The sequence below is a fragment of the Cucumis melo genome, chromosome 2 (assembly GCF_025177605.1).
Source record: "Cucumis melo cultivar AY chromosome 2, USDA_Cmelo_AY_1.0, whole genome shotgun sequence".
NCBI lineage: Eukaryota > Viridiplantae > Streptophyta > Magnoliopsida > Cucurbitales > Cucurbitaceae > Cucumis > Cucumis melo.
In genome coordinates, this window is record NC_066858.1 from 23,168,996 (window position 1) to 23,238,826 (window position 69,831).

General features: G+C 31.9%; 10 protein-coding genes across 17 annotated transcripts; 8 read left to right on the forward strand and 2 right to left on the reverse strand.

The window, feature by feature from the left end:
• Positions 1-680: 680 nt before the first annotated feature.
• LOC103494179 (pentatricopeptide repeat-containing protein At3g18020) lies at positions 681-3,600 on the forward strand. 5 transcript variants are annotated; one of them, XM_051080998.1, is made up of 3 exons: positions 681-3,230; positions 3,337-3,418; positions 3,501-3,600. In XM_051080998.1, exon 1 carries the CDS (start codon positions 755-757, stop codon positions 2,798-2,800), a length of 2,046 nt encoding a protein of 681 aa, XP_050936955.1. In that variant the 5' UTR covers positions 681-754; the 3' UTR covers positions 2,801-3,230; positions 3,337-3,418; positions 3,501-3,600. The 5 variants fall into 5 exon arrangements, with proteins under 5 accessions (XP_050936955.1, XP_008453478.1, XP_050936956.1 ...); XM_008455256.3 differs by having other exon boundaries at positions 681-3,220; XM_051080999.1 differs by having other exon boundaries at positions 681-3,058; positions 3,137-3,230; positions 3,337-3,600.
• A 6,491-nt stretch (positions 3,601-10,091) lies between these two features.
• LOC103494178 (probable calcium-binding protein CML27) lies at positions 10,092-10,893 on the forward strand. The gene has a single exon (XM_008455253.3). It carries the CDS (start codon positions 10,094-10,096, stop codon positions 10,658-10,660), a length of 567 nt encoding a protein of 188 aa, XP_008453475.1. The 5' UTR covers positions 10,092-10,093; the 3' UTR covers positions 10,661-10,893.
• A 6,774-nt stretch (positions 10,894-17,667) lies between these two features.
• On the forward strand, positions 17,668-20,725 carry LOC103494177 (ras-related protein RABA6a-like). Its single transcript, XM_008455252.3, has 2 exons — positions 17,668-17,981; positions 20,118-20,725. Exons 1-2 carry the CDS (start codon positions 17,764-17,766, stop codon positions 20,554-20,556), a joined length of 657 nt encoding a protein of 218 aa, XP_008453474.1. The 5' UTR covers positions 17,668-17,763; the 3' UTR covers positions 20,557-20,725.
• A 1,233-nt stretch (positions 20,726-21,958) lies between these two features.
• Positions 21,959-28,220, forward strand: LOC103494176 (golgin candidate 2). The gene is made up of 10 exons (XM_008455250.3): positions 21,959-22,242; positions 22,505-23,602; positions 24,016-24,126; positions 24,260-24,319; positions 24,490-24,547; positions 24,749-24,801; positions 24,924-25,013; positions 25,767-25,892; positions 27,644-27,691; positions 27,778-28,220. Exons 1-10 carry the CDS (start codon positions 22,189-22,191, stop codon positions 28,132-28,134), a joined length of 2,055 nt encoding a protein of 684 aa, XP_008453472.1. The 5' UTR covers positions 21,959-22,188; the 3' UTR covers positions 28,135-28,220.
• A 2,940-nt stretch (positions 28,221-31,160) lies between these two features.
• On the forward strand, positions 31,161-37,050 carry LOC103494173 (mitogen-activated protein kinase 9-like). 3 transcript variants are annotated; one of them, XR_538592.3, is made up of 12 exons: positions 31,185-31,791; positions 33,332-33,740; positions 33,819-33,946; positions 34,074-34,133; positions 34,406-34,555; positions 34,809-34,964; positions 35,058-35,195; positions 35,277-35,350; positions 35,596-35,697; positions 36,151-36,385; positions 36,532-36,738; positions 36,865-37,050. XR_538592.3 is itself a non-coding variant. In XM_008455248.3 (11 exons), the coding sequence occupies exons 1-11, from the start codon at positions 31,384-31,386 to the stop codon at positions 36,604-36,606; spliced, it is 1,935 nt and encodes a 644-aa protein (XP_008453470.2). In that variant the 5' UTR covers positions 31,161-31,383; the 3' UTR covers positions 36,607-37,050. The 3 variants fall into 3 exon arrangements, 1 of the variants encoding a protein (XP_008453470.2); XR_538593.3 differs by having other exon boundaries at positions 36,876-37,050; XM_008455248.3 differs by having other exon boundaries at positions 31,161-31,791; positions 36,532-37,050.
• A 351-nt stretch (positions 37,051-37,401) lies between these two features.
• LOC103494175 (pentatricopeptide repeat-containing protein At4g02750) lies at positions 37,402-41,607 on the reverse strand. Its single transcript, XM_051081000.1, has 3 exons — positions 40,045-41,607; positions 37,936-39,524; positions 37,402-37,825 (listed from the first exon to the last, which is right to left on the reverse strand). The coding sequence occupies exons 1-2, from the start codon at positions 41,566-41,568 to the stop codon at positions 38,718-38,720; spliced, it is 2,331 nt and encodes a 776-aa protein (XP_050936957.1). The 5' UTR covers positions 41,569-41,607; the 3' UTR covers positions 37,402-37,825; positions 37,936-38,717.
• Positions 41,608-43,037: 1,430 nt separating this feature from the next.
• On the forward strand, positions 43,038-44,444 carry LOC103494172 (AT-hook motif nuclear-localized protein 16). Its single transcript, XM_008455247.2, has 2 exons — positions 43,038-43,603; positions 43,847-44,444. Exons 1-2 carry the CDS (start codon positions 43,140-43,142, stop codon positions 44,220-44,222), a joined length of 840 nt encoding a protein of 279 aa, XP_008453469.1. The 5' UTR covers positions 43,038-43,139; the 3' UTR covers positions 44,223-44,444.
• A 6,733-nt stretch (positions 44,445-51,177) lies between these two features.
• LOC103494171 (uncharacterized GPI-anchored protein At4g28100) lies at positions 51,178-53,429 on the forward strand. The gene is made up of 2 exons (XM_008455246.3): positions 51,178-52,212; positions 52,926-53,429. Exons 1-2 carry the CDS (start codon positions 51,547-51,549, stop codon positions 53,262-53,264), a joined length of 1,005 nt encoding a protein of 334 aa, XP_008453468.1. The 5' UTR covers positions 51,178-51,546; the 3' UTR covers positions 53,265-53,429.
• A 1,968-nt stretch (positions 53,430-55,397) lies between these two features.
• Positions 55,398-60,883, forward strand: LOC103494170 (actin-interacting protein 1-2). The gene is made up of 6 exons (XM_008455245.2): positions 55,398-55,970; positions 56,431-56,592; positions 57,397-57,583; positions 59,032-59,454; positions 59,736-60,143; positions 60,301-60,883. The coding sequence occupies exons 1-6, from the start codon at positions 55,573-55,575 to the stop codon at positions 60,556-60,558; spliced, it is 1,836 nt and encodes a 611-aa protein (XP_008453467.1). The 5' UTR covers positions 55,398-55,572; the 3' UTR covers positions 60,559-60,883.
• Positions 60,884-62,814: 1,931 nt separating this feature from the next.
• On the reverse strand, positions 62,815-67,031 carry LOC103494169 (alpha-dioxygenase 2). 2 transcript variants are annotated; one of them, XM_008455244.3, is made up of 11 exons: positions 66,745-67,031; positions 66,485-66,624; positions 66,147-66,407; positions 65,808-65,957; positions 65,448-65,581; positions 65,083-65,296; positions 64,678-64,823; positions 64,267-64,494; positions 63,682-63,884; positions 63,340-63,583; positions 62,815-63,215 (listed from the first exon to the last, which is right to left on the reverse strand). In XM_008455244.3, exons 2-11 carry the CDS (start codon positions 66,575-66,577, stop codon positions 62,990-62,992), a joined length of 1,899 nt encoding a protein of 632 aa, XP_008453466.1. In that variant the 5' UTR covers positions 66,578-66,624; positions 66,745-67,031; the 3' UTR covers positions 62,815-62,989. The 2 variants fall into 2 exon arrangements, with proteins under 2 accessions (XP_008453466.1, XP_050936958.1); XM_051081001.1 differs by lacking the exon at positions 66,745-67,031 and having other exon boundaries at positions 66,147-66,403; positions 66,485-66,628.
• Between the last annotated feature and the right edge of the window lie 2,800 nt (positions 67,032-69,831).

Genomic DNA, 69,831 nt, shown 5'->3' on the forward strand with positions numbered 1-69,831 from the left:
GTTCATCCATATTTTTATATTTTTATGACTCTATATATATATTTTTATCTTATTGTAGATAAATTATCATGGGGTGCGATTTTGAAACTATAGTATTTTTTTTATTATTATAAAAATATAATGATAAGTCTAAATGAGCATAGCTAATTTGGCCGTGGTTGAACACTATTAACAACCTTTAGTTCCTTGGTCTCACGTATTAAATTGAATGCTTTTGAAAAAAAGTAAAATAATAATAATAATAATAATAATAATTAATAGTGCTCCTAATAGAGTGAATTTTTTTACATAATCCTCTTTGTTTGACATGGATCGTGAGTGGAATGTAATAGGGACTGGAGACGAAGCGGAAAATGTAATAGGGAATTGTGTTGTCGAGCATGATTTGAAGCGTGGATGGTAAGTGGAGAATGGATTGAAGAGTGGACATGAGAAGAGTCTCCGAAACACACTTAAGTAGGACTATATAAGTAAAATTACAAGCGTTCTAACATCAACAAAAGATCATTTTCTATCAAATTTGGACCCTACCTTTAATAGAGGAGTTGTACAAAAAACCTCTAAAATATGATCGCTTTGTGTCGATATCGAACCTACATACATGGAAATGACAATATTACCCCTTGAATTGAACTTGTTGGCCAATTAAACATCAAAGTCCAATGCCAAAAAAGTCCCTCCGTTTAAAGAGACAAAACCGAATAGCTTTTGCCGCGAATTTTAAAGCTTCAACCCTCACAAGGATGCGCGTGCGATGTTTCGCGCTGCCCACCGATCGCTCTCGATCAAAATCCTTTCCATTACGCCATCGATCTCGATTCTCTTCACCAGAACCGCCAATTTCCCACGGCTCCAGCTGGAAAATGGATCAGACGGCCGTCAATGGGCACCGGAGGAGAGCGTCGCCGACGTCTCTTACTGGACGAAGAAGATTCACGGCCTCTGTACCAAGGATCGAAACGTCGATGAAGCGCTTCGGTTAGTTGACGCCCTTCGCCTTCACGGCTACCAATTTCACCCTCTCAATCTCGCTAGCATAATCCATGGTCTCTGTGATGCACACCGGTTTCATGAAGCGCACTGCCGTTTTATGCTCTCTATTGCTTCTCGGTGTGTGCCTGATGAACGGACTTGTAATGTTCTTATTGCTCGTTTGCTTCATTATCGATCCCCGTATTGCACCCTGCGCTTGCTTGCTTGTTTGTTTGATGCTAAGCCTGAGTTTGTCCCTTCTATAGTGAATTATAATCGTTTGATTGATCAGTTTTGTTCGTTTTCACTACCGAATGTAGCTCATAGGGTTTTATTTGATATGAAGAGTAGGGGGCATTCTCCAAATGTTGTTTCCTATACTGCCTTGATTGATGGATACTGCCGTGTTGGTAATGTATCTGCTGCCGAGAAACTGTTTGACGAAATGCCTGAGAATGATGTGGAGCCTAATTCACTTACATACAGTGTTTTAATTAATGGGTTTCTTTACAAGCGAGATTTCGAAGCTGGGAAGGCGTTGATATGCAAGCTTTGGGAGAGAATGACGGGAGAAATGGACTCCTCTGTGAACAATGCAGCTTTTGCCCATCTTGTTGATTCTTTGTGCCTAGTGGGTTCTTTCCACGAGGTATTTACCATTGCAGAAGATATGCCTCAGGGGCAGAGTGTCCCTGAGGAATTTGCCTATGGGCAGATGATAGATTCACTTTGTAAAGCTAAAAGATATCATGGAGCCTCAAGAATTGTGTATATAATGAGGAAGAAGGGTATTAATCCTGGTTTGCTATCATATAATTCTATTATTCATGGGCTTAGCAAGGAGGGAGGTTGTATGCGGGCTTATCAATTGTTAGTAGAAGGAGTTGAATTTGGTTACTCACCATCTGAACATACGTATAAGGTTCTTTTGGAAGGTCTTTGCGAAGAGCCAGACATCCAAAAGGCTAAGGAAGTTCTTCAAATAATGATACATAAACAAGGTGTGGACAGAACTAGAATTTACAACATATACTTGAGAGCTGTCTGCCTTACAAATAACTCAACTGAGCTCTTAAATACGCTTGTTGTAATGCTTCAAAGTAATTGTCAGCCTGATGTAATTACCCTCAATACAGTCATCAAGGGATTTTGCAAGGTTGGAAGCATTGAAGAAGCTTTAAAGGTATTAAACGATATGATTGGTGGTAAATTCTGTACCCCTGATCATGTGACCTTCACAACTATTTTATGTGGCTTACTGAATGTTGGGAGGATCCGGGAATCTCTTGATATACTGTATAAGGTAATGCCAGAAAAAGGTATTGTGCCAGGTGTTATCACGTATAATGCCACTATTCGAGGTTTGTTTAAACTTCAACGGGCAAACCAAGCAATGGATACCTTTGACAGAATGGTCAGAAATGGCATCCAAGCTGACAGCACTACTTATGCTGTGGTAATTGATGGGTTATGCGATTGTAATCAAATTGAAGAAGTTAAGAGATTCTGGAAAGATATAGTCTGGCCATCAAAGATTCATGATAGTTTTGTTTATTCTGCTATTCTAAAAGGGCTTTGCAACTTCAGCAAATTTAACGAAGCTTGCCATTTCCTATATGAACTAGCAGATTCTGGGGTTTCTCCAACTATATTTTGCTACAATATTGTGATAAATACTGCGTGTAAGTTGGGATTGAAAGGAGAAGCATATCGACTGGTCAATGAGATGAGAAAAAATGGGTTAGCACCCGATGCTGTAACTTGGAGGATTCTTCACAAATTACATCAAAATGAGACAGACACAATCCCTTTCCAAGGATTTAACTAACCAACCTAGAGATAGTTTGGTCCAGACAGACTTGGAGAGATATTTGCAAAGTGTCAAATTGATTGGTGTAAAAGCTTGGCCTTTCCACATAGAGATCAGATGTGCGAAACATCAAATCCTATTACTCTATTCTAGAGTCATCATGCTTTTTCTCGTGGTAAAAATCATGTGCTTCAATGTGGTTTCAAAACCATGAAATCTGAAAGAAATAAAGCCTTCCAAAACATGGCTGAATGCATTTACACCTCCTCTGTTGAGGTCTGTTCCATTCGGCATAGACTTCTGAATTCATGCATAACATTCAAGTTTCAGTTGTAAGCCTTATTTAACTGTCAGGTTGGACTTACAACCTATCCGGAAGCAATTCTGAGGAACATTATCCACTGTGGTTTCTAGGAGAAAGAGAGGGCACAGGATCTGGTAAAAGCTAGTGTGTATGAGATCTTGTGGAGAATATTTATTTAAACGGGAACGTTAACCTGCAAATTCATTCATGACACTTGTTCACTATTTCCTTTTGCTTTTCTGATTTGTAGGTAACTATTTGTCATAAAGGTGGTGAAACGCAATGGAAGTTCAGAGACAGCTTACTTTGGCCTAGTGGGTACAAGTAATCAGGTAAAGCTTTCTATCACTTTGGTACTATCATTTCCACTTTGAGGATCTATATCATATCTTGGGTTTGTTTAAATATGCACAGACTTCTTACTAAAAGGAAAAAGTTTAGAAACGTTGCAATCAAATTCACATCGACCTCTTTTTCCATATAATCTGACGAGGTAGTGATTATTTTTCATCAATTCCTTAGCCTTTTGTTCTGTGGTCTGAATTTTAAGCATACTTTTGATCATTTTGCCTAGCTTTTTCTTTGGTGATGCTAAAACTAAAATGGTTTATTAGACACGAAAGTCAACTGTGCCTAGTAGTAGGACGAGGACCTTTCAAAATTGTATTAAACAAGTTTGTGGAGTATTAAATGTGTTTAGTAAGTTGGAAATTTGTTACACATAATGAGACATATCATTGGGTATATTTGAGACATAATTGAAAGTTTATGGACGAATTATATACATTTTACTTTTCAAATACATAGGGTTACAATCTAGTACATTTTCTTTTAGTAACATGTGAGGTGAAACCTTTAGGGTGCGTTTGGAGGAGGGAAAGAGTTACGGGGGAAAAAGATTATAATAATCCTAAGATTATGATAATTCTAGTGTTATGATAATATGTGTTTGAGGGAAAGAATATAAAAGGTAGTATTATAATAGTATGTGTTTGGGGGAGAGATTATGATAGTAGTGTTATAGTAATATGTGTTTGGGGGAAAGATTATGATTGTAGTAATTTAAAAAATAATAATAGAAATTAGATTGGGTTATTTAGGTAGGGTTGTAAGAAAGTAAAAATAGGATAAGATATGGTTATTTAGGGATTAGGATTATTTATCATATTCTTTGGGCCAAACACGGTTTGGCCCAATTTCCTAATCCTTTTTCCCCTAAAACCCCACTCCAAACACACCCTTAATTTCAAAATCAATAATACAAGTTATTCTTGTACGATTATTTTCTAAAGTTTATTTAAGAGGGGAAAATGCAAACGTATCCTTGACAACCATTCTCTTTTATTATTGTCGTTTTCTCCCTTAAAATAAGGTTGTTTTATTTCCCCTTTTAGAAAGTTTTTTTTTTTGACAAAAAACATGAAAAAGGTTTAGAAACAACAAAACTTGTTTGATAATGTTTTTTCTTTGTTTAATTTTTACTTCAGCTATGGTGATGTAATGGCCGAAATTTGAACACCAAACAGAGTTTGTTATTATGGGGAAAACGACCTTTTCTTTTCTTTTCTTTTTTCTCTTCCAATTTTGACTAAGAATTTAAAATTACTTTGTAGAAGTGAAAAACTAAAACTAAAAGTAATAATAAATAAACAGATGTAAATGATTTTTATAAATATGAATTTTTTTATAAATCATGAAATGAACTTAAAAGAAACTACACACTAAAAAAATTTGTTTAGTTAGGTAACGGGAGGTTGAAATTATTCTACAGTATAATTTATGAAAGTTTGTTATTATGTTTTGGGGTAATTGTAGTTGTCTCTAAATTTTATAATAGTATGTATTTGAATGCACACTATTTTAGAGTCTCGAACATGAAATTAACTATAATAACTCATTTCACCCGGTTAAAGTTGGGATTCAAAGATTTGTCTCACATCTTCTGTCTATGTAATAAGAAAATATTTTTGGTTGATTTACTTAATTAGTCTCCAATTTATTAATCTTTCAACTTTAATATGTATTTAGTAAGTTCTTAAATTTCTACTTTTGAATCTAGTGAGTCCTTTGAAGAACAATCATTTGAAAAGTGGATTTGATTGAATAAATAAGTAATTAAATTACATGTATAATATAACCTTAAAATTAATTTAAATTGATTTATTATGAATCCGACATAGATACTTTATTAAAAGTAACACAAAACCTTATATTATTATTATTTTAAAAGATTAAGAAAAATAGAGGAGTATTCAAGTTGTGCCATCATTTCATTGTCAATGGAATGCTTGTGTGAAGAATTAAAAAGAACATGCCACTTGTTTCAAATCATGAGATGAGATTTTTCTTTTTCATTTCTTTCTATTATTATTCCTTTTTTAGGTCATCTTCTCTTGATTCTTGTGAGAAAGTTCACCAATGAAAAAAAAAAAAAATCTCTTCTTAGAAAGTGTTCATAATAAAAGCTTTGAAAACCGTCGACCCGAATTGAGTTTGAAATCTTAAATTTAGTCCATAATAATACTATTTGTTTATTGTAAAAAAATTTATTTGGTTTTCATACATGTTTGCATATTGGTTATTAAGGTTATAATTTAACCAATTTCGATAAGAGTTGATTTTGATGGACTAAATCTAAAAATTGTTAGGAGTATAAATATTAAAGTTGAATCTTTTGAAAGTATAGAGACTAAAATAGTATTTTAACCAAGAATTAAAAAAAAAAATTAATCTCGAGAGATGTTTACGTAGATCGTAAAATTGATAAAATTTATTTAGATTAATAATTAAGTTAGTTTTACTCTTGAACTATGTTTTCTTGATAGTTACTCTAAAACAAAGTTATGGAAATTGGTTTTAGTGTTAATAGTCATAGAGGACTAAAAAGATTTTTCTTTTCTTTTTTTTTTTTGTTTATGTTTTGCCAAGTATTTAAAACTTATTTAGAGATATGTATGAATATTTAATATCCATGGATATTTTTATCGTTTTTGGTTTTATTTTTGAAGAAAATAGTCAAGTTTTTCAACTAACAAAACTAACCTATTTTCTAAAAACTACTTTTGCTTTCTTCTATCATTTTATTAAGGGAAGAATCCTACATACTGAAAAGTCTTACCTGTGGAATAATTCAATGGTCCCTCAACAGTACTCTTTTTCTTGTAAACCTTTCTTCCCTAAATCTTTTCTTCCTCAAATGTTTCAAACAATGTTTTGTCTCATAAAACACACACCTATAAATATATTTTTAATATAGCAATTACCACTTAGATGTTCAGATTATTTTCAAGATTTTTGTTTTCTTTTTTCTTTTCTACAAAGTTGTAAAAATTTGGATTAAAGATATCAGAAAAACCATTTTTTTTCGACAAAACTGTTTTTTCGATTCTTTTTCTTTGAAAACAACAAATATAGAACCTACCTATTAGTATTATTATGTAGGGGTGATGAAGAAGTTTTAGAAAGAGATTGGAGAAAAAATACTTAGCATTTATGGATGTCCTATCTAGTTCAATATATAATTTGACATGTGTTACTTTTTTAAATAATATTTTAATTCTTTTTTGAGTATGAGTGATGAAAGTGAGATAATTAAAAGATGAATTCATTTTAAGACGCATTCAAATATTACCTATTTCTATGCTAAAAAAAGATATTAAAAATACTTTAGTGGGATGCACAAAGATAGATGTTGCATAGAATGTACTAAAGTACTTTTTTTAGCTTTGAATGATGAAGAATATCTTTTAAGTTAAAAAGAACAATTCTCCCTTAGAAAACTACCATATTTTATCATATATTAAGTTCGTAATTCTCTTTTTTTTTTTTTTATCTTATATGACTCTTATTGCTTTTCTTGTTGTCAATCCTAGTTTATCGATAGAGACCATTTCTTTTACAATAGGGTGAGATCGTAGAATCGATATTCTAATAATGGTATAAACTTATGTTAGTCGAGTCATATTCGAGTAGATGAAACAAAAACAATATTAAAAGGGGGGGGTTAAAATTAGAATAATAATAATAAGATGGGAAGGGCAAGTTGCAATGACAAGTGGAGAGAGTGAAAGGGAGGATTTAAGGGGTGAGGTCTAAGTAAGGGATTGCGTAGTTATGTTGAAATTTATAAACGCGTCCTCAAGACGCGTTCTCCCCCCCCACGCGGAGCCTTCTTTTCTTTTCTTTTCTTTTCTTTTCTTTTACTATTTTACAATTATTTTAACTTTCTTCATGAAGGTTTTGATTTTTATTATACGAAAAGAAAGATTCTGTCTATTCATATTTGATGGGCTAATTATATGTTTCTTCCTTTATTCTCTTCAATTGGATCTTTATTGTTGTAAAGTTTTTGGTCTAATTATTAGTACTTTGGTCTCTTACGACGTCTCGAGCAAGAAATTAGGTGTTATAGTATTTAAGTTATCAAAGCTAGGTTACAATAGTGTTTGTGTTTGAGGTGTAAAGTAATTTAGTTTAGATTAGTTATAATAATGTGTTTTTGAGATGTAAATCGTTTTAGTTTGAGAAAGAAATAATATACGTGGTGGCAAATTGAGGGTTTTGAAATTGTGTTTGTGTTTGTTGTACTGATTGGAGAGTACTGATAGTATTTTGTTGTAACAATAGGTGATTATTATATTCTTAAACAACGTTTGCCTCAAATGTGCTCTAAGTTTTTCTTATATTGTAAAACATATTCAATAGGTATAAAAGCTTTCAATTCTCAACTTTGTTGTCAATCACGATGACCTATTCACTGTTTCTTAAAATATACAACCCTAATCTACAAAATTTAAATATGTCAATAATCTATTTAATACAAAATCGAAAACTTAAGGTGCTTTAACACATCACAAATTTTAAAGTTCTTAAAAGAAATCACGAAACTTAAGGCCTTGTTTTAGTAAATATATCATCTTTTAAATTTTTGGTTTTTGAAAATCAAGTCTATTATGCTTAACTTATTATGATTTACATTTTATGAAATACAACAGTCGAATTTCGAATCAAATTCTAAAACTAAAATTAGATGTTCTTAGTATTTTAAAATATGAATGATTACTAAATCGGACCTAAACAAAACTAAAATTAAATCTATAAAATTTCTTTGTGTTGTACTTCTCTACCCACTTAGTTACTTTTAGTACACTCTTGTCTTCTCACTTTAGTCAATGGATCCCATTTCCCAATACCTCTTTCCAAATAAAATAAAGAAAAATAAAGTTATAATTGAATTAAAAAGGCCAAATTTGTAGTGCATTTGATAATATTTGTGGGGAATAATAGTATGATTATATGATGTCAACAAATTTAGATCAATGGTATAATTATGCATTTTTTTTTTCTTTTTTTAATTTACTATTTGTTACTATAGTTTTCATTTTTGTTGATTTGTAAAGCAATTTTTAAAACACAAATTTCTAATGTCAAATATGTTTTTTGTTTTAAGTTTACTTTTGACATTTGATTTGTAGATTTCGATGTGTTATACTACTGGTCTTTCGGTTTTGAGTTTTATTTCAATTGTCTTTAGGCTTTAAAATACTATAGTAAAGTTGAAATTTGAATTTTGTGTTTTAATTTGACCTTTATGTTTTAGGATTGCATTATTCTTTTTTTATTTTTCACTAAATACAAACTTCTGTCTTTTAATGCTAATATTTATTAATTTAATTTAAAATAAGTATACAAAAATAGTTAAGGAAATAAAGCAATGGAAAAAGAAAGACTAAAAATGCTGAAATTTTGAATAATACAGAGATTGAATTAAAATCAAATCAAAATTAAACTCAAAACTTAAAGACTAAAAATACTGACCATTTAAATCTTAAAAACTATATAGAAACTTAACCCATAACTTAGGGACCAAAAATTAATACGAACATTTTTTTTAGTTCTCAAGACTCGAATTAGTTTTGTTGAAACACGTTTGAAAGGTAAATACCAAAACAAATAAAGCAATGGAAAAAGAAAGTATAGTTTATATGTTTAGTTTTCAAAAAAAAAAAAAATAAGAAGATTCTTTAGTTCTCATGTTTGTACTAAAAAGTCTTTGAATTTTTAAAATTATTCAATAGATTCATTAATATTGAATTGAATAGGTAGTTGACATTTTTCAACACTAATTTCAACCTAACTCATCGAACTATATATAATTAAAAATTTAAAGTCTTAACTACACAAAATTCACTTTACATCTAAAAAATTCAATAGTTGTTAACAATTTATGTTCGAGGTAGAAAGCAACACCCTAGACCTAAAATAGGCTTAGGACGGAGGGAACAACCCAAATTAATATACTCAATATGGTCAAGGTCAATGTAATGTCTAACAAATAGCTAATATGATGTTTCATGTGCATGTCTTATCCCAAAGCATATAACCTTAACCATATGTCAAACCGTATATACCCATAAGTTACCCGACTTAAAGAATTATCTCAAAATAACTTTGAAAATGCATGACGTAAAAAACATCAGAGTATGTGTGACAAACATTAGAGAGATTGTTTCCATTTTGTATAGACCACATTCTTATATGATAAAATATATTTTTATCATAATTATCATGGGAGGATTAGAGTACGGTGTGTTGTTTGGATTTTGTCATCAACCAATTTGGTGTAATAATTAAAACTTTTTATTGAGCTATTAAAAAATTGTCCACAAATTGATGTATGAGGTCGGCTGATTTATTAATAATAATAATAATAATAATAATAATAATAAACAATAATAGCTTTTTTATAAAAAAAAAAAAAAAAAAAAAGTGAATAAAAATAATGTTTTTTTTTTATTTATTTATTTAAGGGCTGATTTTCCTTGACCATTGAAGAAGAGAAAAATAAGGACAAATTGTGAGCCGTCGGATCTCCTGCTCTCATTATTCTTCAAAATTTCTCCCTATAAATACCCCGATTTCCTTTCCTATTTCTTCATTACAAAAATCAAAAGTTTACCCCTTCGTTTTCCTCTCCATCAATTTCTCTCTAATTCTGACCTCCAAAAATGGCCACTGACCCTAACCAGATTCCCACCTCACAATCCGACGCCGACCAAATCGCCAAGCAGAAGCCATCCGTTTTACTCGAGGACGACGACGAACTCCGCAAGGTTTTCGAACGCTTCGATGCGAATGGCGACGGTAAGATCTCTATCACCGAGCTCGATGCCGTCCTCACTTCCTTAACGTTAAAATCCGCCATCCCCTTAGAAGAGCTTCGATCTGTCATGGACGATCTCGACTCTGATAAGGACGGTTATATCAACATCGAAGAATTCGCCGCCTTCTGTAAGAAACCGATGGCCTCCGACGAGGCTGGAGCAGCGGAGCTTCGTGACGCCTTCGACCTCTACGATCAGGACCGTAACGGCCTTATTTCTCAGTCTGAGCTCCATCTCGTTCTTAATCGCCTCGGAATCAGTTGTTCTAAGGAAGACTGTCAAAAAATGATCAACTCCGTCGATTCGGATGGGGACGGAAATGTGAATTTCGAAGAGTTTAGGAAGATGATGACAGATAATTCCAAATCGAAGGCGGCTAAACAGAACGGAACTGCTGCGGCGGCACCCTAGCCCTAGCTCTAGGTTTTGGTAAGTTGTTTAGTAATTAGCCGCGTGAGAGAGGTAACGAAGTCGATTTCTATATCCTTCGTTCCTTTTTTTTTTCTTAAATTTCTCTATGTTCTATCCCTTAATCTGAATCCAATCCAACTATTCCTGTTTTCTTATTTTGCCGAAAATGTAACAAAAGATTCCGGATCTGCTTCTGTTAATCATCCGCCATTAATGCTGATCTTTAATTTCAACTCTTTTTCATTTCGTTTTCCGATTGAAAGATAGAAAAGAAACTTTCCCGGAAAATCGATTGATCTTGCCGGATTCATAAAATGTGCATTGCTGTTGAGTGATGAGTACATTTCATCCCTATTTCTCCCCCTAAAATTAGAACAATAACAATAACAATAAATGAAATAAAACAAAATAAAAAAGAAAGGGGATTTTTTTCTCCCGAATATTTAAAGGGGAGAAATTGAACATTCTCTACTTAAGAGCTAAACTTATCTGTAGGCCTGAGATCCTCCATTTGTCACCATTTTATTGGGCCACATAAGACTGCAATAAAAAACTAAATATCTAAAGTTTAAATTAGATTTATTGATTCGTTTTTGGAAACCCATTATAAATTGGTTTTATTATCATATTATTTTAGTCTAGGTAAGAGGTATTAAATATTGTAATAAAAAGAGAAAGAGATGGTGAGTAAGAAATAGAAAACACTATACGAATTGGAATAAGCATGGAATGGGCTAATTTCGGTTCATTAACTTCATGTTGGTGTTAGTGGTTAAAATAATCAACTTTTTCTATAACCGACCAACTCTTAGCTAACTTAGGTAAAAATCATATCTGACATCCAATTTTGGTGACGACCACTGCCTATAGAGACTATCTTTGATAGTTACCTCTAACAATTATCACCTATTTGACCAATTTTGGACATTCGTCTTGTCAATTGGTTTATAGTGTCCAATAGTTTTTTGTTATAGTAATTTGACGTTAATAAAAACACTTTAAGGGTAAGAAGAATCAAAGTTGATTTTATCATTTATTGAACACGTGTTGGATTTTCTATTTTATAAAATCGATCGATTCGTTATTTGGCTCTAAAACTTAAAAAATAATAAATATAAATATAAATGATATTCACTTTTGTTAAGTCATGGCATGATTGATAAAGTAGTTGTTAAAATTAATGAATTAAACATGACACTAAGGATAGTATTAAGATGGCCAATGAAATAATTACAATAGTGTTGTATTCAAACCAATGATTACACCATATATATATCCTTAACACCCTTAATCCACTTAACCATCCATGTTTTAAATAACTGATTTGCTTTTATTATTATTATTATTTGTTCAAATGTATTGAAACTACAATAAATTATAAGCAATTTTAACTTAAGGTCAAGATACAATCAAAAGGGATAAAGAAAACAAGACAAATAAAACACCACACACGAAAAGGTATCACACAACTTACGAAGCAATGTCCTAGAAACCCTAACTCACTTAAAACAATAAAGAAAAACAACAAATCACACACATGTCATTAACCGATAGAATAGGTCATAAGATAGCCCTAGAACACAACACAAACTCTACAATATCTCCAAATTCGATAAACAACACTTTAGTACTCATACAACAAGTTGGGTCTTTCGGTTATTGATTTATTTCATGTCTTTCTCTAATCTTCACACGATGATCATTTATCCTATAAGTTAAAAACAACACCAAACATTTTTTATTGAATACTAAAATAAAATAAAATACAAAATTGAAGGATGTTTTATACAATGTAGTTTAATTTAATTGAATGGTTGTAGATATGTTAGAAAGAATTAGGTAAGGGGTAGCTTAGGTGAAATGACAATGCAAGAGACAAAAAAAAATGGCTTCCACGACTTCAATGACTTTGTTTTGGTTCACCAATCCCCACTTTCCACGTCATTACTTCTTCTTTTTATTTAATATTTCATTCCCCAAAATATCATAAGTTCAAATCTCTTTTTTCGTGATATGTGATTGAAACAAGAGATACGAAACAACAAATGTCTATTTAATTTGGATTAATTTATAATAAGAACAAACAAAAAGTTAAGATTATTTAAAAGCTTATTTCTTTCCAAAATTTCTCCTTCAATTTCATTTGAAGAAATTAAAGTAGAAAATTAGTCCAATCTTAACAAATTTAGGTATAGCTCTGTTCCTAGGAGTACACAATTGAATAAGTCTTATGGACACAACAATCCATGTCTATTGGATCTTGCAAACTTCTTAAACAAATAATTGAAATCTATGAAACCTACAAATAAGCAATTTGAGACCGACCGACCCTCTCTATTCGATGAATCGAACATGGTCCGACCTATTTGGGGCTTGGAAAAAAAGGATAGTTTTGGTCAAAATCCCAAACTAATTCCTTTAGTGTCGACCTCAATCAAGTCACATCTAAATTTGATAAACAAAGCATGTCAAATTCCACTCTCGACAATTTGATTGAAAAATTAACCTAATATGATTCGAAAATTCTATAAAAACATCTTATGTTAGAATTTTAATATAAATACATCGTTAACCATTTTTATACAAAATTCACACAAAAAGTTTAGTATTAATGGTGCAATTTGATTAATAAGTTTTAAGACATAAAAGATTTCTTTTTATTTTTTTTAATTAGAAAAAAATTATGAGACATTTTATATATAGACATGTATGTGTGGGTGACAATTCTGTCACCATCATAATCCAACAACATAGTTGTGTAGTGTCAATAGGGAAAATAAATTATTGTTTTCAATTATGGGTTTTTGCTATAAATAAAATGAGTTTAGTGATCATAAAAGCAAAAAAAAAAAAAAAAAAAAAGGCAAAAATACTGTTGATAAACAGAAGAAAATAAAAAATGTCAAAATATGAAGAAAAAGAAAATGCTATTTTACAATATGGTTTAAGCAAACTAATTATGTGGGCAAAGTTGGTCTTTGTCACCCCCATCTCATTATCATATGTTCCTATCCTCAAATTATTACAATTATATCTCATCATTTGATTTTTCACCAATTTTTTTATCTTATGTCTTACAATGTATACATTATTTTTTTTTTACCCTTTTAAGAAGGTGATAGATATGTATATGTTTTAGTTTTTAATATATGTATTTATATTTTCTGGTCATGAATCTTAAAAATGAATTAGGATGATAAATTTACAGGGTTGATGGACTTGTAGGTAGCGGAGTTATATTGTTTGTAGTGTAAATCACAACTTGTTTATCTTACAAAAGGGAAGTTTGTTGTTGTCGATGTCAAGGATTCTGCTCAAACCCTGGAGAGGTTTTTTTCTCTCATTCATATTTATCGTTTTCATATTAATATGAATGTTCGTTTATCACATTTTCTTGATAAAAAAGCTATATGTTCGAGATCTTTAGGAATCTTCTCTATATTTTTTTATCATGAGTGGTCTCTCGGGGCGATAGTTAATTCATGAATTTCTTCGGTTCTGGAGCCAATGAAACAAAATTAATTGATTTTACACTTTAGGGGTCCAAACCAATGACCAATGGACTAGTTTTATTTGGATCGATTCATTATCGGTTTGGTTCTATGTCTTTTTACTTTTTTTTTCAAATTTTTATTCTTGAATTTCTCCTTTGGAGTCTTTTTTGCTAACTTTAAATAAAAACTTTGTCTATTTCTATTTTATATAAATTTGTTACTTTTTTTAAATAAAAATCATGCACGCCACGTGATAATTAGTCTTTTTTTTTTCTAAACAAAAAATATACATGCACCATAATAATGATAATACATAAAGGTATCCAACGAATAATATATTTTTAAAGGTTTATATTTAACATTTGGTTCGGTTCGATTTCTATTTGTTTTTCCAACAAAAATCTGATTCAAACCAACGCTTTTTTGGTTTACTCCCGATACAAACCAAAAGGTTCAATTTGATACTAAAAAACCAAACTAACCAAACCATTGGACAAGTTTGAATTGGTTTGGTTTCTCGATTTTTCGATTTCTTGTACCACTCCTACTTATATCATGTCGACTATGATTTAATTTTATAATTCTTCTTCATATTTAAAAAGGGGAAATTTTAAATTCGAAAGTAATTTGAGAAAGCTAACTTCTTTCTACTTATTTCTTTAGAGATTTGGAGGAGAGAATTAGAAACTTCACTCTTAACTTACTAAATATCATTTGTATGTAATAGTTTTTCATTAACCAAATTTATAGGAAAATTGTTAAAGTTAAGTTCATAATGTTTTAATGATCAAATCTCAAATCTTGAACTTATTAATACAAATAATATATCGATCGAAAAAGATGTTGGGATAGAAATAATAGTTATTAAAAATATCTTTTTAATTTTTGCGAAACATACGATACTTTCAAAAGTACTTTTCAGAGGAGTCAATTAGATGATAGAGAAAGGAAGAGGGAGGGGGTGTAACAACTAACCACCAAGTATCTAAAATTTAGTTATATACTTTTCCATATGGTTGAAGTGTCAAATTTATCTATCTATATATTCATGTTTAAAGGTATTTGAACAAATGAATAAGATAAGATCAATGTCATCTTCAAGAAAAAAAAAAATACTTCATTACAAGTCTTCACTAATTTCAACCATTATTACTTACAAAATTTAAAAACATATAGATTTATTATTTTTTTTTTTCTTTGACTTTGTTGCTTTTGTAGCATGTGTTTGTTTGTTATAAAAAAGTACATAATTACAAATATTCAATGGGCTCAAAGTTCCGAAAAAGGTTGGCTAAGCCCATCCCGTTAAGGCTAATGGGCCTCAACTAGTGGGCTCCTTAGTGGTTGAGTCCTCGTTAGGAAGAGAAAAAAGAAATTGGCAACTTTTTTTCTAATATATATATATATATGTGTGTGTGTGTGGACTATATTTAAATTTTAATACTTATTAGATGTTAATTAGCCTTTTATTACATGTTAAAAGTGTTTTATTTTATTTAAAATGTGATGGTAAGATTGAAAACAAATAATAATCATATTTTTAACCTTATGTTTATGAAAAGTCAATCCTAATATGATTATGTTGATTAAAAATAATAATGGCTGTTAATTCAAATATAAATCAAACTTAGTTAACGTATACATTTTGAGTTAAAATGCACTCTTTTTTTTCTGTGTACAATTTGACAAGAACCAACTTTGTTACCATATTCGAATCTCTTTTTCCACTAATTTAGCAACCCCTTGCATCTCGATTTAAGGACGAAGAGGACAATAATTCAAATTATTCACCTTTTAACTTGTACTAAAAACACTGATAAATAGGCTATAAAAAGGTATAATTATTATGATTTAGGCAAAGGTATCCAAAGCCTAAGTTATTATCACACCCTAAATTGAGGGAGTGGAATAAGTGAAGTGATTAGATTAGCATCATTAGCCACACAACACTACCATAATCATCTTTGCTACATTAAGTATGTGTTTAATGATAACAAGTTTTTCATTGGTAATTTCTTCAATGGTACTTATAAGTTATCATATAACAAATATTCAAATATATATTTGTTTAAAAGTGATTACATTTTTTTCCAATTACAAGTAGCACTAAAAAATATTTCTTCCTTAGTCAACATTTAACCCAATCTAATAAAGGAACATGAAACACTAGACTAATGAATGTTTATACAAACTTCAAGAATTAAAGCTAAAATAAACATAACTTAGTTGATATAAAGCCATGTTTTAGTGATTATTAATTCGTAATAAAAATTAGTGTAATCCTACTGAAATTCTATTAATAAATCAATCGCAATGGACCATAAATGTGTATTGAATTATTTTTGACGTGTTTACCCAAACTATGACAATAATGATAACAGTAAATGTGTCAAAAAGCATAGCTATTTCTCTAAAATAATATCAATAATAGTAACCATAACTCAAGTCATAGCAATAACGATAATAAATCGTCCTTCGTTTATCAATTAAATTACGACTTTTGTTTGCAGATTTTAACATGAAACGCGTGATCCACTTTTTAACCTACCATGGATTTATACTTGTTAAGGTGAGATAAACATAACTTAAATAAAAAATATATATAAATAATGGTGACCAAATTTGGATTGGGATGAAAGCAAAGAGATGACCATTTGGAGAGAGAGAGAGAGATGGATAGAAAGCAATTAGGGATTGGGCCACCTTCTTTGCTAATGACATGGAGAGGTCAGACCCCCTTTTTTCATCATTTTTTTTTCTTTTTTTTTTTCTTATTTTTATAAACTCATTTCCATCCAATTATGTTGTTTCATCATCAATGTTTGTTCACATGCCTCTACACAATTAAATAAATATATCCTTTTCTTAAAAAATAAAATAAAAAACAAAACAAAACAAACAAACAATATTTTCAAATTAAAAATTAATTCTAGTTTTTTAAAAACTCTAATTTCATTAAAAATTAAGATATTCATAAAAAAATTTGATATATATATCCGATTTATGTTTTATATATAATATAAAATGGAAAGTAACATTTTAAGAGGAAAATTGAAATATGTGCTCAAGTTTAAAAATAAAAAATTATTAATTTGATTCTCAAACAACTTTCAAAATTTTGAGGTATTATTCCAACAATTTTAAATGAAATTTGTTAATAGAGAAATGAAAAATGAAATTTGTTAAATTTGATTTTATCTTATATTTCCAATAAACCTTAAATATAGTCATACAATTAAATTATGGTTGATTTTTCTTAAGTATTTGTACTTTCTTTAACTAAAAGTTATTAATCAATAAACTTCATTCTAAATTTAACCTTTATTGAAAATTAAATGCTAAAATTAGACACATACAAATAAAACTAAAATGTAATAAACTCCAAAACATAACTAACATTAATAGTATTTTTTTTTTTTTAAAAAAAAAAGCCATTATGAGATGAACATAAAATAAAGAAAAAGAAAAAGAAAAAGAGGAATATAATATAAAAACAAAATCATTAGAAAAGAAAAAAAGAATTTGGGGAAAAGGGATTTAGTTTAAAAGGTTTATTAAGAAAGAAAGGGTCTCTGTTTTTTCCCTTTGGCAGAGCAGAGAAACAGAGAAATGGCGGACTCGTTGGACGAAGAGTGCGATTATCTCTTCAAGGCGGTTCTTACGGGCGATTCCGGCGTCGGAAAATCCAATCTCCTCTCTCGCTTCTCCAAAAATGAATTCCGATTCGACTCTAGACCGACGATCGGTGTCGAGTTCGCTTACCGGAATATTAAGGTCGCCGATAAACTCGTCAAAACCCAAATCTGGGACACCGCCGGCCAAGAAAGGTCAATCTTCTTCTCCCTTAAATCTTTTTTCTTCAAATAATTAGTTTTGAAAATTTCTTTAATTCGCTTTCTATGTTTCGATTAAGTTTTAAGTGTTCAATCAATAATTTAGAACTTCTTTCTTTTAGAATGAACAATTTAGGTTTGATAGTATATTTTTATAAACTAATATAAGGTTGAATATGAAGTATTGATTGATTTTCAGCAATATGTTCGATGTTCAAATTTTTGTAAATTTAAAATAATTTTTTTTAAAGAAATAACCTAATTATTTATCGAATAAAACATTATTTGTTTTTTTTTTTAGTTCGACAATGGCTAAGATAGGAATTGAACTTTTGATATCAAGGAAGGAGCTAAGCTCAGTTTGACTACCTTCTTACTTAAGTTAACTCGTCGAATACAACATTTATCATTTTTTTTTTTTAGTTTTTTTTTTAATATATTAAGTTAATATGACATTTTCTTAAAATAAAGAAGAGATCCCTCTATTAAAAAATATATGCCTTGAATAATTAAATTATGCCTCCATCAATTGAATTCAACTTTAATTTAATCCAGGATAATTCTATTTCTTTTTGTATTTAAATTTCAAAGTCTACCGTTCCTTTTATAAAAAAAGTTTATGAGAGAATTTAGATATCATCTTTTAGTTCAACAATTCAACTTAAGGAAGTTCAAGATCGTAAATATTTCTATAGGGTTTTCAGTCCCAATAATAATTAAACATATTAGGTCAAATTTTTAGGTTAAAAAGAGATGAAAACTTTAATCTTTTTTAGGGACCCATAAACCTAAAAAGAGAAATTAGACTTGTCCTCTAGTGATTGATTGAAGGCTAATATGTCCAAAAATTAAATTATACATCTCCATCGACTAAAAAGTTTTGAGAAACATTGCCTCAAAATTTATAGTAATTATTATTATTTCGATAATTATGTACCTCGTCCATTTTTATTTTGATAACACGTGATGAAGTAAGAGAAACCAATATTTTATATAGGTTTATTTTATCTTTTAACCTTAAGTTTAATCATAGTATTCGATAATTATTATTGAAATTAATATAGCTATTAATACTTTTTAATGGGAGTTGGGAAGCTATAATCTAAGATATTTGATTAATCCATCTTTTCATGCCAAAATTTATGCTTTCTAGTCATGAGCCACTCTCTACAACATTAAATATGATAGTTTTAATGACGGCCTTTAAAAGTCATTATATAAGGACAAAAGACTTTTCATAAATTTGAGCCAATTCTTTTAGGTTTGTTTGATTTAGAATAATTTTATATTCAGTTAAAGAGTTTGTCCCAATTAGTGTTGGAATGTTTTTTTTTTTTTTCTACATTTTTTTTAATAATTTGTTTAATCATTTGAGTTTGGTACTAATTTGAGCTGCAAAAAGATATAAACATTTTTTTTTTAATAATGAAGTTATAAACTTTTGAGTTGTTCCATCAAAATTTACTTCTGTTTTTAATAGACCAATCATATGAATCTATATATTTTAGGATAACTTTGTGTTTTTTATACATAAAAAGAGGTTGGCCTTTTCTTTTGTTAATTTAGTGCAGATGAATTGCAATTTAATGGATATGATATTATGATATTAAATGTTTGGTGAATCGATGACTTAAATCGATATTAGCGGTTGAAAAATAAAACTTCTTTCACTTTGTGTTATGTGTAAGATCTATTTTTAAAATCAAAAGCAAACATTTAACTAACATATAATATAAATGTCGCGACCAAAAGATTTGCGGTTAGAATTCTTTTATTTATTATTTAAAAGATTAACTTTAATCTTTTTAGTATATCTTAGAGGTGGAAGGATTTGAACTTAGAGCCTATTAGTAATAAAAAAAATATTGATGAGAATTGAGCTAAGTTCTTGGTGATAATTGGAATATTTGGACATTTGAAGAAATTTATTGTAATTAATATCAATTCTTTACTATGAATCCAAAACAATAAATCAATTAATTGTGCAATTGCATCTTTTTTGGGAATTATTTTAAACCACAAATTGAAGTATTAATTTGATAGACCATTTATTTGTGTGTGGCCTAACACCTAAATCTTAAATGTTGATATTTTAATCTTAATGTTAATGGAAAATAACACTACATACAGATTTAGGGCAATTACAAGCTCTTATTATCGAGGAGCATTAGGAGCATTACTTGTTTACGACATAACTCGTGTAGCTACATTTGATAACATAAAGAAGTGGCTACGAGAATTGAGAGAGTTCGGAAATCCAGATATGGTAATCATTCTAGTTGGAAACAAATGCGACTTACATCAATCTCGAGAAGTACAAGAAGAAGAAGCGCGACATTTGGCCGAGTTGGAGAACTTACTTTTCATGGAAACCTCCGCCAAAGATAATTTGAATGTAGAAGAGGCATTTCTTGAAATGGTTCGTAGGATCCACGCCATCGCTTCTCAAAAGACATTGGATTTGCATAAAAAAATCGTAAAGCTTGTTGATTTTCCAAATGGAAAAGAGATTATTAGTATTCACGAAGTAACTCCAACCAAATCCAATTCAAATTGTTGTTCTTTTTGAAAATTTAGTTTTGAATGGTGAGTGAAGTTATCTATCTTATAAATATATTTTATTTTTAGTCTATAAATATTGTGTAATTTCATAGCAACTAAACCTATAAATATATATTATCATATTTACACACACACACACATATATATATATATATATATATATATAAATTATGCTACCAGAAAGAAAACTTTTTACTTTTCATTTTGCCCCTTTTTCTTTTTTACTAAGATCGAATAGTTTATTAAATTTAAAATAATATATTGGATAGATTCATTTTTATGTTAAAAGATAGATAACTAATGTAAGACAGAAATTGTGATTAGAACCATTTTTTATTTATTCTCAAATATTTAAATGTTGATTAATTCCAACAATCTTGTAAATCTAGAAGGCTGGTTAATATTAACTTTAGTATAGTTCAACTAAATACATCAATCGTAGTCACAACTTCAAATATTTATCTCACATGTCAAATAACAAATTGAAAGTTTGAGAGTGTAACTATAACAATTTTATAAGTTTGTAAATTTTGTAAATTTTACCAAAAAAAATAAATATGGGCACGACTTTGAGTCATTTGGAAATCAAAATCTTCTCACTTATTGCCTTTGCAATCTTGCAAATGTTCAATCTACTTGTTGTTTTACAAGTCAATCTCTCCTAATGTTGATCACATTCGATAGAACCCTGAATTTGGTGAATTTAATTGTCAGTTGCTCTCTCTCTATATACTTGTTGATAGGAGAATGCTTGTTGTTGGTTTTGCCACTCTTCACGAGTTTTTCAAGGTGAATTTTAATTAATTCGACAAATCTTAAATAACAATATGAGTATCAAAGCAATTGTTCGTGACTCAAATGGTGATGTTATTCTTACAAAATGGAAAATCATTTTCCTACAATAGGACATACGTTGTACTACTCATTAAGAGAATTGTCATGCTCGAAGAAATTTTTAAAACTCTTCGAACTCATATATTGAACTTGGGTGGAAATATATGCTCTAATCATCTATAATTTTTTGGTTGAAAAAGCTCGATCCACAAACGAGATTTAGATTTTTATTGACTCCATTCAAAATCTCCGATTTTCAATCGAGTTAACTACAAAAACAACTTCATCCCCCACAATTTAACTACCATAGTCGAGCAGTTTATGCTCTTCTTTTTCTTAGTTGAAAATTTCAAAGATATGGGATGGTTTGTTTCTCTTCATAGCCTATAAAAATAAATAGATTTTGGTATATTTCTCCGTTCAAAACAAATAAATAAAATAAAATAATATAACGAGGTTGCGTCGGTTACAGCATCGGTCTCACTTCCTCCGTGACAGACCACTGATCGGCCCCCAATCTAATGTGACTTAAAACCTTGGACCCACACACACACCTCAGCAATAATCCACGTGTAACCTTCCACGTAACCTACTTGTCACTCTAGCCTTTTCTCGGCTTTCTCTCTTCCCTATCGTCCTTTCCTCGTTCCGATTCTGTGCAACTGCAAGTGCGACCTCTCAATCCAAATCCTCAACGACGCTGCTTTGCAATCGATTATTTTATGAATGTGAAATCATAGTTTTATTACGTTTCTCTTCTGATTTCAATTCTTCAAACCACGGAGCTGTATCGTGGATTTTAATCATGGCTAATTGGATCTCCTCCAAGCTTAAAGCGGCCGAGAGCATTCTCCAGCAGGTGGGTTTCCCCCTTCCTTTTTTTTCTTTTTCTTCTTTTGTTGCATTTATGAGGATTTGGTGGGAGGTTCTGTGGATGTTCGGTTTTCTTTTGTTTTTGCGTGGTTTGTAAAGTTGTAGATCCGAAATTAGGTGTGTGTTTTGATTTTATGGAGAATTGAGCTGCGGATTGTTGTGTTGATAGTGGAAATTGAATGTATGTTTTCATTTGTTTCGTGTCGAGGTTGGTTTTGTTTATTGTTTTTGTGAAATGGATGATTTAGATCGATCAGCAAGCGGCGGAGTCGCTTAAAAAGGGGGAAAGGCCTCCAGCTGTGGATTATTTGGAAGCCGCTGGAAAAGCTGGAGATATTTTGCCTTTGAAGGATCAACTCAAGAAGAAGAATCAAGTAGATAACGATTATCGTGGAAAATTGCGAAGTGATCTAAGTTTGAATGTGAGTAGAAGCCAGGATAATGTGATTTCTGCCTCATCAAAACCCTCGCCGTCGTCAAAATCACCTACTGTAAAGGACAGTGACTGGACCGAACTGCTCGGTACACCTTCAACTTCGCCTGCATCCCGCAGTAATGGAGCATCTTCAATTCGTGGGGCGAAGAGAGAAAGTCGCGGACCAAGTAATGCAGGTTCAAATATGTCGGTGCTGGATTTCAAGAAAACTCAGAACAACGCTAATAGCAACAAGTCTGTTGGGGAAAGAAAGAAATTGAACAGGAAGGCAAGTGATGTGGATGAATCTAATATTTCAGTTTCGTTGGGGACAAGTTCAAGAGTAGATCCAATAATTGACAAAAATGTTACGCATTCTGAAGGTCAAGAAATGGACAAGAAGGAAGCTGGAGGCAATATTTTTGTTGAAGCAAAAAGTTTGGAAAAAAGGGAAGTTGGTGGGAATTTTGATTCCAAGGGTTTTTCTTCAGAGGATTCTGTGCTGACAATAAAAAATGATCAATCCTCTGAAACAGTGGGGAATACAGATCAAACTAAAAGGATATCTCATACAAATACCATTCTGAAAGATGCTCAAAGTCATCGAGAAAGTGTTGTTTCTGGGAAATATAAATCAGATGAAGTTTCTCGTAGTTCTATATCTGATGATGTGAGAAAAGAGTGGACAGGGTCTTCAACTAGTGATGGGAGTTCTGGTTCAGATTCAGACTCGGGTTCAGCTTCTGATTCTGAAATTGAACGTGAGAGGGAAGAAATTAAAAGGAGGAGGCAGAAAATTATGGCTGAGAAAGCAGCAGCCAAAGCCATGGAGGCTATCAAAGAACAGGAAGACTTGGTGGCTAGACTGGAAGGCGAGAAGCAGAGCCTTGAAAAAATACTGGAGGATCGAGCAAGAAAGCAAGCAGAAGAGGTAAAATGTGTCGTTTCTTTTTGTCAATTTTAGCATGAGTTCGATGTGCCAATTTTGTGTGCACTCCTACCCAATGTGAATTTTGAAATTGTGGTTCTATTATACCACAAAGAAAAGAAAAAGTAAACCCTGGAATTTGGTAATGTGCATAATTTATTCAATCATATTTGTAAATCCTAAATTGGGATGAACCGACAATGGTCTGTGTGCCTACCTTCTGCCATATAGGTGGTCAGTGGAAAAGGCTATCCATTTATGAGGCACCTTTCTTGAGTTTTATAATCACTGTTAAATACATTTTTCATATTTTGTACTCTGTTTGAATGGATTATGAACGATACCAATGTACTCGTGTCGTGTGTGGAATATGGATTTCGTTTTACAATGCATATCCATATATTTTTAAAATGCAGGCTACAGAGCTGCAGACATCTATGATGGAAACGATGGAGGCTGTTGAGCTTGAGAAGCAGAAGCACAATGAAACCCGTAGAGAAGCCCTTGCAATAATGGCCAAGCTTGAGGTAAACCAATCCATATCAGAGACATCAGTTTTTGAAGTTCTGTTTGTCCTTATGGTCCTACAAGTTCTTTTGCCGATATAGCATTTTGTTTTTATCTTTTTATCATACTGAAGTAAATATGTGTGTTTTGCAGACTGAAAATGCCTATCTTGCAAGAACCCTTGCTTCTGTACAATGGAATCTTGAGTTAGAGGTATGATAAGGAATGGTAGTGGAACACTGGATATTTGCTAGAAAGCTTGAACTCTCTAGTATTTTTGCAAGGCTTACGGGCATATTCAATATCTTTGCCTCTAGTTCGTACTCTAAAAATAATCGGTGGATGAAAACAATGAAGCTTTATGTTTCATCTTCTTGGACCAGGGTAACCGGGTTGCTGGACTTCGACAGCAGATTGAATTGAAAGAAACAGCTCATGAAGGTACAAGTTTTATTCCGTACCAATTGGTCTTAGTATTGATGTGAGAGAAAACCCTCTCCAGGTTTTCAGAAGAAAGACTTTCTTGCGTGAATTATTAAGGTCCTGTGAAAGATGGATTCTATTTCTGATTGCCTACTTGATTGAAATCGAGTATTCTATTTGGAATTTGGACTTTTCTTGATAGCCCTTTCTTTGTTGTAGAACTGAAGAGGAGGATTGCAAGCTCTCATCAAGCTGGAACATCAACAAAACCAGTAAGAATTTATTTGCTTGTGATTGTGCGAGTGCTCTTGTAGCAGTTTCCTACTTTTTCCCTTTTTCAACCTCTCTCAGTTAATTTGCCTTCTCTCATAGCTTCTACTGCAAAATGTTGTAGTTGGCTTTTAAAGGAATCGAATTTGAATTGGAGATTCTCGAGGCAGAGCACTCTCTCATCACTGATAAAGTCCTCCAATTGCAAGAGAAGGTTAGCTTTTCTAGTGATGGAAATAAAATTCCCATATTTTTATTTTTCTTCCCACAAAGGATTTTAATTAACGTGTACTCATTCGGATGATCTTTTGATTTCTTCATCGACAGAACCTCCTCTCCTTTCTAATTTATAGGCATAAAATATTAGTTTTATAGTTGCACAAAAGCAGGGTACGAGTTCCTTAGCATCATTTTGTTCTCTCTCTCTCTCTCTCTCTCTTTCAAGATTGATAATAATTTAACTGTGAGTATCGTTTTAGTTTGGTGTAGATATCATTTGACATTTTGTATTCTTCCAATCCTTTTATCCCTCCCATTTTTCTTAAAAACATAAATTATGTATTAGTACTACTTTATGAAAATCCTATTCATAGTATGGTATGATTAAAATTCTTAATTGTTCGTCCTTTTAGATTATTGATCCAGTTCTAGATGAATTTGCTTATTTGTTAGAAAAATCTTCTGCTATTTCCATAGACAATGTATTATACCAAAACGGGGTGGGGTTGCATCATTCTCTGACCATCTCTTGGCATTTGCCACTCGTCTAGTCAACAATTATGGGGAAATATGCACTTTTTGTGTCACAGAATTTTTTTTGTAAGCCCAAATTTTGATGTCTATTTATGTACCTCTTAAATCTGTATTATCAATGTTTAAATTTTCTAACCATTCAATTGTATAAATGTTTATCTGGAGACGTTGAAGAGAACTATAATACTCAATCTTGTCTTCTTGTTAATTACAGGGGAAAAAGTTGGAAGAAAACATAGCGTTGATGAGAAAAGAGATGGAGGAACCAACTGAAGTTGAGGTTGAACTCAAGAGAAGGCTTGGCCAGATGACTGACCATTTAATTCAGAAACAAGCTCAGGTTTGTCTTTCACTGTTTCTCCATCTAAATTGTAAATGCCAGATCTCCAAAGCGAGTTCCATCTCTCCACATTAGAAACTCTACATGGCATGATAGATACTCTGAGGTTAAATTATGTAAACATCAAGAACCACAAACAGGATTTTGGCATGCTTCCTTAACTTGATGCTCTAGATATCAAGAACACTGAGCATCTAACGAACGCATTAGGTGGCATTAATTAACAAGGATTGAAAAGCTAACAACATCAGCCCTTGCCCTTGATAAATTTAAGTTGAACTGTAAAAAAGAAAAAAAAAATCTTGAGTTTAAATTATGGTCGCCTTTTTCCATGATATAACTAATTCTGCAACATTTCATTTTATTATAAAGTATGTGTTGGATGGGCGGACAATTCTAAATGTGCCCATAGATCATGCAGATGGCCCATTTCGTCAAGGAACTCTGCCACTCTTAAATTCACAAAAATTGTTAATTCTGTTAGAAGCTTGGCTATTCTAACTTTCCCCTACAATATGTAGATGAACCATATCAAACAGTACCGAATTTTCCCTATGTTTAAGGAATGGAAAATTCCATCTCATTCAAGATTAACTGTATTTTTCACCCCCTCTGACCTAACACCTCAAGATAAAAGCAGTGTCTCGTATCATGCAATCTCTTTGGTTGTTAACAGATAGGTTGGTAATAGAACCTAGATATTTTGAAATATAAAAGATAATGGAAATACAAGTGTTCGAGGTACTTGGACCTTCCCAATCCTGAGATAACTCTTGAGCTCTAATTAACTCACCAAATATTGACTCCCTTCTCCACTTCCCACTACCTCTATTTATAACCAACTTTCCTAACAAACTACTTCACTCATTACTAATATAGCTTTAGTGTCCCTCAAATGCCATTCCTATCAGCTGGGTAGTAGGAAGTGCTGAATATTTCCACCGTCAGTTCTAAAAGGTTAGGGATTAAATATGAGTTTTAAAGTGATTCTGTTCTTGTGTGAAAGGAGTAATACATCATTTAGGTTGTTGGTAGTTACAATGTGTTCTCCAAATCCCCTCATTTGTGTAACTCACGTTCTCACTGCCTTTTGTAGATAATTTATCTTGTTGGAGTGGCGAACTTGGCTGCACAAACCATCTAATAGAGAGAGGCTTTAGATTTAAAATAGTAATAATAATAATGGGTTAAAAGCATCCACGTTCTCAATCATTTTATTGGATCGGCACCACTATATGGAGTCATGGAATTCTTGTCTAGTCCTAAAACTTTCCATTTCCTTGCAGTTTCTAAGTCTCTCCTTCCTAAATCTAATTCCCTTCCATTCCTTAAAGATAATGGTGTCAGGAGTCAATAATTAACTGTCCACCTTTCTCTATAGACCGAGTTATCCTCGTATATCCATCAAAACTTATAATTTTTCATCCTATTAACAAGCTAAAAGCTACACTAAACTTGTTGACTGAACCAAGTTTTGCATCTCCGAGGGAGAATATTTAGATTTTAGTGAGATATATATAGTATGATGTCTGATCCCACATTTTACGGGGCCGTCTATGGAATTTATAAAAACATTGCATATTGTGGCGCTCTTCGCATCATATTTTGATCTATCCTTTAACGTTGGTCAGTGTTTTCTTAATTCTTAATAAGGCTCTAATAAACTGTTGTAGCCAGTGTACGAATAATGTCAGATTATTAAACAGAAGGCACTAAGAGAACTCACTATTGAAATTTGATTTATGAATTAGGTGGAGGCACTGTCTTCAGAGAAGGCAACCCTTCTCTTCAGAATTGAGGTACTGAACCTATCCTTAACATCTTTGCTAAATTGCAAATCTTAACTTTAACATATACTAAGCATTGATTTGCGTATTCATTCCAGGCCGTGACAAGGCAGCTAGAAGAAAGCAAATCAATGAACATGAGTGACATTTCGAGGGACTTGGAGTCTGGGAAATGGGAGCTTTCAGGTTCAAAACTGAGACCGATGTTAGAAGGAAAGATCGACTCGGGGAAGAAACACCTAGGATCATTGATCCTGCAGCTGGATGCAATATATGTAGCCGGAATGGTGTTTATAAGGAGAAACCCTACAGCTAAATTGTGGTCAGTAGTTTACCTTGTATTCCTTCATTTATGGGTACTTTACATTCTCATGTCACACTCTCAAGTAGACACACACACCAAGTCTGGTGCTGTTATTTCCTTGGAAAACATCAATGCCTCTTCACACATGTGATTTTGTTTAGTCTCTTATTTCTTGGAACCACAAAAACACATAGATCCCTCTCTTTTCATTACTTTATACTAATATAACTTTTTTTACATCTCTCTCCCTTTTTCTTCAACCTTTTAGTTAGTTCTCTCCAATCCGAATTGCCGTTTGACCATATAGGCTATTTAAGAATTTGGTAGCGTTTTAGTAGGGTTTTAGAATTCGGTTGAACTACAAAAGTTTGTATATTGGACTTTCACATAATGTATCCATTAGGTCAATGGTAGCAATCAATTGCTTTGCTTCATATACCATTTTCAAACTCTATAGTTTTGCATTCTACTCAAAGTTTGAAGTAATTTGATTATTACGAGGCCAAATTATTGACCAATTCTCCTTAACTTTATATTTCATTTAAAATATATTTATAGTTTCAATAAAGATTTCCAGAAAAAGTTCAAAAAAAGGCCATCGATCGTTAGTTTTGGAAGGAATTTGTTTCGTAATAATTTTGTAAGTTTTTCAATAGATTTTTTTTTTCTTTTTATTACTTTTAGTAATTAGTGTATGGACAAAGGTCATCAGCACTTTGTTACGTACTATTAATACAATTTTTTTTTTTTGTGTGTCTATTAAAGTAGTAGTAAAGACATGATTACGTTCTCTTTCTTTATATATTTTTTTAAAGCAAGGTTATTATTAATATTTTGAAAGTTAAAAAGACATTTCTTGAACAAAATACTAATTTCTATCAAAACACCGTTGGAAGTGGTTTTTCAATTCTTTATTTTAAGTTTAATGTTATTATCGAACCTTTTGGAAGTTGAGGTGTTCCAAAACTATCGAATGAATCTTTTGAAAGTTAAAAAAAAACATTACAAAGCTTAGTTTTATTTTGTGAAAAAAACTGTTTTTTTCTTGTTTAGTTCACGATTTGTTGAACAAACAAAATTTCAAGTCAAATTAAGACAATTCCTCCATTATATATTCTAATATATATATATATATATATATATATATTAAATTGTTATTTTGAAAAATAGATCTGATTAACAGATCCAAACATAGAGATGCTCCTTTAATATTTCAACTCTCTATTATTGGTCCAAAATGTTGTTCTCTTATTGAATGTCAAATTTGTCTTTTCCTCCCATCGTATTTTTCAACTCAGCCTATTATATCAATCGTCACACACACACAATATCTAGTTATTTTGTTTTTCTTAATGTGTTTCATAATGTAATTAAATAGAAATATTAATAATGATAATAATAATAATAATAATAAAAAACAACTGATTATGAACTAATTAAATATGTGGGACATGTGAATTGTGATATATACTCTAATTAACAAAACAAGATTAGATCATGTGGAATTGTTAATTGTACAGACAAACTTTTGATAATGAGACATCACATATCATGTTGATACATCTTAGTTGATTACATATATTAATCTCAATTATAATTAAAATATTTTGCAAAAAGTCTTATGGCCTCCTATCAAGGTCAATTTGATCAATTAAATATCTTTTTTTTTTTATATGATTTTTCCAACCCATCATTCTCATATTTAAAACCCAAATCTTTGTTTAATAAACTAAATTATATTACACTCTTTGTGGGAATCTCCCCTTGGAAATGTTTTGTCCAATTTATAAAACTAACCAACAAGAAACTTTGTGTTAATTAATGAAAGAAGAAATATTCCACCCACATTACTATTCCCAATCTAATATTACTGCCTCACTTTAATGTATTTAATGAATTTGATTTAAAATAGGTTGAAATTCAAAATCAACATAATTTTTCTTTTCCCAAGAAATGAATTTCTTAAAAACTAATTCTTTGGCTTTTTGTAATAAGTAAAGGTATGGATTGACATTTAATTTGTCAAATGTTCGGTTCATATCGTATAAGGTTGCAATTGTTGAAGTAAAATTAAAGAGAAGAACAATCTATTAACAAAATGATCATCATTCAACTAGCAAATAGATATGTTACCGATTGAAAAACGTATTCGTCCTTTTATTCTTTAATGAATGTCATGTTCGTAAAACTTAAGGTAGTAGCAATTTTATTATTCTCTTTCCAACCATTATCATTTATTGTTAGTTATGTGTTTTAAATGAAAAAACTATGTTGTGTGTTTAAATATTAATAAGATGATACCACACTCATATGGAACTTTTCCCCTACCATATCCAACTTTTTTTTTTTTTTTTCATGTTATCTAGAAAGTATAAATAAAATTAGAAAACAAAAGAATATAAAACTAAAAGAATTATAAAAAAGTAGTTTTCATGCTTTTTACCTTACCAAATAGAACCATTTTTCTAAAGTAATAGAAAATTATGGTAAAAGAAAAAGTTTATAATAAAAAATGATTTTAAAGGTCCATAGCATATCAATTAAATTTGAAGCTAATTTCAGATGGTATATTGATTTTTATTATTTAAACAAACAATTTCATTCTCAAATTACAAAATATGTATTATCAATTTTAAAGTAACAAATTAGTTCGTTTCTCTATTTCACAATGTATTAAAAAATTGTCATCCTAACATAGGTGAGAAATCATATTATCGATCAACATGTCAAATGTACCATCCCTAAAGATTGTTGATTGTAAAAAATATTATTGATGTCTAGTTATAACTTGTTTTAACTATTCGAGAAAAAAAAAGATGAAAAATTAAGATTACCTATTTTGTACCAACAAGGTTTGGGTTATTCATCCCTTAATCTAATTTAGTTCAACATGAAAACTAGTTTCAAAATCAATTTTCACTCGCTCGAAAACTCATATTTTTTTCCTTTTTCGTTTTTATCGTTTATCCACTGTACTTAACTATCAATATAATTACCCAACACAAGCGTAAAACATAAAGTATTATCTCACTATCATGTATGTATTATTCATAAAAATTTATTCATTCAAACATAAATAAAGACCTCAATTATGATTTGATTCCTTACAACTCTCAAACTTTACTCAGCTTCACACCAATGATTTAATGTAATCTATTTAGATTTATACTAAGTGATGTGAAATGTAAAGAGAAATAACAAAACTCTGTAGCGCAAAGAGAGAGAGAGAGAGAGGAGTGAATATTTGGAAATGGCAAGAAATAATGCATAGATGGCAGAGCCAGCGGGATTCTAGAGAGATCAAACAATTTTTGTAGCGCAGAGCGTGGCATTGCAATGCTGGAGCTTCAATCGAGTGGTTGTGATTTCAATCAAACCCGATTTCTTTGATCTTTCTTTTATGGGGAGTGGAACTCTCGTGGACGGTGTTCGTCGCTGGTTTCAACGTCGCACTTCTTCTTCTTCTTCGTCTACTTCCAATTCTAATTTTGGCTCTAATTCTGATTCTTCTGATCCTAATCTCAATTACCCAAATCCCCATAAGTTTGATTATGTGGATAATGGTGGTGTTAGTGGTGACCAATTGTTGAGTAGCGATTTACGCGCCCAATCGTCCATTGCCCACAAACGCAAACCTCTTAGGAAACAAACCCGACTCGGAGAAGGAGGGATTCTTGAGCAATTACCTGAGGAGGAGGACGACGATCTTGATTACTCTGCCTTGAAGCTCATTAAAGTTCCTAAACGGATCAATCACTTACGAAATCCTCCTCCTCCTCTTTCTGCTTTAATGGACTCTCACAAGAAGGTATTTGTTTGTTTCTTGTTGCTTCTTCTTTTTCTTTGATCTGGAGATCTGTGTTTGATTTCGTTTTGGTTTTTTCATCATATGGGATTTGAGATATTGTTTGGCTGTCTAGCTTTTTGTGTCTTCTTTTCTTATTAAAATTGATTTAAGTTATCGATGAATGGATTTTAGATTCCTTGTTTGATCTTTGTGTTTTGTTGGTATGTTCGTTTCTTATGATCTGGGGATTCCTGAGAATTGTTTGTACATGCTGGAAAGATTGAGTGCTGAAGTTTTGGATTGGTTCGGCAATATGAAATGATTGCTGTTTTGAAACTTTGCGTTCCAGTAAATTTTTTTCATTTTCTTTGATTAGAAGAACTATTGGGATCGAACTTTTCACCTCTAAGGAGGAAGATCATTTTGATTAGCTAAGCACACTTTCGCTTTTCTTTCTGGGTTTGTTGGTAGAGTAGATATCGTGGCTTTAGGTCCCATCCCCTTGATTGGCTGCAGGGCCACGGTTGAAATTGTGGAACTATTCAATTTAAGAAGATAATTCTTTACCATTAGAAAAATTAGGAACTTTGACCAATAAAAGATTGTCCCCCTTTTCACCACCGAAACCCTCTTCTTGGAGAAAAAAAGCAAAAGAAAAGGATGTCCACTTCGACTTTTAATTTTACTTTTCGAACAACCAATTTAAGAAGTCTACTCTACTGTTTAATAAAAACTGGGTTCTTGGAATTATTTGAAGTCCCCATCACTGTTGTCTTGTGACTTACAATGTTCTCAACTTAGCTGTCCTTGTCTCTTGTATCCCTCTGTTGTCCTTTCATATTTTAAGGGATAAGACTTGTTCGAGTCCCATACTTCCTTGCCCATGTCTTCTTCCTCAATCAATAAACACTATCATTAATGATTTTCTATATTTGTCTGTAAAATATATTATCTAAAGAACGTTGTTTCATGTTAGAAATATAATTTCTTATAACTCTTGTGTTAAGAAATGGACTTTCTTCTCCCTCCTTGGATGCATGTACATGAATGCAATTGACTCCTTTTTGGACTACCTTTGAATACGTCGGCCTATTCTTAAGTTTTAAAAAAGAAGGAAAAAAAATGCTCTTTGTTGAATTGTATCATATTTCAGTAGATGTAAATATATGCATTCAAATAAAATATGTGATTAACTTTTGTATGCTATACGGGTAAGTAATTAGTTATAGGATTTTGTTAACTTAACTTGGAACTTTCAATGTTTTAATTTCAAGAGAGTATTCTGCCTTAAAATGAGTTAATCAAAACTTCTTCTAAATTCAATCACATTGAAGAAGAAATTAACCTCTAGCTGGGGCGACAACTATGGGATTCTTGATTCTTATATAAACTGTGGGATTTAATATACTTAGGCTCTTGGCAACTATGAGACTAGTAGCATTCATATCACCAAGTTCTTTCTCTGATATATAACTTCCAAATCAAAATTCATGTAAAATACAAAAATCCTTTGTTCTATTGTTCTATTTGCTATTCCTATAACACTCTGAATGTTGTATAGGGCGGGTTGGAAACTGAATTTTTCACAGAGTATGGAGAGGCCAGCAGATATCAGGTTCAAGAAATAATTGGTAAAGGCAGCTATGGGGTTGTTGGTTCCGCTGTTGATACCCACACTGATGAGAAGGTTGCAATTAAGAAAATTAACGATGTTTTTGAGCACGTTTCTGATGCCACAAGGATTTTAAGAGAAATTAAACTCCTACGGCTGCTCCGTCATCCAGATATAGTAGAAATAAAGCACATTATGCTTCCTCCTTCACGGAGAGAATTTAGAGATATTTATGTTGTTTTTGAGTTGATGGAATCTGATCTCCACCAAGTAATCAAGGCCAATGATGATCTCACTCCTGAGCACCATCAGTTTTTCTTGTATCAGCTTCTTCGTGGTCTGAAATATATTCATACAGGTTGGTGGACTCCTGTATTTGCTATTAACTTAGTTGCTTTTTTATTTAACTGATCAACTTTTCTTTTCCTTTTTCCAGCAAATGTATTTCATCGTGATTTAAAGCCCAAAAATATTTTAGCTAATGCTGACTGCAAACTGAAAATATGTGATTTTGGACTTGCTCGTGTATCATTTAATGATGCACCATCTGCTATTTTCTGGACTGTAAGATTGATCACGAAAACTTTTGCATTTTTAATTTTTTTTTTCTTTCTTGTTATTTTTCCATTTTGAATGTGTTCCAAGAGTCAGGCTTGACATGGTTTTTTTTGTTAATATTCTCTTTTTAAAGGACTACGTTGCAACTCGATGGTATCGTGCTCCCGAACTTTGTGGCTCTTTTTTCTCAAAAGTAAGTTGTTTTGCACTGTTTGTATTTTTGCTCTCACTTATATCTCAACTGCATGCAACCCGTCTTGTCCTACCTTGGCCTTTATATGTGGCTTGACGCTATTGTAAGACCCTACTTTCTACATTTTGGTAGCTGCTCAATTTTATCCCTTGGTTAATTTGGATAGACTATTGGGATTTAACTGATATAGCCATCTGAGGTAAAGTTTGTCAAGTGAGTTTCCATTTGTTAGTAGTGGTTAATGTTGACCAATCTTTATGTTTGTTATTCAGTACACTCCAGCAATTGATATTTGGAGCATTGGATGCATTTTTGCGGAAATGCTTACTGGAAAGCCACTGTTTCCTGGGAAAAATGTGGTGCACCAACTGGATCTGATGACTGATGTGCTTGGCACACCTTCTGCTGAGTCCATTGCTAGGGTTTGTTATAAGATCTCAATGTTCACATATTTGATTTTCTGCTTTTTTGTTTTTTGTTTTTCGAGGTTTTATAAATTTCTAACTATCTTGAATGCAATTCTGCAAACCTTATACTCTAATGATAAAATTAATCAGCTCAGGAGTTCACTAAACATTAGAGACATCAAGAATTCAATTGATCTTTTTTCTTTTTTTTTTTAGGATTCATTTGGCAATGTCTATTCATGGCAATGTTTTCATTATATTTTTACAGATTCGGAATGAAAAGGCAAGAAGATACCTTAGTAACATGAGGAGAAAGCAGCCTGTTCCTCTCACACAAAAGTTTCCCAATGCTGATCCCTTGGCTCTCCGATTGCTTCAACGCTTGCTTGCATTTGATCCCAAAGACCGTCCCACTGCCGAAGAGGTAAATGAAGTTATTATTTCTAGGTTCATTCTATAGATATTTGAATAACGTGACTCATTCTTTTTTAATAATGTTCTACGGCAATGTATGCAGGCATTAGCTGATCCGTATTTTCAAGGTTTGGCTAATGTGGATCGAGAACCATCAACACAACCAATTTCAAAACTTGAATTTGAATTTGAGAGAAGAAAGTTAACAAAAGATGATGTTAGAGAATTAATTTATCGAGAGGTTTGCCCTAAATTCGAGTGCTCGATGCTTTAGCTAGTTACCATTATAATTTCATTGATCGTTTTGTTTTGACGTAAACAGATATTGGAGTATCATCCTCAGATGCTACAAGAATATCTCCGCAGTGGAGAACAAACTAGCTTCATGTACCCAAGGTGAAAATCAATTTTTATGATAAACCATGAGTACTATGTTAACCTTTGGGATAATTCAAAGGCCTTTAAGAAATATATTCATTTTCTTCAAATATATAGATATTCATTAAGTCAAAGCTCTGGTATGGATGTCAAAAATATATTATTTTGGGTTTATATTTGTATACTGAATCACTATGAATTTGTTGAGTAGATTTTTCATTTTATTTGTTGACCCTTTTTTCCCTTCCCTTTCATATATTCAGTGGTGTTGATCGCTTCAAACGCCAGTTTGCTCATCTAGAGGAACATTATGGTAAGGGTGAAAGAAGTACTCCACTTCAAAGACAGCATGCTTCATTGCCCAGGTAAGATTAAAAAATCTTTTATCATTTTCTTTAGAGAAGGAAACGGCATAATTATGTTACGACGTACGAAAGGATTACTAGGAAGAAAGAAGAAATCCTAAGTATATATGTGAATATGAAGGGTATATTTGTAGAGGAGAGAAGTGCCATCCCGCATCCAAGTGAAGGGTGGAGGGAGACAAAAGATCCCCTTTTAATTTTTCTAAGATTCGAAAACTATATGCAAAAATTAAGACTTTGGAGTTCTTTCCCTTTTAACTTGGATGATATGAAATTCCTAGCAATTGGAATTAAAAACCCTTCGTGGGATGAGAACAATTACTAGAACTCATATGAACGATTGAAGCATCAAATTATTAATGATATGAAATTCCTAGCAATTGAAATTAGAAACCTAAAATTACATCGATGAATCTTTTATTGATATATTTTTCATGCTCTGTATTTGTCCAGGGAAAGGATTCCTGCACCAAAAGATGAAGCTGGACAACGCAATGATTTAGAAGGAAGAAATGTTGCTACATCTCTTCAGAGTCCTCCAAAGTCGCAAGGGGATGGTTCCGAAAACGCAAACGGTAACGAACAAAATGGACAAAACAAGCCAAATTACAGTGCTCGTAGCTTGTTGAAGAGTGCCAGCATTAGTGCCTCTAAATGTATAGGTGTTAAACCAAGAAAAGACCTAGAGGTATAAAGTTCGCTTTTTTTTAACTCTGCTTTGTAAATTGTAGGACTAACAAGACACGTATCTTGGACGCTCTAAGAAGAAAATAAGCCGTGAAGACAGTCATACATATCTCTAGTATTTTGATGTTTGCTCTCTTTGAATGGCAGGAGGAACCGATTTCAGAGACAACTGACGAGGCAGTTGACGGATTGTCTCATAAGGTGTCAGCCTTGCATACCTGATAATTCACACTACCTTGTAAGATCCACTGAGAGAGTGACACAAAGCAACGACACTGCTCGTTTTGCATATATTTTTTTCCTAAAGGACGTGTTGGCTACAAGGCGAAGTGTAGCAAAGTTTCTAAAAGTCAGGTAGATGATGCTAACAGTAGGTTTCCTCCCATTATTTCATGCTTAACTTATTGTACAATTTTTGTAATACCATCAAGAAAAGAAAAACATGGTTCCATGTAATTTTGATTTATTTGTATTTTGAAGGGCCCTTTCAGGTTGTTACCTCGTGTAGAATGAATACCACGTTGGAAGAACAACAAATAGGCATTGGATTTATACTTCACAAATCCTTGTTTGGCTTTATACCTCTTATTTCACAGGCTTGTAACTCATCAATGATGAAAATGAACATTGTACTTGATTGAGATAAATTTTCTAGTTACCTTGAAATATTCTTAGTGAGTGAATAGTTTATGATACTACAAAAATTACTATACCAAGTCATGAATGCATAGCATACCTTGGCATTCGCTTCCAGTTTCAACATGTAGTGAATTTTTAATCCCTGCAGACTATCAAATGTCATCAAAATCAGGGATTAATCATTTTTCTTTCCACATTTTATTGATCTTCAGATTGTAGTGAGGTAATTAAAATCTTCTCATTATAAATTACCTCATATGCATATGCACTTTCTAGTTTTGGAGAAACAGTCATAACTCAATCAACATGAACAAGTACTTGCGGTTTTACTAATCTCAAAGTCAAATTGTTTGTTATACTACTAGTCTCGAAGTCAAATGTTTAACTCTTCCTTTTTACATTGTCAATATAAAGTTAAACATAAAGTTAAACATTCCTTGACTATTCAAAGAGAAAGGAAATGCAATCAGAACCTAGTTTCTTCTCTATATATATAAATCGATGGATACAGAGGTTCCTCTCAACAACAACAGCTTCTGCTCTCCTCTGTCTATACACTCACCAAGCTTTTTCATGGCAGCTCTTTAAATCAGCTAGACAGATAATCTTGAGGACCTAAGGGAAAACTAATAGAAAAAGATGGGTCCGGGGGTAGTTCCTTGGGGGAACATTACCTCAACTTCCTGCCAAGTGAATGAAGGACTAGTAACAAACAATTATTGAGACTTCACCAAAAATATTCAGCTTTAATGTCGTTCGTTCATGTTGAAACTTATTGGGCCAGCTTCAGCTTCCCATGGTTCTGCAAATGAAAGATCAATAAATAATGCAGTTCAACAAGGTCAGCAATGGATCACACCTCATAACCCAAGAGAAGCTTGAAAATGCTTGATAAACATCCAATTAACTTACAGGAAACTTGGGACACCAAAGATGATTCCAAAATACAGACTGAGTTTAGCATCGCTAAGTCCAAGTAATAGCACTTCTCAAAGCGGCAATTCCCTTTCCACTCATCCAAAGAATTGAAGGAAAAAGAAATGAGATCAACCATAACCCCTACTCAAAACTTCTTGCTAATCTCATGAGGCATACAAAAGCTTCAGTATAGCTCATAGGCGGTTTTGAGCAGTTCTCCAGTTTAATTTCTGAAAATTTTCAAATAAAATGTTGGTTCGTTAAGTTCGTCAAATTGTTGTGCAGCTGCAGCAAGTCTAGGTGTAAGGCACCCAAGTTGTATACTTAGGAAAGACCACAATCACAATCTCAAATATCTCAGAACAATATGCCTGCGTCTTCCGAATCACCAATGTAGTAGTTGCACAATCTAGCAGTAGTGGTATCCTCCAAGAGCAGCAGCTTCAGGATTTGACACCATTGCAACAGTTGTCCTTATCAAAGTACTATTAGCAAACCTTCATCTCGATTTTTGTTTACCTCCAAATATTTAGTTCTTTGAAATTCTCATATTTCTGAAAAAGTTCTAAGGATCAAAACTTTTTTGTGACTCTAGCATCAAGAGATTGAACGTTCCATCCGAAGGACTGTCAAAAAAATATCTTGATCCAAGTTCACCTCACCTATGAAGCCTCTTCTGGATGCGGCTTACGGTTTAATGATTTGCCAATTCATCAATTTCTAATCATCTTAATTGAATGATCATATCCGCCAAAGGAAGATGACGATAAGAAATATCACCAATAATCTCCACAAGAACATGAGCCTTCACTGAAGTGGTGAAAACGATTAGAATCCCTCACGATTATTTGTCTTTGCGTAATTTTGGATATATGTTTGATGGCATTGTGACAGTCTTCACATACCCTCAAGTTTTTAATCACTCGGATTGGTCTCCCAGGTGGTATAGATAAAATCCCAAATGCAACTGCTAATTTTTCACTATGATACTTGAGCATGTGTTCCTTCTCCTCCTCTTCCACGTCATGTAACACCAATTTAGTGGAAGAAACAAACCCCTCCTTCTTCAATTCTAGATCCAACTCTTCTAAATAAGCATATATCCTCTCTGCTTCTGGATGTGAACAATCTCCAACAGTGAAGATGTGAGTCTTGTTTTGTATTTCAACCCAACTATATCCAGGAACTTTCTTCACTCCTTTGTCTCTCATTTTCAATCTCATCTCACGAACTTCCCTCCATCTCCCTGAAGCTGCGTATAGATTTGAGAGAAGAACGTACATCCCTGAATTATCAGGCTCCATCTCAAATACCTTCTCAGCAGCCTTCTCACCTAATTCTGTGTCACCATGAATTCGGCTAGCTCCGAGTAAAGCACCCCAAGTTGCTGCGTCTGGGTGAAATGGCATGCTCTTCATTAAATTCAGAGCCTCATCTAGCCGACCCGCACGACCAAGTAGATCAATCATGCAAGTGTAATGTTTGGAATTTGCTGTTATGCCGTAGTTCTGATACATTGAGTTAAAATATTCCATGCCTTTATCTACCAAGCCAGTATGGCTGCATGCAGATAGAACACCGACCTAGAATGTTCGACAAAATAGGTAGAAATGAGATAAAAACCAGAAAGTTACATGTAAAAAGATGAGAACAAAAAGAATATCAGGCATTTGCTAAGATTTTTTGAGCTAAAATGTTGAGACTACAATTCATTTGATGCAGTTTTAGTATTTTATTCAGCCGAGGTCAAGAATTATCTGAAGATCGTAGCTATAGTAGAGAATCAGCAAGCTATGGGAATCAAGTGGCTGCAAAAACAAATTTGTGAAAGACATGCTTAACAGGTTGATTCACGCAGACTAAACGACTTAGTTTCCTCTAGCTTTTAGAATTAAGTTTCATCACCTTCCAGGAACCTTCATAAGATTACTAATTAAATCGCTATATTCATGTCTATTATTTTCTTTCTTTTCTATCCTAGCTTTCCCTCCTGATATCCAGAAACAAATTAGTAATTAGATGCAAGTGCAACTCTATCTGTTAAAAGTTAAAACATGAAGATCAAATTAGAAAAAAATATATATCAATAGAGAACTTCCATACCAGTGTGACATCATCAGGTTTGATTGTCATCTTCATTGACTCGAAAAGAGCTAAAGCCTCTTTACCAAACCCATGCCTTGCATAACCTGCGATCATTGTGTTCCAGGAGACAATATCCTTCTCTGTTATATCTTCAAATACATCAAATGCCTCTTCTATACTTCCGCATTTGCAATACATGGCTAGAAGTGCATTTCCAGCATAATACCCAGTTTCGAATCCTGCCTTAACTAGTCGTCCATGTAGTTGCTTCCCTAACTCCAAAGCAGCAATCTCTGCACACGAGCTCAAAGCACCTACTAATGCAGATCTATTCAAGATTCCCCCATCTCTTTTCATCTCAATAAAAAGGTGCAAAGCCTCTTCACTCTGGCCGCTTTGGGCATAGCCAGAAATCATTGCCGCCCATGATATACAATCACGTTGAGGCATCTCATCAAACAAAATCTTGGCTTGATCAATATTGCCACACTGAGCATACCCAGTTACCATTGTATTCCAAGAACTGATATTCCGGGAAGGCATTTGATCAAATAATTCCCTTGCTTTTTCTATTTGCTGGCTCTGGACATACCCTGCAATCATTGCATTCCACGAAACTTCATTCTTCTCAGGCATTTCTTCAAAAATTCTCGTTGCTTCATCCAACATCCCATTCTGCACAAAACCAGAAACCATGGCCGTCCAAGCAAACACATCTCGAATTGGTAACTCTTCAAATAATCTCCGAGCTTCTGAAAGCAGCCCATTCTGAGCATAACCTGTAATCATTATATTCCAAGAGATTTTATCTCTAACTGGCATACGGTCAAAAAGACTCCTTGCATCATCTAGCCTCTTTTTCTTCACATACCCACCCATCAAACAATTCCAAGAAACGATCTCCCAATCCATTTTCGAATCGAACAATCTTCTAGCATCCTCAATCCTCCCATTTTGAACATACGCCGACAGCAACCCATTCCATGAAATTTCATTCTTGACCAACATTTGATCAAATATTTTCCTAGCCTCCTCCACAAACCCATTCTGAGCAAACCCAGATAACATAGCATTCCAAGAAACAACATCCTTCTCAGGCATCTGATTAAACAAAGCCCGAGCCGCACTAAGGTTCCCATTCTTCACATAACCACTAAGCATAACATTCCAAGATATCAAATCTCTATGGGGCATTTTCTCAAACATCTTCCGTGCACAATCAAATTTATAGTTACTCAAGTACCCAGATATCATGGCATTGTAGGTGACAGTACTCCGACGAGGCATACCATTGAAAACGCTTAGAGCGGACTCGCATTGACCTTTGCGCATGTAGGCGCTGATTTTCCTGTTCCATTTGACTATATCGGAATCAACAATTGTGGGGTCAGTGTTTTTGGATTCGAGTTTTTGGGTCCATGTTTTCTTCGACGGAGAAGAATTTGAAGAAGCGCGAAGCTTATTGGTGATGGATTCAGTTTGAATCGATCGTGAAGAGCTGCCAATAAACAGGCTGAAACGGCAGTTCCCGCGCGCTTGCATTACCCCGACGATCGATCGTTGATGATTCAGCTCAATATTTCGATTATAATAACATTACACCAATTTACCTAAATCCCCCCTTTTATATTCCTTTCGTTATTACGTAATTACAAATTTAGTTTTATAAACTTTAATTTTACCAATCTACCCTTTTTAACTTTTTAATTTTGTATCAATACATCTCTAATAAATTTATTATTTTTATTATTATTATCATTTTTTAGTAAAACTCTAAATGTTTATAAAATTAATAATTTTTTCTAATGAATTTAAAAGTTCAAGAAATAAATAAATTTTAAAGCAATTATTAAGTGCTAAGATCACCTATTCTCACATTATTTTTTTTTCTTTTATCTTCTTTGTGAAATATTTTTTTTTAAAAAAAGATATCACGTGATACATTTTCATCAGACGCTAGACATACTAGTTGCACTCAAGTTTTTTTTTAAAAAAATTATGTTTAAATGATTGTTATTATTATTATTTTGTTGAAGATAAATATAACTCGATTTTAGTAGGTAATAAGTTAATAACCAATCATGGGAGTATGTTAGTTTGTTTTATACGTTGAGAAATATTTTAAAATATGTGTTGACATAATAGAAGCTTAGCTTTTCTAAAACATATACGATTTTGATCACAACACTAAAAGGTTTAATTTCTTTTAGCCTTACATATACTATAAGATATAATGTTTTAATGAGCATATTGATCTTTAATGTCTGTAAATTTAAAAAAGAGCAATAAAAATTTATTTGTACGGTAAAAACAACATAATAAATGAGACATATACACGTGAAATTGCACTAGAAAAATAGGAAAATTATCATCTCTAATTTTGCCTAACACCATGTTTTAAGAATTTTGTTTATTACCCAAGAACTTAGCTCAACTAAACGTATATGTATTAAATTAAGAGGTTTTGGTTCGAATCATTCAACCTCAATTTATATTAAAATAAGAATTCTATTTACCGAAGAAACATCAAAAAAAAAAATTTGTTCATTGCAACCTCAAACCAAACTTATTCAAATACTTCACCACACTAAAACCCTAATTAACCAAACTTAATTAATTATCACATCACTATGATTCACTAATTAAAGTTACCACACACAACTAATTAATATATAATTTCCAGCAAAAACCCAACCACTACAAAAAGAAATATTATAATTATTGATTTTCTAAATAAAAAATATATATCTAATAGTAGTAATTAATATAATTTTGCTTCTAGATTAATTAAAAATATCAATATGTTTTTGAGCTAAGACAATTAACATGAAGAACCAAGTCTGTTGGGAGGTAGGCAGTGAAAAGCCAAAACATACTTAAGACATCCCTTAATATTAATTCTTTTATTTATCTTTCGTTTTACTTAATTTCCTCCTAACCCTAAACCATTTTTTTCTTCTAATTTTCTTCACAGATATATATATATATATATACACACATTTATCTCCAGTTAATCTCATCTCTCATTGCCCTAATTTCTCTCAAATATATATCTTTAATTTGAAGAAAAAAAAGTTCAATTTTTTCTTTTGGGTTTTTTGTTTTTAAGGTTTATGCAAATGGCTGGAGGTGATCAAGCTGATATGGCAGTTCACTCTCTTGGATCTAAACTTTCTTTGATTTCAGAACATGAACCTGAAAAATGTGGCAGTAATAATAATGTCACCAATAATCACCAACAAAGACCTTGCTTTGATCCTTCTCTTGTTTCTCCCAAGGTCGTACCACCTATCTCGGTGGCAGCGGAGAGTGATCAAGCTCTTCGTCGACCTCGAGGGCGGCCTGCTGGGTCCAAAAACAAGCCTAAACCACCCATTATTGTTACCCGAGATAGCGCTAATGCGCTACGAGCTCATGCCATTGAGGTTAGCTCTGGGTGTGATGTCAATGAGAGCCTCTCCAACTTTGCTCGGAGGAAGCAGCGTGGCGTCTGCATTCTTAGCGGTAGCGGATGTGTCACTAATGTCACGCTTCGCCAAGCTGCTTCCTCTGGCGCCATTGTCACTCTACATGGCCGGTAAATTTAATATCTTGTATTCTTATTCTTAACTAAATATAAATTACGATGACCATTTGTTGCAATATTATATTAAATTCACCTTCTTTAATTTATGTTCAATTTAAGTACTTTTGAGTTAATCAATGATTGAAGTTTAAGAAATCATGTATTTGAATTGTTGTAGAATTTATCTTCAATCATAAGCAAGCTGATTGGCCAATCAGTAATTTAACAATAATATGTGATCGATATACTTATCAGCTTTGAGATTCTTTCGATGTTGGGTTCGATCTTACCACCACCAGCACCGTCGGGAATCACTGGGCTGACAATTTACTTGTCCGGCGCACAAGGGCAGGTGGTCGGTGGCGTCGTAGTGGGAGCGCTCATTGCTTCCGGTCCAGTTGTGATCATGGCAGCAACGTTCATGAACGCGACATTCGACCGTCTGCCATCTGACGACGAAGAAGTGGCGGCCACCATGCAGAGTCAACATTACGGCCAAAATGGGCGGAGCCACCACCACCTGGATGTTTCAGATCTGTATGGAGTGCCACAAAATTTGATCACCAACAGCAGTCTTCCACCGGAATTATACACCTGGGCGACGGCTGGGAGAACCATGTCAAAGACTTAAAGAACTAAGCCGTTTAATTCGTTTCCACATTGGCTAATGTTGAGTTTAATTAAGTATTGTACTTTGAGAAGAACACTTAATTTTACGTTTTGTTTCAAAGTTTTATACTGTTTCTTCGTAAGCTTATGTGTTTCGTGAAGCTGTATCAATGTTCTTGTGGCCATTTCACAAAGGGGCTTGGCTGCATTTTTAACCTCAATTTCAAAAGTTACTATTTCTATATGCAAAATATTTAGATACTCGGGAGGACGACGCATCTATCATCGTAAATGTAGTTTAATAGAACGTTGTTACCTGACATTTTTTTCATTTTCATTTACTTTTTATTTAATAAAAAAGTAGAAAGCACAAAAAATAATGTAATCTAGGTTGCACCTAATCATTGTTCTTTTATAATATATATCTATTAAAACATATTATATATATCTATTAAGTTTGCAACGATGTAACAATTCTATATTTGTTAGCTTACTAAATTAAAAGTTGTCTAACAATGTGCACTTATTTTTGTGTAAGTTTGGTTCTATTGTAATGTTAAATTGGAAGATTGTTTCGAGTAAATTATTAATAATACTAATCTATGTATGCGGTTGGTGTCCTAACGATTCTTTTTAACAAGTAGAGCATACAAACAACCAAAGTAAGTATATGAATCAATTGAATTCAATTTCTTACTAATTAGCCTTAATTAATGTATTAAAACTCTATATAAAAGAACAAAAACCACATATGCCTAATAAAGGGAAATAACGAAGTAAACAAAAATTACAATACTTCATAAGCAAAATTGTGCAATTTTCATTAAAAATAGCTTTGGTCAAATTAATGATTGGAAGGGTATAGTTGTATGATGCTTACTTTTATTACAAATTAATAAAAGGTGATCTGATAGTACTAAACAAAACTTTGTACCATAATTTTTTTTTTCTTTTTTTGACAAGTTCAAGAATTCATAAAATATATATTCCAAAGCTAACGGTGCAATGTTTGAACATATGCATGTAATATCTTTAGTCTAAATCTCAAAAGGTGCGACCTATGCATCATAATAAAATAGAGTTAATTGGAGTTTTACTGATTGTCATTTGAGGTAGGTGGTCCATATCACATGAAGTGTAAAGACGTATGACGACATGCATCTTTTCATATTTGAGTTAGCCAAAATGTCTCAAACTATATATATGATTTGAACATACACACATTGAATTAATAATCTTTTTATTGATCTAGTACTGAAAGACGACACATGTAACTACTCGTGTGTTACATGACGTCATGTTAATGGTAAATCCAAAAATTTTGTTGGCAAATACTTTATATATATAATTCGATAGGAAAAAAAAGTTTTATCAATGAAAATAATCAAAAAAGATGTATGACCGTAAAATTTGAACTTAGGTCTGAATGCTAAACTTACCACTAATTAAGCTAACTAATGATCGATATTAATACTGTATTAATAAGTGTATGTATACATATTATATAGATCACATAAATAAGTTGATGGAGCTTGAACATGACCCTCTAGATTGATAGTAAATTCATCGATAAACGCATACAAAGATACATATCATTAATAATACTGTTTCAACTCAATCTTTTTAAGTATCAGATACAAAATGGAATAATAAATTCTTGAAATGAGATGCAAACTAAAAAAAGAAAAAACTTATTTTAATAAAAAGTTTGTACCTTTAGAATATACTTACAAATAATACTACATGTTCTTTATATATATGGTGTGGTATAATTGATTTATAAACTATGATCTAGAACTCAACAAAATATATACTACATGCACATTTATAAATGTAATTAGCAAGTGGGATCTGTGTAGAGTGCATATACTTTCAATTTTTCCAATAAAAAGATATTAAAAAGCCAACATAGTACTTCATGAAACACATTATAGAGTATAATAAATATTAAAAAAAGTACCTTTTTCTTATAATCAAATAAAAAAGGATGAGATTTCCAAGAGTCACATGCCCACAATTCACTAATAGTCAAGATAAGCAAAGATTAAACACTGACACTCATTAGATTCACCAAAATCTTGCCCTAACTCATTGCATATAAAAGAAAAATTATTGATTATAGTAACATAAGTCCAACTCAATAATGTTAAAATATGACAAACATCAAACAAATATCATTGGAAATCAAAGGAAGGAATCATAGGTTAAATGTAATAAGTAAGGAAATAGGATTTGTTAGTTTACTCGTGTAGACGATGAAATTTAATCTTCATATTTATGATTAGTTTATATGTCTCTCTCTTTCTTTTTTTTCTTCGAAAAAAATATTTGGCTTGTATTAATATTTTTTCTATAAATTCTGCAAAAGATATTAGAATTAAAAGGGAAAGTTGGTGTTTTTATTTGATCGATAAAAAGAAATCTTCAAATTAAATTAACGATTATAAGGAATAATTTTAAACTTTATTAAATATACATGAACTAAATCAAAATTTATCAAACACGCCCTAAACACGACGTATTATAAAAGTTATATATCCAAAGATGAAAGAATTATTGGTGTTTTAACTTTATGTTCAATGTTTGAATGGACTCATCTCCACATTAATATAGTACTAAAAAATACATGTCGTAATTTTTATTTCAACTACTATATTACCCATGTTACTACAACTTTAACACATCCTCTTAGAGAGGTCGTTGTTCTTTGATTTAAAAAGAGGGTTTTTTAGGATAATAACAATGGGAAGAAATTTTAAAATAATTATTAAATATGTAGCAATATTTAAAAAATTACAAATATAATTAACAAAATCTATCAATGATATACTTCTGTCGCTGATAAACTCTTATAATTTATCGGTGATATACCAATATTTGCTACATGATCTATTAATAGACTCTTATTATTAATAGATTTTTGATAGATTTTACTATATTTGCAATTTTTTTAAAAATGTTGTTATATATTTAATTATTTTGAATTTAATTGATATATTTGCAATTATCTTTTTATTTATAGTATTCTCCTCCCATACTTGGATAAAGCAATTTAAAAGAATGACTAAGGTTCTACCAATCATTATCACATACAATTTAAAATGCTATATATCATGAACTTAAGTTATACGTACAAATAACTCATCATGTTACCGAATGCACTTTTTTACTTTTCACTCGATATGTCAAGTAAGTTTGTAACTAAAACAAAATGATACAAACCGAACTAAAACCATGTATATAGAAGCGTAAAGATTAAACTTGTTTAAGTTAGTTAAAACTTTTTAATCTTTTTAGGGTTACTTTTTCAATGATGTTTGGGTGAGAAGTAGTGGGAGAGCAAAACCAAAGTCCCAATAGCAATGATACATAATGACAATAATGGTGGACCAAATCCATCTACCTTTTCTCTATCACAAACATTTCTTCCTTTCATTTTTACCATCATGGGTTATATTAAAATAATAAACAAAACAAGAAAAGAAAAGAAAAGTGTATAGTGGAGAGGAAGAAAGGGGCAAAAAGGGTTTTCTTTTGGCCAATAAAGTGAAAAACTTTCTTCTAATTTCTGATATATTTTAAGCCAACTTTTACTTTCTCTCTCTCTCTCTTTTTTTTTTTTTAACTGTGAAATGCTAATTGCTTATTCTTATTTTGTGTGTTTTCTGCTCTTTGTTTCTCTTGGTGGCAGCTTTTTTCTGGTAAGGCGTGCTTGGTAAATAACCAACGGTAAAAAAAAGTTGTCACTTTTTACCGTTTTACGAGTTGGTTTTTAATTTTATTGAGGTTATTTTAATAAATAAATAAATCGTAACTTTCTACATTAAATATCTCTTAACATTTTAAAACTGCATTAAGGGTAAAGTAAAAAGTTTTTGATATAGAGAATTTGACATTTACCATAAGAATTTTGAATCATCACCTCGTTTTAGATTACCATTATGGTTTCTATTTAATGTTTCTGAAAGATTTTTTTTTTTTTTATGAATGTTTGTAAAAGATTTGAGAATAGTACAACAATTTATTAAAATATATGAGTTATATTGTGTTTTTTTTCAAAAATATAACAAACCACGATAATTTCAAAAACATGAAAATATATCACAGACTTATAAAAAGCATACCCCTGTCAATATGAGATTAATTGGTCACTCCTAATATATTTTTGTAGGTTTAATCGTTTAAATTTGACTATTCGAATTTAAATAGATTCTTTGGTACACAACTACCAAATCTAAATACCAATATCCCAACGATTTTTTTATGATAGATTGAAAATAAAGATCATGATTTAAAAATATATATATATATATATATATAAAAGAATAATTGGAGAAGAAGTGAAGAGGATGAAAAGAAAAAGAAAAAGTGTAGAAGAAAGAAAAAAAAAAAAGGAAAGGAAGGGCAAACTTGGAATACTTAAAAAAAGATCGATTTTATGGGCTTTTTTATTTTGTTACACGAACCGTAACTATTTTGATATTTTGTTATATTTATGAAAATTAGTCGATTGTATATGTATATAAAGAGTTTACCGATATAAATAGAAGACTAAAGAGAATTCATGTATTTTAATTAGTTGATGGGAGAATTTAATTAGTTGAACATAAAGAATGGAAATGACATATAATTAAATCTAAACATTGATAAATTAGTTAATAGATTGTATGACATTCTACCAACAAAATGATGATTAAAATTAAATGTTATTATGATTTATCAATGTTTGATTTGCTACATTTACAATTATTTTAAAATGTTATTATATAGGCTAATATTTTGAATCTAATTATTAGAATTGCAATTATTTCAAACTTTTGGTTGAATGAATGTAATTGGTTAAAGAAGAGGTAAATATTTTTTAAAAAGAATGTTTTGGGGGTAAATTGTAAATTTATCCAAAAAGGTGAAAAGAAAAAGAGAGGTATTATGATTATGATTTTTCAATCAAAGATTGGGAAAATCAATGTCAATTAAGCCAAATAAAAACATTAAAAAAAACACAATGCATCTTTCAAAGTAGTTGGCAGAGTATAAAGGGAATATGAATTGAAATAATGAGATGTTACTTTCATTCCTTTAATATTCAGCCGCAAATGATGCAAACGCAATTCCATTTCTAAAATCTCTTTCTTTTTTTCTTCTAAACTTTCCTTCCTTTTTCTTTTTCTTTCTTTTTTTTTTTTTTTAAATTTTTTATCTTAATTTCTTTTTAATCTTATTGGATAAACATAAGATTTCGTCTAAAAATATAATCAATAATTAAGATTCTCGACATACACTTCATCATGGTGGTTATTTTGGTTCACCATTTGTTTAATCAGTCTTCCTTTTACTTTTGGACTAAGAGTTAGATTTGAGTTTCATTGGTTTTGACATTATATTAGATAAATGTATAAGGTTCTTTTATTTACCGATTAACAACGAGATGAATAATTAATATATTTTATCAAAGTTTTGAGATTCATTTACTCATCCAATGAGAGATTCTTGACACAAACAAAAAATATTTTTTAGCTTCGTTAAAATACACGTTTAGTTCATAAACTGTGAGGTGTAAAATCATTTGTTTTTTTTACTTCAAGAATGTTAAATAAGTCTCTAAGCTTTTAATTTTAGATTTAATATACGTCTCTAAAAGTAAGCAGTTTGAAAATTTGTTGACGTATTAGAACTCTTCACTTTCAATTTTTTTTTTTTTTATTACAACAAAGAAACTTAAGTAGAAGATAGATCAACAAAGAAGACAGAATCTGCTCATGATCTTCAACTTTGTATTTGGTAGATATATGAATAATATAAAAATTTAAGATTTTTTTTTTTAAATATAATAAAATAAACCAAAATATTTATCGATATATATTTACGGGTACGTTGAAATTAAGACGTTAGAAGATAAATTTGATTTGTTATAAAACGTGTGACTCCAAAATTTAGTGTTGGGCAAAGTGCAAATGTGTACGAACGAAAGAAGAAATAAGAAAACATGTGACAACATTAAATTAAACAAACATATATTATAAATGTAAGAATTTTCATGTGTCACCATTTATGTATGACATCATTTACTACCACACTACCAATCATAAATTTTATCTAAGTATTTTCTTTTCAATTTCAGCCATTAAAAACAAAAGCACATTTTGTATCTATCTATCTATCTTCAAGTTGGTTTAGAAAATATTTCATCTTCATCATTTACTATTATTGCAAAATGCTCTCATACAAGTAAAGATTCGTAATATATCAATGATTTGAATTTTCGAATTTTTGTTTCACATCATACATTTATCCTCTTTAGGTAAATAGATTCTCCTATCGTTTGAAATCTTTTATTAGGTCATGCTAGATTTCTTAACGAAGTTTGGTATTTCGTTGATTGATTCTACTTATGACCACTTGTGTAGCCACTCGTACATTGAGATTTCAAATTTTATTCTTTGAAAATAGTACGTGTAACTAGTCAGCCCACCTTTTAATTTTCGATACTCGGAGATTTTGTTTGCTCGAAGTTTATCTCCAAATGGTTGAATGATTTTTTTTTTAATGTTATTGAAGTTTTTGTTTTTTTAGGTTCAAGTTAGTAAAATAGATTAAGATGAATTTTGAAAAATATCATGTAGTATGAGAACACGACTTTGAAAGTAAAGTAGTATAATGACTTTGCGTACTTAAGTTTAAACGTGAACAATAAATTTATCTTACTAAATTATTCGATGAGACTACCACAATGTGTGTGACTAGATACATGGTCGAAACTATTAAACTACGTCAAATCTAAGTCTTGTGGCTATTCGAGATATATAGATTCATATAATCATAATGTAATTACATCGAATAATTTGTGGTGAATCATAATCTCGTCTCGAAATCTCAAATTTTAGATGCTCTTTTTTCTTTGTTATTTATTTTATTTCCTTCCTTTCTTGGATAGATACATTACACCTTTTTTTTTCTGCTTTTTGGATGGTCAAAGTAGCACTTAATAATCCTCACTTTACTTCACATTGTTTTGTTTAATTATCCCTAACGAATTTAGCCACTCATTCACTCACTCACTCACTCATTGAGTTATCTCAAAGTATAAGAGAAGTGTTGAGATTGCAATTGGCATCCAATTCCTTCATTCCCTCAACTTTGTCAGCCCCATTTTGCCTTTTTCCTTTGTTGTTGTTCTTCATCATCTTCCTCCCTCCTCCTTTGCTTCCTTTTTTGTTAACCCACAAACCCAAAAATCTCACTCCAAACTTCTATTCCTTCAGCCATTACCTAACTTTACTCATTCTTCCTCTTTCTCACTACCCCACTTCTTCAATTTCTTTCCCTCATTATCATTCTCTTCACCAATGTCTTCAATCCCACAAATTTTTCTCATCTTCTCTCTCGTTTTCTCTCTTTTCCCCTCGTTTTTCTCACTTCCCCATCCAGACCCACTTACAATCCGCCCACTTCAAGTAAACCAGTCGCCACCGGCTACTATTCCGGCGTTCCCAGAACAATCCGATGTTCAGGGATGCCCATTAGACCTCCCCGACGAGCTTTTCCATGGGATTAAGACGGCTTGTGGTCCTTCAAAAGGGGGTATCTCCGGGCAGCTCCATCGTAGCCGGTGCTGTCCGGTTTTGGCTGCTTGGCTTTACGCTGCTTACTCAGCCACCGCATTGCAGAGGGCCGGTCGAGGTGGGGTTGTTCCCGGTCACACAGCGCCATCGTATGACCTACCCTTACTGCCCGATGACTCCGAAACTTGCGTCAGTAACTTGGATCAAGCTTTGAATCAAAGGGGTATTGAGTTAATGAAGCCTAACGAGACTTGTGATGTGGTTTATTGTTATTGTGGGATCAGATTGCATCCTTTGAGCTGCCCTGAAGCGTTTTCACTGAACCAGAATGGGATTCTTGAAGGAAATAGAAATGTGAAGAGATTGGAGAGAAATTGCTTGAGTAGTGGCAATGTCAATGGATTTCCTGGCCTTGGTGGCTGTTCTAAATGCTTAAAAAGTCTTTATCAGGTGAACTTTTTTCCCACATCTCTTTCTCTCTTTCCCTTCTGCGTACCATTGCATTAGATTGTTTTGTTACGGTTTGAGTGTCATTAAAAGATCGGAAATGTTCTACTTTCCCTTCTGTGTCTTAGAGTTATCAGAATATTATAGGAAGATATGCTAATCTGCTTAACTGCTAGAATTAATCATGATGAGAATTTGTTTTTGGAGTTGTTTGTAATTGAAGGAATCATCTCAAAGGGAAAACAAAACTATATTTGGAAATGGGCTACTTGGTAGTGACTCTAGTGAAGAACCATGACAAGCTCACAAGTCTATATGAATATGACATGTTGTATTCTCCGTTTGCCTGATGAAACTTCAGATTATATCATACAACAACATGTGAATTCCTTTGATGTTGATCAATCTTATTTGTAGTTCAAGTTTATTGTTCTCAATAGTGGAAGAAAATAGCACAAGCTTTCAGATTTCTGCTGTAGAATCTTGTTGGGAATGGTTTCACTGTCTACTGCAGAGTTTTGTTTCTTTTAATTTGTTGAAGGAACTTGGAAAGTTCATTGTCCAATCAACCTTATAGGTTTTACACTTTACATTGTTTAGAATTTAGATCATTGTTGTTTGATTAGATGTGGCTCCAACAAGTTGGAATACTATAAACTAATGTACCAAACTTATATGATTATGTATTTGGCAATTGAAACATTAACATAATGCAGCTCAACAACAAGGAAACTTTGAATTCAAGCAAACCAGAGAACAGGACCACCAAGATGCACCACAAGGAGTGTCAACTAATGGGTCTAACATGGCTTCTTGCCAAGAACCGAACGGCGTATATCCGCACCGTAACGTCAGTGCTTCGAGCTAAAATGATGAGGAAAGATGGGTCAGATCCTCGGTCATGTACTCTCAACAGCGACGGGATGCCTTTGGCTGTCGATTCGGCTGAGATCTCTAGCAGTTCTGTTCCAATCCCTACTCATACACTATTGTATCTTGGTCTAGTTTGGGCTGCTTTGATGTACAATCTGATCATGTTGGTTTCTACACTATGAGGTTAGAACAACTTAGAAGTGATTCTGCTTAGATTTGTAACTGTGACAATTTTTTTTTCTTCTTTTACTCCCCCATTTGTGTAGGTTTTTTGTGCATTGTGATTGTTGTTTGGTATTCATGAGGCTTCAGAAATGATATCTTTTTCTCTGTGTTGATGTGAAAAATGCAAAATTCTTTCCTGATGAGACCTGTGGGTAAGCAACATTTCAGCTTAGGTCCTTGAAATTGGATCTTTTTGTGAAAATGTCCAAAAGTTTTCCATGTGCAAAGAGGGCCTATTGATTTGTTTTGATAGGCCATTGGTGTATAATTTTCTGGCCCTTGTTTGATGGAATTTTATAGATAAGATAAGATATCATGCATTTTTTCTTCTGTCTCTATATAATAAGAAAGGAATATTTTATTAAATTATAATTTTCATTCCTATAATTTTTTTTAAAAATTGTTTTTATTTAGTCTATGATTTTAATTTTTGATTCGTTTGAATGATATTTTAAAACTTTGAATCATGCAACTATAATTTTACATCCATAGTTTCAATCTAGTCTTTGATGATTACGAAACTATTAATATAGTCCTTATGATTTAGAACTTTACCAATTGTATCTTGCGTAGCTATTTCTTTTGTTTGGGTATTTGAAATAATGCAAATTTAATCATTGAATTTTGAAATTAGTGTTTATTTACTAATTTAATCTTTTAAATTCTGATATTTTCTCAAATTCAAATAGCTACAAGACACGAAATTGATTAGTTTAGAGTTAAATCAAGCATGCAATTCTATTTTAAATCTAATAGATCCATTACTATTTTTTCTTTCCTGGTTACTAACCTATTAAATAAGAAGTTTTTAGATTTTATTTTAGACACTTTAAAAAATTCAAGGATTAAATCTTAAAGTTTATGAAATAAATTTATAATTTAATTAAGATAATATATATACAAATATTAAAATCTTAAAGTTTAGGAACTAAATTTGTAATTTAATTATAAAACGATGTAGGTGAATTTTACAAGTGGATAAAAGACACACAATTTATGAACAGCTTGTGAGATTTAACCGAACTATAGGGTTCAAATTGTAACAAGTTCAAGCTATAAGGACTGAATTGAAATTAAATTAAACTCAACCTCTAAAGATTAAATTGAGAGGTTTGAAACTAAACTAAATTTGTAGTTTAATGAATTATAATCCTTACAATTGTAATCCCATTTTAAAAAACCCTTTGGATTCTGAAGGATCGTGGTTTTAATTAGTTGAATAAATTTGAGCATAATTCAATTAGTGAAGACATATAATATTGATGACAAGAAAATATAGCAAAACCTATCCAAAATTGAAGACTATCACTAATAGACCATGTTAAAAATATTGATTTATCGTCACTTCTCGTAATATATTTTAATTTTTTTTAAAAATGTTGCCATATGCTTTACAATTATTCCTAAAATTACTAATTATTATAATTACCCAATTATTTTGTATGCATATCAATCAATTACAAGTATGGATGAATAGGTTGGTTGTAGGGCTAAAATATATTGAAATGAACTTGATTTTCAATTTAGTCATAATGTATTTAATAATTTTCAATTTGGTATTTACGTAAAATTTTGTTAAAATAAAATTGATAATATCATTAATGTTAATTTTATTGATAAATGCTATTCTAACATTAGATAAAATGCATGCATTATATTCTATCAACTTAAAACTCGATTCTCCAATTCCACATATTACTAACAAGCAAATAAAAAGAAAAAGAAAGAACGATTGGTATCGATTAATTTTATTATATTTAAATATGTCGGATAATCTAATTTAAATAATTAGATCGGATTAAAATATCATTTAAAAATAGAAAAATTACCTTAATCGATAAGATCGAATGAATTTTTAAAAATAAAAAAAATTGATAAACTATTTACAAAACTTATTATATTTATTTTAGGTTAAATATTTTGTCAAATATATATATATATTCGATAATTTCCGTAAGATTTGTTTTCTTAGGATGAAGTAATTAGTAATGTAACACACAAAATCATCCGCTAAAATATCACTAATAATATGCCACGTGGCAGCAATCGAACAACTCCTTGAAATAAAATATTAAGAAAAAACGCGGCGACTCCGTCGGCTTTACCGGCAATTGTGTAAGAAAGTCCTCCTTTCATCACCGTTATCGTCGTCTTCGTGGGCTTCACGGTCACAGTTCCAAATGCAAACTCCTTCAAATTGACTCTCCATTTCCCCATTTTCTTTACTTTCTCTTCTTCTTCTTCTTCTTCTTCTTCTCTCCGACCATGGCGACGCCGGAGCTTTCTGAAACTTACGCTTGTGTGCCATCCACCGAGCGAGGCCGAGGAATTTTGATCTCCGGTCACCCTAAAACCAACTCCATTCTTTATACCAATGGCCGATCTGTCATGATCCTTAATCTCGACAACCCTCTCGAGGTCTCTGTCTATGCCGAGCACGGTTATCCGGCTACGGTTGCCAGGTACTCGCCGAATGGTGAGTGGATCGCGTCTGCTGACGTGTCTGGGACTGTTAGGATTTGGGGCACTCATAGTGGGTTTGTGCTCAAGAAGGAGTTTAAGGTTTTGTCTGGGCGGATCGATGATTTGCAATGGTCTCCTGATGGAATGAGGATTGTGGCTTGTGGTGAAGGGAAAGGGAAATCGTTCGTGCGTGCTTTTATGTGAGTTTGTTGCCTTTTTTGTATTTGGTTTTTAATAATTTTTGTGTTGATTAAGTGATGAGAGTCTTGTGAATCATATAGTTGTACTCCGTTGGCATTGGTTTTTTTACAAATTGCTTTTGCAAAACTAGGATGCAACTTTCAGTCATACTTATCTGCAATTCAGTTTTTGTTATTCACTGAAATGAATTTTTATTCGTATTCCCTTTATTTTCTTTAACAATTGGAAGGCTCCCATGAATTTGAAATCTCCTTGTTCATCACTCACCCATTTTTTTTTTTTATCTATATTGGTACATGTCTGTTATGTCTTCTTCTTTAATTGGCTCAGGTAATGAATGTCTGATCTTGTGTTAGATTTCATCTATAGTAGGATATGAAGACCTTGTGAGGAATTGAAAGTGTTCTTAGTTGTTTAGCTTTCTTTCTTGGCTAACCTACTGTCACTTGACTTGATTAGGTGGGATTCGGGTACGAACGTTGGCGAGTTTGATGGTCATTCTAGGCGGGTTTTAAGTTGTGCATTTAAACCAACAAGACCCTTTCGCATTGCCACCTGCGGAGAGGATTTCCTAGTGAATTTTTATGAAGGACCACCATTTAGATTTAAGCTATCTCTCAGGTTTGTTGATTGTTATTTCTTACTAAATGCCGTTTGTACTTCTCTTCCATATTGATTTATGACATTATAACGAACTCCAATTGCATTGAGCTTGAGTCTGTCACTTTCAGAACTTAGTGCTGATAATGGTCATCTGAAGCATGAAAGTTTGTGTTGCTAGTTTCTAGAGTTGTGCTTTTGGCTTGTAATCTTGTCTTCTTTGTAGTTATGTAATATTGAAATATTTTAGGTGAGTCAAAAACTGTGAGGAGCTAAAATAATGGATGCTGAAGCCAAAAAGTAGTATTAATGATACCTTTTCCTGCAGCCGAAATGTGGATGTAGAGTTGAACAAGAAACAAAGATGTTTTACCCAAAAAATAAAAATACTTAGGTGTATCCTAGACTACACTCATTTTTGTGCATCCCAAGATGGACATACAAATATTCATTTTTCTTTCTGTGTGTGATAAGAATGGGATGAACAAAGATGAGTGCATTATTGCTCTTAAGTTTGAAAGATATGTGGTGACTTGTTTATTTATTTATTGTTGTTGTTTTTCTTTTTGTGGAAACGTTGGTGTTAGAGTCTAGTTGAGAACATTTTGACCAATCCTACAAGACATGCTCTCAACTATCTTTAGATCCCCCTACTAGATCAATACATATATTTCTTTTCTATTCTTGGATATTTTGTGTTTACTTTGTAATGTGATATGTTTATTCTTAATAAGATTTTATTATCAATCATAATTTCAAAATTCATGTCTCTTTTTAAATCCATTTTTAAGGCCCTCAATGAAAACCTTTGGGATATGTCTTCAGGGACCATTCAAATTTTGTCAACTGTCTAAGGTTCTCTCCAGATGGCAGCAAGTTCATTACTGTAAGCTCCGACAAGAAGGGAATAATATATGATGCGAAGACTGGGGATAAGATGGGAGAACTCTCTTCCGATGATGGGCATAAAGGCAGTATTTATGCTGTCAGCTGGAGTTCGGATGGCAAACGGGTTAGTGTAGATTTATTCTTTTGATTTCTGTTGACTGTATGATTATAAATATAATACTAATAAATCCTCAAGTTGACAGTTTGTAATCTTCATAGTATACTGTTGGAGAAACTCTGGCTTTTCTTGAAATTTTAGTGAAGTTGAAAGTAAATATTAAATTGGGAGTACTAGACTTTAAAATAGAATTGCACAATATCTGAATCTTTGTGTAATTGAAATAGTTGGATATAGGTGTTTTATTCGTTTTTTCTACATAATTTTTTCCTATCAATTTTGACATTTAATATTTATTCCGGTTTTCTAGTTTCCTTTGGAACTTTAAGAATGCAAAGAACTTTGAATGTTATTATTGTCATTTTTTTTTTGGAATTAAGTATATCTGCTTATGCATCTTTGTCTCATACTTTGAAGAACATGAATGAATGATTAATCTCTCTATACTTCCAGGCTTATTTTCTTGTAATTAGAGATATTATACCAGTGGATATATTAATGCTTTAAGCTTTTCTTTTTTATTTTCTCCGCACTTTCTCTTTAGACTAGCAAATAAGTCAGTCATGTCTGGAAATGATGCTTCCAATTGCAATGAGATAAGAATATTCTTCTTACATTTGAGAGTTGCCATGTCAACTTCTGTGTTTCTCAACTATCTCATGGGACAATGACATAACCCTTGCTACATTTAGTTGCCAACAAAACTTATATTAAATTTTAGGTAGGTAACCACCATATCTTGAACATATTCCCTCTATGCTCTTTATTATCTATGTTAGCTCTTATTAACTACTATGGCAACCTATAGTGGTAAGTTACCATCGAGTCTTGTACATTTTTGTATCCATGGCTGTTAACTTTACTTTATCAATTTCAAGTAAGAACCATTTGGATCTCGTTCTAAGATTTGTGTAAATTTCTCTCTCCAGATTACTTGATTAATTGGGGACTTCAATTTTTTCTGTCTATTCTCTGTTCTAGTGCAAGGTTCTCTTGTGATTGCACTCTTTCAGTTTTCTAGCTTTTCAAGTATGTATTTTGGGCATTAGTCTCATTCATTTTATCAATGAAAATTTTTGTTTCCTTTGAAAAAAAAAGTTGACAGCTATTTGGAAGGTAATGTAACTTGAATTAATGAGATTCATTAGATTTATGCAGATTTCTGTCTTATATTATTCGCTAGTACGGTACTTGTTTTTGTGAATGGTAAGATCTATATTTATGATTGACGTAATAATTTGCTGGAAAATAAATTATGCCTTTTACCATTATCTGACATTTGCATTTGGTAGAGATATTTTTCTAAGTGAGAGTTCAGATTTGAGATTTCTCTCTCTGGTGTCTGTTATATTGTGATACATAGGATATTATATTGTGCTCCTTCTTCCTTTATTTTTTAGTCTCCTATATTTGTATTATATCTACTGATGTTCAGTTTTGAACATATATTTTAGGTGCTGACTGTCTCTGCTGACAAGACAGCAAAAGTCTGGGAGATATCTGATGCAGGTAATGGGAAGTTAGAGAAAACCTTGACTTCTCATGGCACAGGTGGAGTTGATGATATGTTGGTTGGGTGTTTATGGCAGAATCAACATCTTGTCACAGTTTCTCTTGGTGGAACTATTAGTTTGTTTTCAGCTAGTGATCTTGATAAGTCCCCCGTCATCTTATCTGGACATATGAAGAATGTCACTTCATTAGTTGTTCTAAAAAGTGACCCTAAAGTTATATTATCCACTAGCTACGATGGGGTGATTATTAAATGGATTCAAGGCATTGGATACAGTGGCAAGTTGCAAAGAAGAGAAAATTCTCAAATCAAATGTTTTGCTGCTCTTGAAGATGAACTTGTTACTTCCGGTTTTGACAATAAGGTGATTACACTAAAACGAGCAAAACATATTAAGTTTGCCAGTTTCCTTTTTTTCCCGTTCTTCCCATCTTAGAAATGGTCAAAAGTATGGAATTAAATGAAGGTGTTATAACTTCCCGTCTTTTTGTTTGTTCCTTATTGAATGAAGGCCTGTTGTTCAATTAAAATGCTGGCTGCGTGTGGACTCTTCATCCTATTCTGCAACTTAAATGATTATGCAGTTTCTGTAATGCCAACTCATTTAAATCCTTGTTTGTTTTTCTCCCTCTTTCAAATTTCCAGGTATGGAGAGTTTCTATCAAGGACGGTCAATGTGGGGAGGCAGAGGCTATTGATGTTGGAAGTCAACCAAAGGACTTGACTCTTGCTGCTCTTTCTCCTGAACTTGCTTTAGTTTCAATTGATTCGGGAGTCGTCTTACTGCGTGGCTCAAGCATAGTGTCAACCATCAACCTTGGTTTTACCGTGACAGCATCTGTACTTGCACCTGATGGAAGTGAGGCTATCATAGGTGGACAAGATGGTAAGTTACATATTTATTCCATCAATGGCGACTCGCTCACTGAAGAAGTAACCCTTGAGAAACATAGAGGAGCTATTAGTGTGATACGCTACTCCCCAGATCTTTCAATGTTTGCATCAGGAGATCTCAACCGAGAAGCTGTCGTCTGGGATCGTGCATCTCGAGAGGTAGTTTATGGCCTTCCTAAAGTCCTTTGCTTTAGACTTGGCATGACTTAGATAGGTTTCCGGACTTAAATTGTTTTATAGTTGACTGCTTGAAGAAGAGTGGAAGACTAGATGGTATGTGGCCTTTTTCTTACACTAGTATTTGTTTACTTTGCAGGTTAAACTTAAGAATATGTTGTATCATACTGCTCGGATAAATTGCCTCGCCTGGTCTCCCGATAACACTAAGGTTGCGACTGGTTCATTAGATACATGTGTCATCATATATGAAATTGACAAGCCAGCATCGAACCGTCTAACAATAAAGGGAGCTCATTTGGGTGGGGTGTACGGACTGGCCTTCACAGATGACTTTAGTGTTGTAAGCTCCGGTGAGGATGCTTGTGTTCGTGTTTGGAAGTTGGTTCCTCAGTGATATCTATGGGAAAAGGAGAGACTATAGATGTCAAAAATATGATGTTGAGGGTGAATATTTTGAGTTGCTGGGTTTTGTTTTTGTGAGCTTAAAACTAAAATTTGAGTTTTAAGAGCGTTGAGACACCTTGCTGTTTTGATAGAATGGTAATGCTTTGAGCTTGGTTGCAGCTTGGAATTGGTTTTTGCTTTCCCTTTGTTGTTTAAAGTTGATTTTTTTTGTACAGTTCAACTGTGATTATGAAGTATGATGGATAAATTATTGGAAAGGAATTATTGGAAAGGTGCCTTCAAGAATTTGAATGAGCCACGGATGATTGATAGAACTTTTTGGTTTTCAGTTAGATTTTTCTTGGACTTTACTTAGAATATCTTTTTATATTGTCGTATGAAATTTTTAATGTTAGAATATCTTTTTGGAGGTCAGACTTTTTCAATGCAAATGTTGAGTGTATAAGCAGCATCCATTTTAACATTTTTCGAATCTTTGTTTATATATTTGTTTTTTTAATAGAACATTCATTTATATATTTTTCTTTTCATTTTCATTATTATTTTTATTATTATGATTATTTGTGTTTTAGATAACATTTACTTTTTGACAATGGATTAAAAAATTCATTTGCTTATATATATATATATATATATATATATAGCTAACTACCCATTTACTCTTTGAGATCAATTTTTTTAAAGTTTTGATCTCTTCTTTGGCTGTTGCAGCTTGTTTTTTTTGTCGGTGCCTTTGATTATATATGAAAATGTCTTAATTGTCGGTGAGTTACAGACCTTATGAATAAGGTATTTAATTTAGATTTTAAAACTTAAAAAAAAAACTTTATAAAGTTATATAAAAACTATTTTATTTGGTATGATTCTAACCTATAAAACCTATGATTAAAAAAACATAAAGTTTAAGAATATATAATTAGTGTATGATAGCAGGGGTTGAGGTATTAGGAAGTCTTGAGCAGACTTTGTTGCAAAGATTGAATTAGAAATGAGAATGGATGAGAAAATTGGCCAATGCTCTTTGGATGAAAGCTAGCAAAAGTCTCTCTTTCAACTTCCAATTTTTCTCATCTCTGGTTTTAAATTTCTTCAATTCCTCTTCATGGGTCGGGTTGGACCGAGCCGGACTAACCATCCCAAATAAATCTTTTTAATTAAAAAAATAATCTAATTTTACTTTATGTTAATTTAATTCTTTACAAATGTCATTCTTTTTATCGCATGCCATAATCGTTCATCAACTATTGTACATTGACGGAGACAGTAGGCTATATGGACATTGACAATTTTTACAATGATACATAATTCACCTATAATTAATAAGTTTATCCAAGTTCTTCGAGATGAGTTAGATCATAATATTCACTACATATTTGGTATTCTATATTGGATTGTTTTGACATTTAGTATGTGTTTATGAGGGTCAAAATCAAATTTTCTTTTGCCAAAATCATTTTCCAAATAATTGTTTGGTGGGATTTAAATTGATTTTAAAAATATAAAATCATTTCAAAAATTGTTAATAAAATATATGTTTTGAATGTTGTTTCCATCTCTATACATAAGCATAGTTAATCATGTATATAAAAATAAATAAATCTTTTTTATAATTATACCATAATATCTAGTTTAATAATTATTACTAAAATCGAAAATATGATTACCAATTTGGTATCTCTAAATTAACGAACATAAACTAAAAGTCAATCTTTAATATATGAAAATCGTATTTAAGAGTTTACTACCTAAAATAAATTTGATTATTTAAAAATAAATTGTACCACAAGAAGTGATTTCTTTTCCTAAAATTTATATTTCAATTATCACCTCCAAACATCTTAAAAATGGAACCGATCTTTACCTATTTTTAACTATAACAATGTATTTCACCCCGACGTCCACAATAAGTATATACCTGAAGTCTATCTATTGAATGAGATAAAAGAGAAAATAATAAGAGAATGGATGTGTCATATATTGTCGGAACATGCAATTATATAAGGGGAGCATTGATACAATTTTTTCTAACAATCCAGAAACTAACACCATTCAAGTATGTAGGATGCGAGAGAATTGTGGTTGATGGCCATAGCAAATGATTAATATGGATTCAATCTTTTTTTCACATAGGTACAAATAGAATTCTTGAACCAAACTGATTAAAGATGAGAAGATTATGATTGCTTTAGCTTTTGATAAGATTATGTTTCTTTTTATTTTTTTACTTCCTTTTATTGAAAATGAATTTCAACATACTAACATTTATTATTATTTTTAAGAGTGCTTCTTTTTAACTGCTTACAAAATAAATACTATGTATGTACTACATGCATAAAATTTACATATTTGTCTGAAGAAGTAGATACATTTTATGATGTATGTTCATCTTGAAGAAAAATTTAGTGAAAGGAAGAAATTGTTCAAGTGGCTGATCTGAGATACAGGGGAATGTAGTTTGTTGGGTTAGGCAAAGAATCCCAAACAGAGAAAGCACTTGAACATCTCATCCATCTCTTTGTCATATCAGGAAAATGCCTATCAATTACATCCTTCAGTGTCTCTGTCTTGTTTACCCATTCTAGGCCTTCCTCTGTGTAAGTTTTCGAGTTGTAATTTGTCGTAAAGAATCGATCAGCCTCCAGCCTCCTGCACATCAGCACAAGCAAGGTTCGACTCCAGTTAACAGCCATAGCCATCTCCGTCGTTTTGGTTTTTCATTACTCTACTATGTACATTATTATTCAATGTGGAGATAAGTAGAGCAGCCTACCTTGAAGCAATGAGGAGGAAAATGAAAAAAGCAGTCTCACTGATTGCAAACCCTTTAATCTTCTTCTCTGCATGTAATCCAACAAGAAGATCTAGCTTCTCAACATCATTTCCATACACCTCTTCGAGGGCACTCACAACTTCATTATCATCAGTCAAATCTTCCCACTTGCTTATGGGGGTCATTAATAAATTCCTACGGAACTCGTTGTATCTTGCAACACCTCTCTCTCGATCCCTGAAGACTGATCACCATTACATAATCTAGATGTTAGCATCGAAAAGCTTGGTTATAAGAGGTATAAACTAGCAAAACGAACAAAAAAGAAAGTGTTACTCTTACTTTCCATGGCAGCCATGTCAACTGGATCTGGTCTGTCATCCCCGTCAACATCGTGGGCAATAAGTTTTCTCATCCATGATGGATAGTTCCAGAGAGAGAGAGCTCCACATGCTTGATGACCCATTGATACCAACATTTGTTCCATTCCTAATTTGGCTAGCCTTTTCTCACCGTCTTTTCCCACCAATTGCTCCATGGGCACCCTAACGATAGAAAAGTAGTTGTTTAATATTCGAAGTTTGTGAAATTTGGATAGAAACTTATCCTTGTTTTGATACAATACAAAATACAGTTTCAAAGAAAGAAATGATGTCAACATTGGCCAAAGTAAGTGGACAATTATATGTACTAGAAACCTTATGGATTTAATATTTAGAATTGCTGTAACTTCAGTTGTAGTCATTGATTGCGTCTCACAACACAAGACAATCATAGAATTTTGAATGATTTGTTGAATGAAACCTATGATGTTCACAATAATAATTTGAAAGAAATTGGTTTCCATGATTGAAACTATATTGTTTTTATGAACTTTAACAACAATCTAGAGGCATAGGTGAGTGTGGGGGAAAAAGAAGGAAATACTCTTCAACGATAGGAGGGTCACTATAATCTGAGTTGGTGGAGTTCAAGTCCCTGATAATTAATTTGTCAGGTAGAAGACAATGCATTCGGTAGACGCTTACAAACTCCTCTGTTAGTGAATAAGGAATTCCATGATCTCTTGGCTTCTTTAGACCAACCAATCCACTCAGTATTGGCCCACAAATGTGTCCAAACGTATCCTTAAACTTTTTTCCCAGAAATCCATACCTGTATAGAACAAAACAAGTAGTTCTTCCATCAGATTTAACATCGAAAAAATCTAAACAGGTGGCACAAAGAAGACTTTTTGTGAAAGAAATTCCCCAAGAAAATTTACCTCTGATTTTCAGAGCACTTGGAGAAATTTTTCTAAGTTAGATTGACTTGTATAAATCTCCTCACTTGTCTTACCAGTTAATTCTCATTCCTGCTAGAAGAGTTTCGGTCTTTAAAAGTTCCACAGTCCAATCAATGGTGTGGATTTTAGCAATTACAGCCGAAGTCACCAATCTGGCATGCCTATAGAGCTGCTCATCGTCAAAGTCCGGGTACCGCTCCTAAGAAGCAAGTTCAGAAACTCTAGTCTGTTAACTGAAATTTATCTTACTGTTTCTATTAATCGAAATAGATCTGTGAAACAATGGATAGGACTTCACAAGCAGGGGTGTTTCTTCAGAGCTATGAAACGTTGGAAAAAGAAGAAAAAGTATCGGTATCATTATAGGCTGTTAATATGGGCTAGAACTAATCTCGAGTTTCTAAAGAGTGCATTACAACTATTATGTTGTAGACAATGGAGTGAGAAGATAAACTTACTTTTAGCATATCACAAACAGCATTATGCTCCTTGACAAACAGAGCTTGTAAGAGGGAAAACCCAGCCCAGCAATTCCGAACATCTCCAGATATGGGAATGCCTTTTTCATCATGCTCAAGAAGCCCATCTCCTGCAATCTTCATTTTTCCATCTTGAAATGTCCTTACTCTCCTCATCCCCTCCTCGTTGTTGCCATATATTACACTCCCATCCCTACTCAAAAGACAGCAGAAGTCACGTGTTTCAATTGAAATGACATTGTTTAAGTATAAATCTTAATTACCATTGTTTTTATAGCCCTTTTTGAACATCAATCGAAGCACAATTTCAAAGTAGGTCAACTGAAATATATATTAATACCCACCACCAAGGTGTTCTTGTGTTTAGAGTCCCAGTCTTGAGGTAAGGGGAATCTGTTGAAACCACCTTGGTCCCAAAGAACTTGAATGACTTCAGAGGACAACCATTTGCAACTTCCTCAGGAGCTGTAAGTTCCACCTGTCCAACTCAAAGCCATCAGCTTCACTAACCCTTCTCTTCAAACTCAAATTACTTTGTCGGGTTGAAGTTCCCTCGACTTTTTCCCTACTTAAAGGAGTTCAACAAAATATGCGAGTGGAGACGTGACTACTCGAGTAGTCAAGGATAAATGTCTTAACCAATTAAGTTATGATCGGGTTTGAAAGTGTTTTACTTATCTACCTAAATATGAGTGCATGCTTACCTGTTTGGTATCCTCCAAATGATCAATCCAGTCATGAATCATGAACTGTATCCACGAGCAAGCAATCATATTGAACTGCTTGCCATTGTCTATGTACTTCTTCCTTTCCAATAGCTTTGTGGCCACCAATGTTGGATGAGGATCAAGTACCTGCAATTCATTCCACATAACACCCAAACATCCATTAGATAGCATCACAAAAAATGTACCATTTCCATCGCTTACCTCTACAAAATGTCAACCGACCGGTTCGAAATCCACCAGGCAACCAAAAAAGCCAAATCGTATACTTAAAATCATAATGCTACAAGAAATCAAACACAAAAGTTTGAAGATTACCCCATAAGGAGAACTTGATGGAGGCATGTTGCGGCCAAAGAAAGTTCCTTGGCTACCAACCAAACTATCAAAAGGGTGATTACAACTTCCATCAGCCGTTCTGTAGCAGAATTGCTGATGATCATATTTTTGTCCATACATAGATCCAACATGTAGCAAATTATACCGCTGATGTAAATGCCTTCTAATCCCCAAATAAGCAAGCCCCATAAACACTGGCATCCTATGCCACAACCCAAGCTTGTCCACAAAATGAACTACCTATAAATGTAATTTTCAGTGCCAAAATTCCTATAAAGAAAACCTAAAAAAGGATAGTACAAAGAGGAGAAACTAACATAAAACAATAGAGTATCCAGAAGAGTCATCTTTGCTACAATCTGTTGAAGTCGAGGATGAACAAAAGGAGAAGAAAACAGAACGAACCCCATTTTTACCCTTTGAGAAAGCTTTCGTCCTCAAATCTCCACTAAATCAACTGTAAAGCAGAAAAATTTTTAGAACCCTTTTTCGATTTGAGAAGCCATGAACTGTTGAATGTACTTATATAATGAATAAATATAAATTTATTTTAAAAAATAGAGAGATCATGCAAAACCTGTCCACCGCCATTGGCCTTCATTAATAGCTCATTCATAACTGCTCTGATTGCAATTTCACACGGCTTCATTTTCCCATTTTCAAGAACTTATTAACCATTTTCTTCTTCCGTATTTGAGAAGGGAAGCAATCACATTCAGACGTTTAAGCTTAAAAGAGTGATAACAATGGCCTTTCTCAAACACCCACTTGGGTTTTTTCTATTGAAATTGCATTTAAATTTAGATACTCATTCATTCATTCCTTCATTCATTCTCATTTTTATTTGTGATTATAGTAGTAATAATAATAATAATAATAATAATTAGTCCTTCTTTTTTCTTCAATTTTTTGTGGTAGGGAAATTCAATCATTGATGATGAGATGGTGTAGTTTGATGATATGTGTAGTCCCTTGTCCACGTTTGTTGAAAAATATCTTAATGCTTTGTCAATATTTTGTCCATAATTTTGCTTTTCTTTATCACATATGACTACAAATGGTGATATGATCATTTTAGGAAAAAGGAAAAAACTTCGTTAATCATCAGCATCAACTTATAGTAAAGGTATTAGTTGGGCCATTGGTTGAGTCTTCAAATTCTTCAATCTTCCTTAAAATATTTTGTTAAATTATACAAAAATACTTGGGACATATATTTCAATTGTATATATATATTTTTTGGAAAAGTAGTGTAATTAAATGGGGTGGGGAAGAGTTGAATCCACGTACAAGTGTTAGTTGAACTAAGCTCATGTTGACATTTCAATTATATTCCTATACTTTACTATTGAAAATTTAACATTTGTGATAAAAAAAAAAGATCATTCGACGTTCAAATAAGAAGAAAAAAATTAAGGATTAGTTGATACAAATTTGGAAGATATATTTGCCCTTGTTTATGGTACATATAATAATTCAATTAAATTAATCTAAAGGTCATATAAAGAAGAAAATTGTACCCGATGACAAAATAAAAAAATTATAAAAAAAGTGACTATCAGATTTTAAATTTGATATTTTTGTAATTTAAAAAATGTATGACATGGACCCTCGTCGTTTTATATATAATTTGATTTTTAAAAAAAAAAATTCAAATTTTGTAATTCAAATTCATTTGAGAATTTATTGAGCGTATAATATATATATATATATATATTCAAATTTTCCATTGTTATTCTTATGAACTTTTTTCAACTAAATTCAAATAAATAAGTAGTAATTTATTAAAGAGGTTGGTTTTTAGATATTGATTAATATTATATGTGGAGGTGACAAATTCAAATTGACAATGTCAAAGATGGGATTGTTTGCCATAAAGAAGAGCATTTATAAGCCTTGGAAAATAAAAAGATTTTATTACTTGAATTCTTTTAATAAAAGTAAAATAACATTTCGTAAAAATAATATTTAATGGTTATTAGTCTGTTAATATATAAACAAACATTTTTAATGTTGAGAAGTTGGAGATTCAAACTACGGACTTCATAATCATTAGATTATTCAAACATCAACGGATCTATGATTAGTTTTTATTACCGAAGTGAATAAACATTAATATAAAAGCATATGTTGAAAGATAATTGAAATATATTGCTATGTACCAAAATGAACTTGACTTAACAATAATGCCTTCTCTACCCTTTAGCATATAACAAATTTTCTTACGTATCGACTTCATACCAATGTCGTATATACGTCCTCATTTTGAAATCTTGTAAATATAACTAGATCTTTATAAACCGTACTTTTTTTTCAACACATGAGCATGCAAATACAACTCTCTATTTAGGATTATGAAGCTAAATCAAACATATTATATTATCATGCACTTCTTTCCCTTTCTTTTTTGCCATGTTTTCTTTTTATTCTCCTTCATTCTTCGATAGCTAATGATTTTTATGTCGACTTCACTGCCTATGCTTTTATGGTACTACTCTTTCTCTCTGTTTTCATTTTTTAATCTTCTTTCTATTTCTCTGAAAAAAAAAATTGAGAGCGAAAAGTATAGGAAGATTATTTGAAAAAATTATGAAAAAAGAAATATGGATGAAAAAGATAATAACATGATTTTTTCAAAATTTGTTTTACTTTTGCCTATGAATTTGATTTTTTCTTTCTTTTAATTTGCAAAAGTGTAAACGAACAAATCTTCTTAAATTTGTAAAATATGTTATGAAATTGAGGCATAGATTTTGTCTTGATTGTGATTAATGAAAATAAATATTTTTAATAAGATTATTTTATATTTAAATTAAATTATGAGTTTTTATAAAAATTTAAAAAATCTATAATAACAAAATTATTAAAACATAAAGTTCGAAATGTTTTTTTACTTTTTTTTTTTTTTGTTGACAATTTCTCTTTTCATTTTCACATTTATTGCTTATAATTCTTATTAATTTATACCAAATAAAATTAAAGGCAATACCTATACACACCAAAGTTGACCTAAACTCTTGGAAATTAGGTGTAGCATAAAAACACCATGGCCCATATTCTATTAATTAGCTTCCAAAGTCAAAGCCACTCTTTGGACTCCTCAAATGCCTTTAATGAAACATCTCATTAAATCTCAAAGCTTATCCTCCCAACTACAAAACAAAAATGAAAAAAAAAAAGTCTTCCAACCTAATCACAAAGATGCATTATTAATATAATTTTGTAAGTTTTAATTACACAAATTTTATTATTAAAAGAATTTATCGACGGATAAATATTCATAGCACTATATACTTTATGATGCCACTGTCAATTTTATAATTTAATAAGATAATAACTTGTCACAACAATTAGGTAATACGGTAAATGCATTAAACCTAATAAAGCTCATAAGAGAGTTCATTATACATGATATCGCACAACACATGTTTTGGGAAAAAAAGGTAAATAATCTTTCCATATAGTGTAGGTTTTATCATGCCCTTAATTAGGGTATCACTGTCGAAGACCTTATATATGGTACGTATAGATCCGTTGACATCAATCATTTATATTTATTTATTTAGTTTAAAAAAAAATCTTCACCACCTTTTTCCTATCTACAAAAAGATTCTCTTTTTACGTGGATGTAAGGGAACATATATGAATCGATGATTTTGATTCT

Coding starts and splice junctions, on each gene's coding strand:
- LOC103494179 (XM_051080998.1), top strand. CDS start 755: ATGTTTCGCGCTGCCCACCGATCGCTCTCGATCAAAATCCTTTCCATT.
- LOC103494178 (XM_008455253.3), top strand. CDS start 10,094: ATGGCCACTGACCCTAACCAGATTCCCACCTCACAATCCGACGCCGAC.
- LOC103494177 (XM_008455252.3), top strand. CDS start 17,764: ATGGCGGACTCGTTGGACGAAGAGTGCGATTATCTCTTCAAGGCGGTT. Junction 17,982..20,117: donor GACACCGCCGGCCAAGAAAG/GTCAATCTTCTT, acceptor CACTACATACAG/ATTTAGGGCAATTACAAGCT.
- LOC103494176 (XM_008455250.3), top strand. CDS start 22,189: ATGGCTAATTGGATCTCCTCCAAGCTTAAAGCGGCCGAGAGCATTCTC. Junction 24,127..24,259: donor CAATAATGGCCAAGCTTGAG/GTAAACCAATCC, acceptor TGTGTTTTGCAG/ACTGAAAATGCCTATCTTGC. Junction 25,014..25,766: donor TCCTCCAATTGCAAGAGAAG/GTTAGCTTTTCT, acceptor TGTTAATTACAG/GGGAAAAAGTTGGAAGAAAA.
- LOC103494173 (XM_008455248.3), top strand. CDS start 31,384: ATGGGGAGTGGAACTCTCGTGGACGGTGTTCGTCGCTGGTTTCAACGT. Junction 33,947..34,073: donor CATCTGCTATTTTCTGGACT/GTAAGATTGATC, acceptor CTCTTTTTAAAG/GACTACGTTGCAACTCGATG. Junction 35,351..35,595: donor ACTAGCTTCATGTACCCAAG/GTGAAAATCAAT, acceptor TCATATATTCAG/TGGTGTTGATCGCTTCAAAC.
- LOC103494175 (XM_051081000.1), bottom strand. CDS start 41,568: ATGCAAGCGCGCGGGAACTGCCGTTTCAGCCTGTTTATTGGCAGCTCT. Junction 39,525..40,044: donor AACCTGATGATGTCACACTG/GTATGGAAGTTC, acceptor CGAACATTCTAG/GTCGGTGTTCTATCTGCATG.
- LOC103494172 (XM_008455247.2), top strand. CDS start 43,140: ATGCAAATGGCTGGAGGTGATCAAGCTGATATGGCAGTTCACTCTCTT. Junction 43,604..43,846: donor ATTGTCACTCTACATGGCCG/GTAAATTTAATA, acceptor TATACTTATCAG/CTTTGAGATTCTTTCGATGT.
- LOC103494171 (XM_008455246.3), top strand. CDS start 51,547: ATGTCTTCAATCCCACAAATTTTTCTCATCTTCTCTCTCGTTTTCTCT. Junction 52,213..52,925: donor GCTTAAAAAGTCTTTATCAG/GTGAACTTTTTT, acceptor AACATAATGCAG/CTCAACAACAAGGAAACTTT.
- LOC103494170 (XM_008455245.2), top strand. CDS start 55,573: ATGGCGACGCCGGAGCTTTCTGAAACTTACGCTTGTGTGCCATCCACC. Junction 57,584..59,031: donor GGAGTTCGGATGGCAAACGG/GTTAGTGTAGAT, acceptor CATATATTTTAG/GTGCTGACTGTCTCTGCTGA. Junction 59,455..59,735: donor CTTCCGGTTTTGACAATAAG/GTGATTACACTA, acceptor TCAAATTTCCAG/GTATGGAGAGTTTCTATCAA.
- LOC103494169 (XM_008455244.3), bottom strand. CDS start 66,577: ATGGGGTTCGTTCTGTTTTCTTCTCCTTTTGTTCATCCTCGACTTCAA. Junction 64,824..65,082: donor CTGTTTGTGATATGCTAAAA/GTAAGTTTATCT, acceptor CTTGCTTCTTAG/GAGCGGTACCCGGACTTTGA. Junction 63,216..63,339: donor TTCCTCCTCATTGCTTCAAG/GTAGGCTGCTCT, acceptor GCTGATGTGCAG/GAGGCTGGAGGCTGATCGAT.